Source organism: Pangasianodon hypophthalmus, chromosome 20 (assembly GCF_027358585.1).
Source record: "Pangasianodon hypophthalmus isolate fPanHyp1 chromosome 20, fPanHyp1.pri, whole genome shotgun sequence".
In the NCBI taxonomy this organism is placed as follows: domain Eukaryota; kingdom Metazoa; phylum Chordata; class Actinopteri; order Siluriformes; family Pangasiidae; genus Pangasianodon; species Pangasianodon hypophthalmus.
The window spans coordinates 10,376,071-10,448,159 of record NC_069729.1 but is presented as its reverse complement, the minus strand read 5'-3'; the positions used below and the strand labels follow the sequence as shown (position 1 = coordinate 10,448,159).

The following is a 72,089-nucleotide window of genomic DNA, read 5'->3' as shown; positions in this document are numbered from 1 at the left end:
TAATTTGATCATTTCATGTTTATAAACTCAGCTCTACCTTTGGAGCTGAATATGTGCACAAACTAAACAACAAACTAAACAACCTTAACTTGCTGCTAGCAAGCCAACCATAATCCCACTACTTACTGACACTTCAATTTTTCAATTTATTTATAAAGCACATTTAAAACAACTTTCATTGACCAAAGTGCTGTACATAAAGCATAAACCTAATTACAGCATTTATATTTTTTCCTTTCTTTTATAGGTGTGCACATATTCAGCTCCAAAGGTAGAGCTGAGTTTATAAACATGAAATGATCAAATTAACAGAATGAGAGGCACGTGAAATGCATAGACCTAATCGCTGCATTAGTATTGCATAGGCTTGTATACAACAGTAAAATCCATATAACCTTAAAACAACCCAATCACCTATCATTAAAAGCACAGAAGAAAAGATGAGTTTTTAACAGACATTTAAATTCAGACACTGTAGAAGCAGTTCTGATAGATAGAGGCAAAGTGTTCCATAGTTTGGGACCAGCAACAGAGAAAGCTCTATCTCCCCTACATTTTAGTCTTGTTCTGGGAATCCACAACATATGTGTAGTCTGAGATCTGAGTGATCTGACAGGATTGTGGACAGTAAGCAACTCTGAAAGATATTGAGGAGCAAGACAATTAACAGCCTTGTACACAAAAAGCAAAATTTTAAGCTCAATACGGTACTGCAAAGGTAACCAGTGCAGCGAGCTTAAGATAGGTGTAATATGTACCCATTTGCGACTGCCTGTGAGCAAACGGGCAGCCTCATTTTGAACCAACTGAAGTCGTTGTATAGATGAGACCGGCAAGCCATAATAAAGCGAGTTACAATAATCAAGTCGCGAAGAGATGAAAGCATGTATTACAGTCTCAAAACTCTTCCTGCTCAGGAAGGGTTTAACCTTTGCTAATCTACGAAGATGATAGAAGCCGGAGCTCACAGTGGCATTAATTTGTTTATCTAGCTTTAGTTTGCAGTCAAATATAAAACCCAGATTTTTAGTGTCGTGGACTTGATATGGGGTAAAAGATCTCAAATCGATTGTGCTCAAGTCAGTTTTGCCATTTGATCCGAACAAAACAACTTGTGTTTTATCATTATTTAGATGTAGAAAGTTATTTGTAAGCCATGTTTTCAATTCAAGGAGACAGGCAGTTAACTGATTTACAGCAGAATTATCATCACGTTTAAGTGGTATGTAGAGCTGAGTATCATCAGCGTAGCAATGATATGACACACCAAATCTCCTTAATATAGATCCCATGGGTAATATATACAGTGAAAACAATATTGGTGCCAAGATTAATCCCTGAGGAACACCACATGTAGACTGCGCTGCAGAAGAGGAGTACTTCCCAATGCTGACTGAAAATCTTCTGTTGGACAGAAAAGATCAAAACCAGTTAAGTACAGTGCCCCTAATACCTATGCAATGCTCCAACCTAGACAACAGGATACCGTGGTCAACAAAATCAAATGCTGAGCTAAGGTCTAAAAGCACTAAAGCCATAATATTGCCAGCATCAGTAGTAATTAATATATCATTAAAAACCTTCAGAAGGGCAGACTCTGTACTGTGCAAACTTTTAAAACCAACAGAAATACCACCAATACTCAAATGGTTTTGCAATTGCAAAAATACTATTTTTTCTAAAATTTTCGATAGAAACGGGAGATTGGAAATTGGTCTAAAATTTGAGTGAACTGCAGGATCAAGTGAACGCTTCTTACGGATAGGTAATATAGACGCTATTTTAAAACAATCCGGTACAACCCCTGTTAGATGACAAACTGTTTATAATAGTCACTAAATCTGAACCAATAGTCTCAAAAGTTTGTTGAACAAGTCGTGACGGCATGAAATCGTAAGGGATTTTAAATTTAAGGTGATTTCTCTGCATGTCTGTACAGAGACTAATTCAATTCACTCCACTGAATATTGGATAAAACGGGATCTAAGACAGGGCTTACCATAATAGCTAACTGAGTCTTAACACTATTTACTTTATCTACAAAATACTTGAGGAAATTTTTGCATAATAAAGGAGAAAGCTCTGGGAATGTCTGCACTGGGGGATTTAACACAGAATCAGTAGTACTTCAAAAGTATAACTATTATGAAAACACATCACTACAAGCAAATAAAAGATTGTCAAATTAGCTTAACTTAGTATTTTCTTAGTATTATGCTGTCATTTCCTTAATTAATATGCTTAAGAAGCTTCACTTGATAGCATGAAGGTGACACTCAAAATGGTCTTAAAATGTGTGTTTGCGATCAGACATTTTGAGCTCATGAATGTTAACATTAGTGAACAATAGTTGGTCTAGCTGACGTTAACAATACAGGAGCAGACTTACATTTTCTTGTGGAAACAGCAAATATGAATGGAAAATAACTAACTTCTACCATAAATGAACTCATATAATGAAAAATCAGGCATACAGTTATCTTATATTGAAACAAGTGCTGAAACAGTGCTGTCAACGTCTCTTCTTCGATCAACTGCGAATGCCAACAACAGATGGATTACATCATCAGCACGGTTAACTCAAATAAAAAGAGTTGATTTTATATCGTTACATGCTGAAATTGTGTGAAATTCCTCAAAATACCTTGTAAGATTACGATCTGCATTTTACCAGTGAAACAAACTCTAAATTTTGTTTACATTACTGAGTCATAATTTTATGTTAAATATACTTAGTATTTATTATTAGGTGGTTGATATTTTTAATGAAATCTACTCCCCGCCGAGTTAATTTTTTACCATGCACTGTGGCCTCATATGCCTGTTTTTGGTTGACAGGAGCGGAACCCTCTGACTTCTTTCACCATCAGTTGAAGCAAAATTGTGACTCAAAGTTGAAAATATTACATATATACCAGAAACCTTTACCAAGTATCTGTTCCCAGTCAAGGCAAAAATAGTGAAAGGAATAAATATCCCATGCTACACTGCATACATATTGTATGCCCACTTTCTTAAGCATTACCTTCCTATTTGAGCCTCAGGCCAGTCAATGGCAAACAGGTCTTTCAACATTGGGTGGCACCCACTGTCATGCAGGTGCCACCAAATTTCACATGTTCAGTGACTGCATCAGGCATAATAAACCAGTATTAATAAACTCAGTAGGTTTTCTTGATTTAACACACTGCAACAGGTGGTTTTTAAGTGATTACTGGAGATGTAACTATTTCTCATAAAATTTACATCAGTGGAAAAAAAATAAAAGATGTATGTGTAAAGTTGGTACTTGTCTGACAGGAAAATAATAAATGTTACTATGTTTCTCCAGGAGTTAACAAAAATATGGACAAGACCAAATTTTAAATAAAACTGCAATTTAATCTACAGTATATTCAACACAAATTAGACAAGGGATCAAACTGAGGTAAGCTAGTTAACTATCAATATCTAGCCCAACTACAGTAACTTGCTGACTTTAGCTTCTGTCTTGCTGTCACCCAAATAATTTCTATGCATGTAACATTGCTTTTCAAATGTATTCAGGTACTTTATTTACCTGGCTCACTCACTAGCTTCCTGTGATAAGCCAGATAGTGGGTGAGTCTCAGTCAGCTCCCTAGCTCCCTCAGTCATGAATAAGTATATCATGTACTCGAGGTCAAGCGCTGGTAAGGACCCTGGCTCACTACACATTGGGACACTGATGACTCAATTTCCGGGAACATGACTACATACTCGCATTGTAAAACATCACCACTGGCTTTTATCAACAACAGGTAGGACCGATATCTTTCTGACATTCTATGTCATATACATTTGTTAGCTTAATCACACATGTTTCTGTCATGGTACTTCAAGCAGGATCGTAGGCCAGCTAGTGGATTTTTTAAAATCATTAAACACTTAAAAGTCAATAGATTCAAACAAACCATATATAGAAAATCAAATAAAGTTAAAAATCAATATAGGGACCATAGTGAGCATCGATGCTCCCTGGTTTTTGTGGTGCACTGTGGAATTTTTTAGGGATCAAATGTTCCACTGCACTGGAAGGATTTTATGATTGAGACAGCCCTTAAAATGGCCGACTCCCTGATCAGTGCCCTGACTACTGAACTAAGGAACTGATTGTGATGCACCCAGTGATACAATAATGACTGTATATACAGAACATACAATGGACAGCATGACAGTGCTTGTAGAGTGAAGCTAAATATTCTCTGAGGCCCTCCAGTGGCTGGTTCAGTAAATTTTTAGGCCTGCCCACTTCCATATAACTGAATGGAGCATAAACCAAACTGAGGTGTTTTGCAGTGGTGTTCCATTAGTCCTAAGAGTTTCTGTTATCGCTCCCAATATTTTCCTTACAAAGAATTTCAGTACAGTGCACTAACAGTGTTTCAGACAAAAGTTCTTCATCAGCTGTGCAAGCAAGAGCAATTCTACAGGTTAAAACTTAGGGGGTGCTTACCCCCCAGTTAGAATGTCTGCTGTGGTAACAGTGAAGAAACAGAAATACCTCTCCAGCTGAATGCCAAAGGGCATGGGACACATTTGTTTGTACACATTTCTGTTGTGTTTGTTGTTTCTCTTTCCATCATGAAATATGTAATGTTAGCTGTAGGGTATGTCAAAAAGGGAAAGCTTTGAATTGCTTAAATTATTCAATTACTGCTCCCCACAACAAAAAATATGGCTGGGCTCTTTCTTTTTTTTTTTTTTTACTCTCTTCAAAATTCTACTTTTAATTAAGCACAGATGCAGCAGCATAATAATATTAAGATAGTAATACTATTACTGCATGTGAGAAAGCAAATATGTAGCACTTTAAATATTTGTTTTTACTTTTTTTAAAACATATTTGGGACACAATGCTAGACAATGATAGATAGGCAAAGAATAACAACTTTAGGTGGTTTTGGGGGGAAAAAAAACTCAAAAAGAGCTGTTTGGGATGGTTATCTCACTGGTGAGCTGAGCCAGAATTCCCAACACTAGCCAATACCTTCCACTGTGAAAGAAAAACTGTTGATTTGAGGATCAGATGGCCACCACTCAGTATAAATACTATATGGCATGCATTGGGTACAACAGAGAACACTCTGCAGGTTAACTGTCCTGGAACACTGCAGGGTAAATCATTTGTTTACAAAACTGAATTATATGACATTAGCCAGAATTTAACGACAAGGTCAACCTGGTCATCTGGTCCACATCTGGTCCACGACATTCATCAAAGCATGCAGTTCTCCCACTCTCCTGCTTTGTTTTTGGAGACACACATTTCAGTTCTGCATCTTGTACAGACACGGAAAATGGGGCTTTAAAGGATTCCAACCTAAAAACGAGATTCCAGGCTGGCTCTGTGGGACTGTTGCAGCTGGAGGCTCCTTGCCCCTTTCACAAAGATCATTGTATGTTCAAGATTCCTAAGAGAGATGCTATCTACAGTGCTGTGATGCACTTCAGTGGCTGCCATATACTTCAAAGGCTGTCACATACAAGAACTATTTTTTTTAAATTAGTGGTTTGCTCAAGTAGCCTGACCTATTGATCGCTAAAATAAACTGAACTACAAAGACAAGAAAAGACAAGAAGTATGTTTTTGTTTATTGAGCTGTTTCTACATACAGAAATCAGCCATAACATTAAAACCACTGACAGGTGAAGTGAATGACATTGATTATCTTGTTACAATGGCACCTGTCAAGGGGTGGAATACATTAGGCAGCAAATGACCAGTCAGTTCTCGAAGTTGATGTGTTGGAAGCAGGAAAAAAAATGGTCAAGGGTAAAGATCTGAGCAACTTTGACAAGAGCCAACTTGTGACGGCTAGACAACTGGGCCAGAGCATCTCCAAAACAGCAGATTAATGCTGGCTATGACAGAAAGGTGTCAGAACACACTGTGCATCACAGCTTACTGTGTATGGGGCTGCATAGCCTCAGACCAGTCAGAGTGGCCATGCTGACCCCTGTTCCCTGCCAAAAGTGCCTACAATGGGCACGAGAGCATCAGTACTGGACCATGCAGCAATGGAAGAATGTGGCCTGGTCTGATGAATCATGTTTTCTTTTACATCATGTGGACGGCCGGTTGTGTGTGCGCCAGTGGCACATACAGTGTGATGCTCTGGGCAATGTTCTGCTAGGAAACCTTGGGTGCTGGCATTCATATGAATGTTACTTTGACACGTTCACCCACCTAAACATTGTTGCAGACCAAGTACACCCCTTCATGGCAATAGTATTCCCTAATGGCAGTGGCCTCTTTCAGCAGAATAATGCACCCTACCACACTGCAAAAAATGTCCAGGAATGGTTTGAGGAACATGACAAAGAGTTGAAGGTGTTGACTTGGCCTCCAAATTCCCCAGATCTCAATCCAATCGAGCATCTGTGGGATGTGCTGGACAAACAAGTCCGATCCACGGAGGCCCCACTTACAGGACTTAAGGGATCTGCTTTTAACGTCTTGGTGCCAGGTAACACAGCACACCTTCAGAGATCTTGTGGAGTCCATGCTTCAATGGGTCAGAGCCGTTTTGGTGGCATTAAGCAGGTGGATTTAAGTTACGGCTGATTGGTGTATAACCCACACTGACCACATACTGTGCACAGGGTAGCATATCTCTGCTGGGCTCTCAAAAAAAAATTAATTAATTTTTGAAAATATTGTAAAACTAGTATGTTCATTGTGCGTGTTTTTTGTCATTCATGTTCTCTGTTGTTATTAAAAGAAAATCTTATGGCTCCTGAGTGGAGTTTGCGAGTTCAAATCCTGACAACACCACAGCCATCCATGAGAGCAAAATTAGATGTGCCCTCTGGGTGTAAGAGGTGGCATACTCTGTCTCCCCTGTCAATCATAGCAACAAACCTGCAAAGTTCATGCATGCAGAAGAGGGTAGATAGCACTTTCCTCCAAGTGTGTTATGCTGCCCTGTGGTGCAGCATGAGCAGTAATTCAAAAAGATGCAGTTTTTGACTGGCTTCATGTGTCGCTTGGATGTGGTAGCCTATGCCCTCCCTTGTTGGTAGCTGTTGTACAAAAGGGGAGACCTATCTGGGTGAGAATCTGGGGGAGGGGAATCTCTGAAAATCAAATGGTCATAATAACGAAATGCCACTTAAAGGACCCAATTTTTACTTGCAATCCCAGCTTTATAATAGATTCTGACAGTGTGTCCAGTGTGTGTCCTTTTCTGATTATTCTGGAATTTTTATCTCCACACGGTGACTGTGAGTGTACCTAACCACTTTCCTTCTCTTTCTGCCGAGCTACACTCCTGAGCTGCCGGTGATCCAGACCCCCCTATGCTCTGGACCAGATGAGCATCACTCCTGAGCTGCTGGTAATCCAGACCTCCCCCCCTTCACTCTGGACCTGTCCACCGGCAATGCTTCACACTGCCACGAAGACGCTTCAGCTGTTTTCTATGGACTACACAAACACACATTGTACACACACACACGCGCACTACAGTGTAAACCCATATGAGGATGGGTTCTCTGTTGAGTCTGGTTCCTCTCAAGGTTTCTTCCTATCACCATCTCAGGGAGTTTTTCCTTGCCACCGTCACCCTGCTTGCTCATCAGAGACGTCACACACACTCACTTCACTTTACTTTTGTTTGTGTAAAGCTGCTTTGAGACAATGACCTTTGTAAAAAAGCGCTATACAAATAAAAATGAATTGAATTGAATGTAACCCCAAAACTGTAATAAATCAGATAAAACTATTATTTGTTTGTTGTCATCAACCATCTAATAATCTACTACTACAACCCCTGGCAAAATTATGGAATCACCACACTTAGAGGATGTTCACCCAGCTTTTTTACTTTATAGCAAACAAACAAATCACAGATATTGCACAAAAAAGGTTTTGTTCAATAGCTTAACATTCTGGTTTGTGAAATATACATAAAACAATTCAAGGACATTTTTTTTATTAATGGCGTGTCTTTTTCCAAATCAAGTAGAGGAAAAAATTATGGAATCACTCAATGTTGAGGAAAAAATTATGGAATCAATTTTTAATTTCCATTTCTAAAACAAATACTGGGACAAGTCTAAAAATGCTAATAAGTCAGCAGTTAAAAGGGAGTGCTTACACACTTTAATGGGCTGTTGGACTTGGCTAATTGAAAGGAAACATGGTTCCAATGAGAGAGTTGTCAGTTGAAACAATGGAAAGGATTATAAAACTCCTTCAACAAGGAATTTCAACATGGAGTGTGGCCAAAAAGGTTGGTTGCTCCCAGTCAGCTGTGTCTAAAATTTGTTGCAAGTATAAACTTAATGGGTAGGTTATGAAAGGTAGATATACAGGCAGACTAAGGAAGATGTCAAAGCATCAGGATAGAAAACTCAAAGCACTATGCCTTGAAAATAGAAAATGCACAACAAAACAAATGAAAAACAAATGGGCGGAAACAAGAGTCAATGTTTGTGACAGAACTGTAAGAAACCGGCTAAATGAAATGAGATTTACATATAGAAAAACCAAAAGAAAACCAGCACTAACACCAAAACAGAAGAAAACAAGGTTACAGTGGGCTAAGGAGAAGCAATCATGGAGTGTGGATGATTAGATGAAAGTGAAATTCAGTGATGAATCATGAATCTGCATTGGCCAAGGAGATGATGCTGGAACTTTTGTCTGGTGCCGTTCTAACAAAACATATAAAGATGACTGCCTGAACCAATCAAATTTCCCAACTCGTTTATGATATTGGGTTGCATGTCAGGTAAAGGACCAGGGGAGATGGCAGTCATTACCTCAGCAGTCAATGCACAGTTGTACAGTGAAATTTTGGACATTTTCTCATTCCATCCATAAAAAATAGGTTTGGTGATGATGAAATAATTTTTCAGGATGACAATGCATCTTGCCACAGAGCAAACAGTTTTAAAGCTTTTTTTCAGGAAAGGCATATCAACTCAATGACATGGCCAGCAAACAGTCCGGATCTCAATCCAATTGAAAATTTATGGTGGAAAGTAAAAAAACTGGTCCATGTTAAGGCTCCACCCTGCAAAGCTGATCTGTCAACTGCTATTCGAGAAAGTTGGAACCAGATTGATGGGGAATATTGTTTTTCATTAGTGAGGTCTATGCCTCAAATAATAAAAGCCAGAGGAGGAGCAACAAAGTATTAATTGTGGGTTTTTTTGTTGATGATTCCATAATTTTTTCCTCAACATTGAGTGATTCCATAATTTTTTCCTCTACTTGATTAGGAAAAAGACATGCCATTAATAAAAAAAAATGTCCTTGAATTTTTTTTATGTATATTTCACAAACCAGAATGTTAAGCTATTGAACAAAACCTTTTTTGTGTCATATCCTTTTTTGTGTCATATCTGTGATTTGTTTGTTTGAACATCCTCTAAGTGTGGTGATTCCCTAATTTTTGCCAGGGGTTGTATCACCTGGCGCTGTGAGAGCAGCAGCCTGTTACAGCAGCTCCGAGCCAAATGTGAAGTTTTGGCTTTTTTAACTTTTTTTTCTGCCTTTTTTTCCCTAGATTTTCTCTTTTTTTCCATTTTAGATAACACTCATCATGTTTCACATACACCTTTTTCCCGTTTTGATGGTCTTTTTGCTGTTCTCAACACTTTTTGTGGCTGGGAGCTGGGCTCAGCAGAGCGGCATTGTGTTTAGGTACAATGGAGAACGTGAGGTCCTTGGGAAATAAGATGGACGAACTGTGTGCACTGATTCGGACCCAGAGGGAGTACCAGGATAGTAAAGGATGTGCTTTACGGAAACTTGGCTGCATACGGACTTCCCTGATCACAGTGCCTCCCTACCCGGCTTTAAGCTCATTCGGGCGGACAGAGATGCGACGCTCAGCGGTAAGAGGAAAGGTGGAGGGATTGAAAGGTGGTGCAATTCCGGGCATGTTACTGTGAAGGAACGTCTCTGCTCCCCAGACATTGAACTTTTAGCCGTGAGTATGCGCTCATATTATTTACCACCTGAATTCTCCTGCGCCATGATAATCGGTGTTTACATCCCACTGTCAGCTGATCAGACAGCAGCGTGCGACGCCATACACAGCATTGTTGCTAGGCTACAGTGTCAGCATCCTGAGGCATTTGTGACCATAACCGGAGATTTTAACCATGTAAATCTGGATTCTACTCTCCCAAACTTTCACCAGTTTGTTGACTGTTTCACGCAGGAAAATAGAACACTGGACTGTCTGTATGCAAATGTCAGAGATGCTTATAGAGCCACTGCACTACCCCCACTCAGTAATTCAGATCACAATCTCTTCTCTTTAACACCTCAGTATGTTCCTGCAGTTCAAAGGCAGCCTGTATCCACAAGGATGGTGAGGGGGTGGACACAGGAAGCCAGGGAGACCCTGCAAGACTGCTTCGAGACCACAGACTGTAATGTGCTTTGTGAACCACATGGGGATGACATTAATAGTATCACTGACTATGTCACAGACTACATTAACTTTTGCCACAATACCACCATCCCTACTCGAACCGTACACTGTTATCCGGACAATAAACCTTGGATCACCAGTGACCTGAAAGATCTGTTGAACAAGAAAAAGAGGGCCTTCAGGTCTGGTGACAAGGAAGAACTAAAAAGGATACAGCAGCAACTAAAAATGAGACTGAGGGAGTGTAAAGACTCATACCGGCAGAAGCTGTAGAGGAAACTTCAGCAAAATAACATCAAGGACATGTGGATGGGCATGAAGCAGATCACAGGCTTCAGCATGAAAGAACATCAGCAGGAGGGCAGCTTGGACAGTGCCAATGAACTGAATGTGTTTTTTAACAGGTTCAGCACGGGACCCCCTGCTGGGCCATCCCACACAGGAACAGTCCTGACACCCTTGCAGACACCAAATACACATCTACAGCAACACCACACCCTGCTGAGTATCCCTGACCACAACCCCCCATTGCCTTCCTCAACTGGACCGACCACATCCTCTCACTTGACTGTGACGACCAACCAGGTGAGAAGACAGGTGGAGAGACTTGATCAAGGCAAGGCTGCAGGCCCTGATGGTATTAGTCCCATGGTTCTTAAGTCCTGTGCTACTCAGCTGTCTGGTATCCTGACGCACATCTACAATCTAAGTCTGATACCTAAGAAAGCCACCCCATCTGGCTTTGACCGGTTGCCCTGACGTCACATGTCATGAAAGTGTTGGAGAGACTAGTTTTAACCCATCTGGTGCCACAGGTGAAACCTGCACTGGACCCGCTCCAGTTTGCTTACTAGCCTCATGTAGGTGTGGATGATGCAGTCATCTATCTGCTGCAGCGTACTCACTCTTACCTGGATGGAAGTGGTGATAGTGTGAGGATCATGTTTTTTGATTTTTCCAGTGCCTTCAACACCATCCAACCATTCATGATGAGTGAGAAACTGCTCAGAATGGTTGTCAGCACATCCACCATCTCCTGGATTGCTGACTACCTGTCAGATAGGCCCCAGTTTGTGCGATTGGGGGCCTCTCTGTCTGTCAGTAACAGAGGAGCACCTCAGGGGACTGTCCTGTCTCCATTTTTGTTCACTTTGTACACCTCAGACTTTCAGTACAACTCTGAATGATGCCACCTGCAGAAGTTTTCCGACGACTCTGCAGTGGTAGGGTGTATTAGGGATGGACAGGAGTCGGAGTACAGGGGACTACTGGATAACTTTGTGGACTGGTGCACTAAGAATGACCTACTCCTAAATGTGACAAAGACCAAGGAGATGGTGGTGGACTTTAGGAGGACTAAAACTTTGACTAAGCCCATAACCATCATGGGTGAGGATGTTGGAATTGTTAATAACTACAAGTATTTGGGTGTACACTTAAATGATAGACTGGACTGGAGGACCAACACTGATGCTGTGTACAAGAAGGGAATGAGCAGACTCTACTTTCTGAGGAAGCTCAGATCTTTCAATGTATGCAACAAGATGCTGGAGATCTTCTACCAGTCTGTGGTGGCGAGTGCCATTTACTGTGCTGTGGTCTGCTGAGGGGGGCAGCATCAGTGCCAGGGATACCAGCAGGATTAACAAGCTTATTCGCAAGGCTGGATCTATCATTGGACGCAAACTGGAGACGTTTGAGTCAGTGAGGAATAGGAGGTCACTGAACAAACTGCTCTCCATCATGGGCAATCCGTCTCATCCACTCTACAACACACTACAGAGTCAGCAGAGCTCATTCTCCAAAAGACTCATTCAAATTCGTTGTCACAGAGAACGTTACAGGAGTTCATTCTTACCATTCGCAATAACATTGTACAACAGCTCACCTGTGAAACACTTTCACATTACACTACTACAAGAAAGCTATCATTTAGAAAGCTGTCATTATATTCTACATTCTCAAGGTTCTTCATATTCATTATTCACTACCAGTTTTCACAAGTGTACATATGTAAATACTGATGTAAATCTGGTTAAATCTACAACTATGTTCCATATCTGTACTACTACATTTAATTTAACTTATTGTATTTTATATTTTGTGTGTACGTGTTGTATCTTGCTACTGACCATGCTGCTGTAACACAAGAATTTCCCTCATGGGATCAATAAAGTATATCTTTCTATCTATCTATCTATCTATCTATCTAGTTTTATGATTTGTTAAAGCCACTGTTGCTCTGAAACATAGTTGGCTTGCTTACTCTGTCACATTAGATAGAAGATTGTCAGAAAGTTCCACAGGGCATCTGGTTGAGGTATTGAATAAAGTTATGTTCCGCAAATTGCTATTTGTTGTCATAATCTGTGCATGAAAAATGCTTTTTCTAGCAACCCTGTTCTCTGTTTCCAATGCAGAGCAGTAGTATGAACCAAATAAATAAATAAGCCCCTTCCCTTACAGATCATGTCCACTTCAGTTTACATAAAATAATAAAGTTATATAGTAGTAATATTGATTGGATTAACACTAAGTAATAGTTTATATGAATCTGCAATACCATCTTTTCATTTCTTTATGTGTGAGTGTGCGTGTGTGTGTGTGTGTTTGAATGTTGTAAAGATTCTACAGATGTATGGTATGGCTGTGGTTATGTGATGCAGCTGTCAGAGACCAGTCTTGCTGTTGTTGAATGTTCTGATTTAAGTGACTGGTGTGGTTGATAAACAGTGTCCAGGCAGAGTCAAATTAGGTAGTTTTATTTTTGATTGAGGCAGATAGTTTTTACATTGCTATGTAGTCGATTATTAGATTTTTCTAGTGTGCAAGATTTAATCCCACCCAGCAAAAACCTGTTGAAAAGACAACTTTGCCAGATGTCTCAGCAACATTAAGAGTTGGTTGGAAAGGAAAAGACATCCCTCTACGTCTAAATTTGGTTGCAAAATGAAAGTTGAAAAAACAACTTTTTCAAGTTGAATACAACCCATTTTCAACCATGAATTTATGATTATATATTATATGTATTATACATCATCATATTCATAATTACTCTCAAAATAAGACACTTGACAAAAAAAGTACCAATAAACCATTTATTAACACGTCAGATACATCCGCCAGACCGTCCAGGGGCATGTTATCGTATGTACAATAAAAAACACTTAAAAATTTTTCTCTGAGTCATCTGTGAGGAACTTCAGTCTGTGGAAACAAAGCAGTTTTTTTTTCTTTTAAAGCAGTGGCCACACTTTACAGAGAGGGGCCAAGTACAATGTTCAAGTCATGTGCAATTCTTAACTTAATGAGTTTTACATACATTTTACCTCGTTCCTTTGCTGCCAGCCCTAGTGCTTTGACACAGTATACCTTCTTAAATTTTCCTTAAAGCCCTTAAGTTCAAGCACCTTTCGGATTTGGAGTAAACTTTTACAATCACAACATAAATATTTTCATAATTGTTTTCCATTAAGACTGATGTACAAATGTACACAAAAAAAACACAAACTAAAATATAATACAATATTTGAAGGGGGAAAAAAAAGAAAACAAAGGCATACCATCAGGTCCTATGGGAGCAGAATAATCTCTCTGACGGTTGGAGAGAACCCTCTGCTCTGCACTGCGAAATATCTGGAAAGAAGAAAGTGAAAATAACACCAGGGTGAATGCCCCTACACTTTCATAAATCTACTGTCATCAAGACATGCAAACAGTGACTAACTGTTGATCCAAAAGTCTATGATTTGGATTCACTACTACTGCAGCAGGAAAACAGCAGCATATACCATCAGGTCCTACTGGGCCAGAAGAATTGCTTGGTGACTCTGGTTCTGAAGATGGTGAATCTTGATCCCTTTCACCAACACTCTGGCTGTCTTCATCTGAACCTGCACCATCCAAGTTTGTAGCTGAAAGACAAATACTTGTTACAAAAATCCATGCATATTTTCACACAAAATGTTTGACAACTATGCATGGGTGAAATTTTTAAAGAAAACCATATTTGAACCATATTGAGAGCTCTGGTAGACATGAAAATGCATTGCACAGCGTAATATAATAATAATAATAATAATGCATTTTATTTAATGGCGCCTTTCAAAACACCCAAGGTCACCTCACAAGCAGGCAAAAATAAAAATACAAATACAAATCACTAAACAAGACAAAGGCACACAACAAACACTCAGCATATGCAAATAAAATACAGTGCCGGTATTTTAGACTCAGTAAAACATATTCTAAAAAAGCCTGAATAAAAATAAAAATGTCTTAAGACGCTTTTTAAATGTCCGCAGGCAATCGCTGTTACGAATATCAAGGGGAAGGGAGTTCCATAGGCGAGGGGCAGCATAGCTAAAAGATCTGGCACCCATAGTAGTTATTCGAATCCGAGGTACCACAAGAGAAATTGAAGATGAGGATCTGAGAGCACGTGGAGGGGTGTAAACATGAAGAAGTTGAGTAAGGTATTGGGGTGCAAGATTATGAAGTGCCTTGTAAGTAAGTAACAGGATCTTGTATTCAACTCGATACCTTACTGGAAGCCAATGCAACTGCTGAAGAACTAGAGAAATGTGCTCAGTAGAAGAAAAACACGTGAAAGAAAACATGCTGCAGAATTCTGAACCAACTGAAGCTTATATAGCAATTTAGATGGAACACCAGTGAGAAGGGCATTACAATAGTCTATACGTGATACGACTAGTGCACGAACAAGAACTGCTGTATTATTGATTGAGAGAAAAGAACAGAGACGGTTAATATTACGCAGGTGGAAATATGCAGTCCACATGATATTACTAATTTGAGTTTCAAAGGATAGTGTACTATCCAAGATAACCTCCTGAAGTGCTTAAGAGACGAGGGGAGTAAGCCGAGGTCAAGAAAGTGTTAACAGAAAAACAAGTAAAGTTCCAGACACCATACCCGGCAAGGACGCGCGTACTTTATGATGACGGCACTCGAATGTACCAGGATGCTACGAAGGCAACGAGAGACATGGTTTCACGAGGATTCTCCGTTACCGTGGTGAAGCCACCCACTGCTACGGACCAGGAGGAAATCGCACAACTATCTACTTGGCAAGTGGCAGGGAGAAGACGAAACAGGGGCGGAGGTGAAGAACCTGGGGCAGTGGACGGTTCCACACAAACCCAAAAAAAACTCTTCACCCGCAATACAAAGAAAAACTCCAGAAATTCAGGAAGTGATGATCTGCGAAACGTTCGCGTGTGAAATGCAGATAAGTTTCAACTGACTCTCACAGTTATAACATTATTTTATATTCTGTTTGCCATGGACATTTATTCTGTAGTGTAAATCCTACGATTTTATTCTTTGAATAATTGAAGAAGTCGGGACTTGTTAATTGGCGAGTTATCTGAGATATTTTATTTTTTGTTTGTTTTGTTTTACTTTGTATTCATTAAATCATTTATAATTTTATTTGGATTAATGTATAGCATATATAACGTTTGTAGGGCCCCACCTGTGTCACTACGTGGGACTTTCCCTTACGAGGCTTCATCTGCATAAAGCTCCTCAAGGCTCTTTTCAAACGAGCCTCAGCACCGGAAACAACTGTTCTTATTTGTTACGGTGGCATTTTGTCATTTAAAATGGTTCTACTTTGGTTTTTGTTTAATGTTGGTAATTTGGGAGAGGAACTAATAATGTATAAATTGAATAACAATGGAGACGCTGCGGGAGAGGTTAAGCTTGTTAGCCAACAAAGAAGAATATGAATAAGCATGTCCTTAAAGTTATCACATTTAATGTGAATGGGATTTTAAACCCAGCTAAGAGAAGTCAAATACTATTAAAAATGAAAAAGCAGAGATTGTGCTCCTACAAGAGATACATCTCACTCCAGAAGAACATGAAAAACTAAAGAGAATGGGATTTACTAAGGTGTACTATTCGTCTTATAAGTCAGGTCACAGAAGAGGTGTAGCAAATTTAATATCACAAAAAATCTCATTTGAGCACCTCTCAGAGATCTCAGATAAGGAAGGAAGATACATAATAGTTTCAGGGAAAATAGATGATACTATCATAACAGTATGTAATATTTACGCCCCCCCGGAAGTGATTTTGCTTTTATAGGAAAATATTTGATTTAATGTTAGGAGCCAAAGGAATTGTCATAAGTGGTGGAGACTGGAACATTCAACTTAACCCAAAATTAGATTCTTCAAAAAACTCAAACGTTACATCATTACATAGAAAACTTAATGTTCTAATGACAGAGCTGGGTATACTAGATCTTTGGAGAGAATTTTATCCATCAAGTTGTGACTATACCTTTTATTCATGCCCCCATGATGTATACTCAAGGATAGACTATTTTTTTGTTTTAAAGAAAGATTGCCATTTAATACAAAGTTGTGATATTGGATCTATTGATCTATCTGATCATGCACCCCTCTCTTGTACTATACATATTAGAGATAACCCAGGAAGAACACTTTGCAGGTTAAATACAAATATTCTAAATAACCAACAATTTCAAACTCAAATGAAAGAGGATATAAAAATATTTTATGAAGAAAATGATAATGGGGAAGTTAATTCAGCTAAGCTATGGGGGATGCCTTAAAAGCAGTCGTTAGGGGCAGAATCATATCACTTTGTGCTTACGAAAAGAAATTAAAGCAATTAAGACTGACAAATCTCAATAATGAATTAAAAGACCTTGAAGCGCAACACAAAAAGGAACAAAAATCAGACCACATGATTAAAATAAAGAAAATTAGAAATGAAATAAATATAATGTATTCACAAGAAATTGATATTTACAAAACAGAAAGTTGGTATTTACAAAACAGAAATATTATGAATCGGGCTCTAAATCATTAAAATTTTTGGCAAGAAAGCTACAAAAACAACAAACGGATAATACAATATATAAAATAAAGGAGTTGAATACTAAAAACATACAATACAAACAAAATGAAATACAAAAAACATTTAAAAAAATATTACAAATTACTATATACACAACCACCCCTAGAGGATGAACAACAGATTGGACAATTCCTTGACTCCCTCAATTTACCTCTTGTAACAGAGGAACAAAATCAAACATTATCAGCTCCGATAACTGAGACAGAACTGAATAACGCCATCTCTAGGCTCAAGGCGAATAAGTCTCCTGGCCCGGATGGCTTTTCGTCAGAGTGGTATAAGACTTTTTGCTCTGAATTAATACCAAGTCTTCTTCAGGCTTGCAATATATCGTTAATGGAGGCCAGAATGCCCCAATCATGGAGTGAGGCAGTGATCTCAGTTATCACAAAAGAGGGAAAAGATAAATTGGATTGTAGTTCATACAGACCAATTTCGGTCCTGAATGTTGATTACAAATTATATACAAGCATTCTTGCCAAAAGATTGGAAAAGATTCTCCCCCAACTAATACATAATGATCAGACTGGGTTTATTTCTCAAAGACAAACGCATGATAATATTAAACGATCTCTACATATATTAAACCGAATTCAACAAGATAAACTTTTAATCAGTTTAGATGCGGAAAAGGCTTTCGATTCCGTAAGTTGGCCTTTCCTATATAAAGCTCTGGAAAGATTTGGCATGCACGAAATTTATTAGGGGCATCCATGCGCTATATAATAAACCATCTGCCCGAATAAAAATAAATGGGTACCTTTCAGATAGCATTATACTAAAACGTGGATCAAGACAAGGGTGTCCAATTTCACCATTGCTTTTTGCGCTCTATATAGAACCTCTTGCACAGTGGATAAGACAGACTCAAAACATCAAAGGCATTAGTATAAATGGAGAAGATCATAAATTAGCACTATATGCAGATGATATCTTGACTTATTTAAGTAATCCCACTAATACATTTTCTGAATTAATGAATCTTCTAGAAAATTTGGTAGATATGCAGGATACAAATTAAATATATGAAAAAATGCAAATTTTGACTTTTAATTATTCACCTCCAAAATATATTAAAGATAAATTCAACTTTAACTGGAATCAGAAATCTTTAAATATTTAGGAATATATTTAATGAAAGAGACTTCCACACTAGCAAATATTAAACCACTTTTAATAAAAATTAAAGATGATATACATAGATGGAATGCCGTCTCTTTCCTTGGTCTCAGTCATAGAATTGACTCGATAAAGATGAACATTCTTCCACGATATCAAGCACTACCGGTAGAAAGTCCCTAAAAAATTGGTCTGAGTTAAATAAGATAATTTCCAGATTTATCTGGCAAGGGAAAAAGCCCAGGATTAAATTCAGAACATTACAACTCCCAATGGAGGAATGAGGTATGGCATTACCTCATCTTAGGGATTACTTCCATGCAGCCCAGACTAAATCTTTAATTAATATATGTAATCCAACATACCAAGCTAGATGGGAAGATATTGAACTCTCCCTAATGAATGACCCCCATTCAAGCATTATTGGTATATAAAAGTTTGGGAAGATTGATAGAGAAAGTGCAAAACCCATGAATTAAAGCTCATCTAAAAATCTGGAATACAATAAAGGAAGAAAATAAATTAGATCGTAAATTACAGATAATTCAATGGTGTGCCTATGACCCTGAATTCAAGCCAAACAGAATGGATTATAAATTCAAATTTTGGGTCTCAAAAGGAATAACAACATTCTACTCTCTCACTGAAAAGGGAGAGTTGAAAGACTTTGAAAGTTTGAAGAAAGAATACTGCCTTGAGAAATCTGATTTTTATAGATATCTTCAGCTACGAAACTATTTTGAAAACAACATCAAAAATAAAACAGACTTCGATGACCCGATATTGAAGATATTTACAGGTGCTTACCAAGGTGATTTAAAAAAAGGTGTCATCTCTAAGCTCTATAACGGTCTTAGGATAAATAAAACTCACACCACAGAGTATATTAAAGAAAAATGGGAAAAAGAAGGTAATCTTTTAATAACAAATGAGGAATGGCTTGATATTTGTAAATTCCTATGGAAATGTACAAATTCTCACATATGGCGGGAATTTGGGTGGAAATGCCTTATCAGATTTTTTATTACACTGAAACAGAAAGCACATATTGGGGGAGGAGACACCAAATGTTGGAGACGGTGTGGGTTTCGGGAAGCTAATCACTGGCACATATTTTGGGATTGCCCAGTGATAAAACCCTTTTGGGGGGAGCTTCATAAAACAATCGAAGACATTCTTAACACTACACTACCTTTGCACTTTTCCATATTATATTTGGGAAATACTGATCTCCAGACAAGATGGCCTGAAAGATATCTATTTGGTATTTTAACAATTGCTGGTAAAAAGGCACTTACAAGGCACTGGTTGCTTCCTGAACCCCCCACAATACAAGAATGGATGGATATTGTAAATGATATTTATGTTATGGAAAAGATCACTTTTTCCCCTTCATCTTCAGAAAAATGTATTCAAAAAAAGTTTGGTCCAAGTGGATTGAAAAGGCCAATACGGCCAGATTTTGTGGAGGTATAAAACAAAAGACACTTCCTTTCTGAATGTAAACTGCTATTGTGATCTCCCTTACACAACCTTTCCACATCGGAAATTGGTCGGACTTTCCCCCACAGTCTCTACCATAGACCAGGATCAAACATTTAATATTATTTAAAATAGAACTTGACTATTAAGTACTGACCTCCCTCGTTAAAATGACTGTTGTTAATAATACTGTTTTATTTTATTTTATTTTGTTTTGGGTTAAGAAAAAAAAAAAAGAAAAAACTGAATGGCAGATATAATTGTAACTGCATTTGTTTTGAAATAATGTATGGTTGTCAATGCTGCTACTTCAAAATTTCAAAAAAGAAAATGAATACCATGCTTCCTCAAAATGTAACCAAGAAAGAGTATATAAATAATGAACAGAAGTGGGCCCAAAACAGAACCCTGGGCAACACCAGTGGTGACTGTAGATGTTCTTGATCTGAAACTTTTTAATTGAATACGCTGAAAATACCTAAATACCTAAATACAGAAATACCTAAACCAAGGCAGAGGAGTGCCAGTAATCCCAATAAAAGCTAACCTGTTGAGGAGTATCTTATGTGAGACAGTATCAAAGGCTGCACTCAAATCAAGAAGAACAAATCTGGTTAATAGCCCAGAATCAGCTGCCAGCAACAGATCAATAGTTATTCTAACAAGAGTAGTCTCAGTGCTATGGTGGGGACGAAAACCAGATTGAAATTGTTCAAACAAATTATTGCTGGAAAGATGTTCATGAATTTGAATTGCAATACACTTTTCCACAATCTTAGAGATAAATGGTAAATTTGAAATCGGACGAAAATGATCAAAGTTAAATGGATCAGCCTCTGGTTTCTTAAGTATGGGAGTAATAATAGCAGATTTAAGAGATGGAGGTACAGAACCACAAACAAGTGAGGCGTGAACAATTTTAGTAATCAATGGCAACAGGGCTGGTAAACAAGCTTTCACTAAAGGACTTGGTAGAGGGTCTAGCTGACAAGTCGAAGATTTAGATTTACTTATCAGACTCAATATCTCTGAAGTAGTTGGTAATGTAAAGGTGCGTGAGAGATAGATTGACAGAAGCCATGGTGAAAAGTACTAATAAGTAATTGCTGATGAACGGTTTTAACCTTAGACTCAAAAAAAAGTCATAAAACGATCACATAAGTCAGTGGAATACATATCAGATGGCAAAAAAAATCAGAAGGTCGCAAAATGTTAACCACTGAGAAAAGAAACCTGGAGTTCCCATTGTTGACTCCAATTATGTTGGAATAATAACCAGATTTAGTTTTGTACAGTGCATTTTTGTAGTATTGAATATGTTCAGCATACATTTCTTTATGAATAGTAAGGCCAGACCTGACATACAAATGCTCTAATCTACGGCCTTTAGTTTTAAGTTCACGCAATTCAGGTGTAAACCAAGGAGCTGAATGTACAGATGAAACAGTTCGAGTTTTCACAGGTGCAAGATCATCTAAAATCATGTGTAGTCCATCATCGTAATGTGAAACCAGTTCATCAACAGTAGAGAAATCAGATTTGCTGGAAAAGACGGCAAGTTCATCAGCAAGAGTAGACACATCAATGTTCTTAATATTCCGAAATGTGATCGGGCGACACGGGTTTACCTTAAAAACTGCTAGTTGGGCACAAAAAAGACACCAGCAGATGATCCGATATGGACAAGTCAGAAACAGTACAATTATAAGGTGTTATACCAGAACAGCAAACAAGATCAAGAATATGCCCCTTGGAATGAGTGGGCAATGTGTTAAATTGCTTCTTACCAAAACAATCCAAGCATGATAAAAATTTACTTGTAAATGCATTACTGACATTGTCTATATGTATGTTAAAATCACCCAGCATAATAACATTTGGAGACAAAGAACATAGATAATTCAAGAATTCAGAAAGTTCAGTTAAACAGGCATTATTGCTCTTAGGAGGGCGATAAATAGTTGTGAGGATGGTGGGAATCACCCCATTAATTTTTAAAGCAGTTGATTCAAATGAAGAATATACACGCGAAGTTAACTGAGATATTTTCAATTTCTCTTTATAAAGTATTGCTAAAAAAAAGTCAAACTTACAGTCAGACAGCAGATCGTACACCAGTGGTCCTTTAGTGGAAAGTGATCGTATATTAAGTAATCCAAAGGAGAAGGCCAAGTTGGTTAATACACCGTGATCAACAGTCCGTGTGAGCCTCCTCGCCGAGCGTGGTTTAGATGACCAAAAGGAGGCTCTGTGAAGTTGGCACCCCATATAAATAAATAGTCACCAAAACTATACCATTCGTTTGTGCTGTGTTTGTGCTGATTTGTGCCGCAAAAACAAACGTTTGTGCTGGTTTGGCGTTCAAGATATTAAACATTCTTTTTTTGGCTGTGTGACGTCACTCTCCATCCCATGTCGTCCAAATCGGTGCCGTTCGTTTGTGCTCGATTTGTGCCGGTTTGTGCCATTAAAACAAACCCTGTAATTACTTTCCTTCCCGAAATATAACAAGAAGAATTTTGGGAGCAGTGACATCACTCTCCACCCCATGTCGTTTAAATCACCCCAAACAGGTGGCATTCGTTTGTGCTCAAATTGTGCTGGTTTGTGCAGCTAAAATGATCACTGTATGTTTTTACGTGACTTGGAAATAACAGGTATTACTGGGGGCAGTGACGTCACTCTCCACCCCATGTCGTTTAAATCACCCCAAACAGGTGGCATTCGTTTGTGCTGTTAAAAGAAACGCGGTTACAAGGTTTTTTTTTTCTTAAATATAACAAACAACTAACCTTGCTTCAGGTGCCGTTAGTCTATAAAGTCTGACATACCTCAAAATCTGTGGAGGACACAGATGGCAACGCAAGGTGCTGTCCGTTCATCTGATACAAACATATCTAGTTTGTTTGTGTTCGCGTGCTGCTGCTATTAACGTTTATTCTTTTTTTAACGTATGGAAAGCTTTTATTGCCAGTGCCGTAATCAAGCTCAAATCCATAACATAAAAGGTCTGTATGTGATGACGTGTATGTACTACTTGTGTGCACTATTGAGAATTTTGTTAGCATGTTGAACCATATTGCGACTTTATATTAAATCATTGTTTGCATTTTTGTTTGTTGTTGAAGCAAGTATTTATTATCATTTCTTATGCCAGTGTTTTTAATTTGATTCAAAACAAATGTTACACTACTAAGGAAGTTGAGTGTCTGCGTTGTAACAAACGTTTGCTCGAGAAGATTAAAGTGTAATTTGTTTTAAACTTGCATATAAATATTTTGTTTAAACTTTTTGTAAGCAGTTAGTTGAAAACTGGTTTGCTTTTTAGCTTAACCAGGTTTTAAATTTAAAAACCGCACAAAGTCAGCTGTCATCATATGTTCCCCTCGTGTCCTCTAACAATCTCTAAAGATGGGAACAAGTTATGTTGTTTCTTTCTACGGCACAAAACAGCACAAATCGAGCACAAACGAACATCCCCGGTTAGAAGCGATTTAGACGACGTGGGGTGGAGAGTGACGTCAGCGCTGCCGAAAACGTTCCTCTTGTATCTCATGAAGGGAAGTTGCATCGTTTGTTTTAATGGCACAAACCAGCACAATTTGAGCACAAACGAATGCCACCTGTTTGGGGTGATTTAAACGACATGGGGTGGAGAGTGACGTCACTGCTCCCAAAATTCTTCTTGTTATATCTCGGGAAGGAAAGTAATTACAGAGTTTGTTTTAATGGCACAAATCGAATGTTTAATATATTGGATGTAAATTTGTAATTTATTTTATAGATGGAGCACTGTACTACTTGAAAGGTCATGAAAACAAAAGTGGTCAGAGGCACAGCGGAGGCTAACGCCATTTCTAGGAATTTTCATGACAGCCCCACAGGTGCTCACACTGGACAAAAAAAGACCAGAGATGCAATTTCTAAAAGGTTTTTCTGGCCTGGGATGTCTGCTGACATAGATAAATGGGTAAGCACTACAACTGAGGAAAATAGGCACTTTTTATTGCTTTTTATTGAGTTTCACTTTTGATGTTTTCCATTGTGTTTGTATTTTTGTTAGTTTCATTTACTGAGAATTGCGTGGATAATTTCGTATTTGCAGGAACAGAACATTTCACAAAAAATCTCCGCCTAATTGACAGCACGTGTGTACCCACATGATTTTGTTCTTAAACAAATTCATGTGTGTAGTTCTGACGTTAGAGAATTAGGAGTATTATAAATAAGCGGTCGTGTAAACAAGTTTAGTCATTTGCATAAAACACGCCCAAGCTATCTCCATATAAGGGCTTTCCGCAGGCGCCTTTCTCTCGTCAAACGTGCCGCTGTTTGCAGACGCGCTCTCGCCCGATCCTCGAGAAATGTGTGTGAATGAGATCCAACGTTCGCGGGTGTGCTGGACCCACAATATTGTGTTTATAAAACAACAGAGCCATAATAATCTATGTAAAAATACTTAACAGATGTAGATTTTTATCTCAATTACAAGCAATGTAGCCAGCATATATGGTTATATGGTTCACATTTATCCATGAAAGTGCTACTTTGTTTTTTGTGATAACATATGAAATGAAGAAAAAATTCTAATCAAGACATGGGTAAAAAAAAAAAAATGTTTATTTGGAATAAGCAAATAAAGCCCGAGATGACACCTGATGCATGTATATTGTGTATATATATATATATCTCTCTTCTGACATAATTTGTAAGGCTCTCTGAGCTGAGAATCTTGTTTTTCCATACATTTCATTTTTGGAATCTAACCCCAATTTGCAGCTTTCAATGTTTTAAAATGCAGGTTCCCGATAAATCATTTGTAGTTTCACACACTACAGAGGGTAAAGTGCGTGGGAATATGTGGGAGCATAAAGGTTCTTGAAGTGACAGAAAAATGCAAGCAGATAGTTACTCTTATTTATTTATTTATTTATATATATATATATATATATATATATATATATATATATATATATATATGTGTGTATATATATATATATGGTCATAGTATTAAACAGGAGGTGGAGTATACACCGATAAAGGTAGCTATTGTTGACACATAATCGAAATCAACATGTCTGTTCTTTTATCACAAAACATATCTAGCAATAACATACAGATCTAAATACATAGCAATCTTTACACACTTCTTAGCAGAGCATGTGAAAGGAAGAAAGCTCTGACTGACTAAAGCCTAACAATTTTATTTAAACAGCATGCTCAAAAACACTATATCCAGAATGAAATGTCATTTATTTTGTTGCTGCTTTTTTTTTTTTCAGGTTACACATCCTTTTGAACTGATAGGCATGGGCCTAATAGGTAAACTGAAAACCACAAAAAGTGGATATCAGTACATCTGTGTCATGGTGGACTACCTGACTAAATGGCCACAAGCCTATCCTCTCCGTAACAAAACAGCAGCTGAGGTGGCTGAATGCATAATTAAATTTTTCCACCAGTTTGAGGCTCCAAAAAGAATATTGACTGATCAAGGCTCGGAGTTTGTGAATGCGGTACTTTTAAAAATACTTTTAAAATGTTTTTCTGAAATATTAAAGTTGTGTTTTGATGTACGCCTCAGTTACAAAAAAATGTTTCCTATTACAAACATCTTCACCTTCACTCACAGCATTCCTTTCAAAAACAAATTTCAATATTTGGATAATATTTGTTATAATATGTTCTTTATATGAACAAATAAACAAAAATGTATGTGCACTTTTGGGAATTAAAAGGAGCCTTTGTTCACCTTACCATCCTCAAACCAATGGACTGGTAGAGAGGATGAACAAAGGTACAAAGGTAAGTCAAATGGCTGATTTAACATAAATTCATTATAAACATTCACTATAAACTTAATGTTCATTATTGTCATGTTTACCATGTGGTCTTCCATTTACAGCAGCAAATGCAAGTGGTACCATAAATATAAAAATAAATCTGTTTGGGGGTTTGTTTCCTATTGTCAGTTTAAAATTCTTTTTTTTTTTTTTTTTTCTAGAGCTCTCAACAAGATGGTAGCCAAAAAAAGTGAAAATTGAAACGAGTACTTGGATGCTGTCATGTTTGGGCTGAGGACTAAGTTCTCCCCGTTCTTTTTGATGTTTGGGCGAGAGGCTCGGTACCCTACAGAGGTGCCAGAACACTTCATGGTTGGTAAACTCCAATATAAACATAAAATAATATTATATTTATGAGTTTATATTTAAGTCCATCAATACAGTGTTGAACACATGGAATGAAAGACAGAAAAATGTGTTCACAGGTAGACAGCAGTGTTGAGGATGTTGTGACTGAGGAAAGTGTGACAGAAGACATAAAGCACCTTGATCACATTAAGGATATTGTTCATGGCAATGTCACCAAGCAGCAGCAGAGCACAACGAGGCGATTGAAGCATGGTGCTCCTAAACCGGCCTTAAAAATAGGGGACCAGGTGTGGAGACAAAATGTAAGAAGCCAACAGAGAAAAGGTGGCAAGCTGGAGGCAAACTTCATTGGACCCTTCACTGTGATTGCACTACAGGGGAAAAGTGCTGATCTGCTGGGAGAAGATGGGACTGTTTTTAGCAAAATCAATGTAGATCACTTAAAAATTGCAAGGGTTGAGCTTCCCCAAATCCCTCATAAAATAAAAAAATCACCAGCCTCATCCGCACCAGCCTCCACAGCAGCACCAGCCTCCTCCTCACCAGCCTCACCAGCCTCATCTGCAGTGTCAGCCTCATCAGCTGCACAAGCCTCCACAGCATCACCAACCTCAACAGGCCCTGTCTTAGCAGCCACCTCAGTTGAAAGATGTAGGTAGTATGATGGGGTTTTTTTTATTTCAGTAGTAATTAGTACAAAGTTCACCAGAAAATAAGCATTCTGTCATCAAATACTTAGCCTCAAGTAGTTCCAAACCTGTATAAATTTATTTATACAGAAAGGAAGATAATTTGAAGAAACATTATACATAGAATTTCCATAGAATTGGTTTTCCTACTGTGGAAATACTCCTACTGTGGAAAACCATGGTCCCCTATAACTGTTCTGTTTCCCACATTCTTCAAAATATCATCCCTTGTGTTCAGCAGAACAAAGTAATTTACACAGGTTTAGAAGAACTTCATGGGGAGTAAATGATGACAATTTTCATTTTGGGTGCACTATCCCTTTAATAATGTTATACACTATAATGTTTTACTGTGTTTTTTTAAAGGTGCATGAGGCATGGGCAGGGTAAGATGTGCATGTACTTTTTTCCAAAGTTGACGCATACAAACTTTTATTGGGACATTGAGAAGACTGGTCCCAACAAGGAGCTTGAGTGAGGTATCCCTTTTTTGTTATTGTCCAGAATTATCACTTTCCACTCCCTAATGCCTAGTATTTCAAAAATGACAGTCACAACACACTGTATTGCAACACAAAGACCTTAAGTCATGCAAGGAACTTCAGCAACACTACAACAATACAGTTGGTATTATTACGATGACTCTGTCTAACACAATGTCATTTGTGTGACAATTTTTCATAGGTGATCAATGCATATTTAACAATGCTTATTCGAAAATACAACCAATGCAATGCTGGTGAAGCAGCTGTTATTGACAGCTATGCAATGGCTGCAGTCTGGCAGGGAAAATTTGGAAGAATACAGGTACAGTCAGGTCCATAAATATTGGGACATCGACACAATTCTAACATTTTTGGCTCTATACACCACCACAATGGATTTCAAATGAAACGAACAAGATGTGCTTTAACTGCAGACTGTCAGCTTTAATTTGAGGGTATTTACATCCAAATCAGGTGAACGGTGTAGGAATTACAACAGTTTGCATATGTGCCTCCCACTTGTTAAGGGACCAAAAGTGATGGGACAATTGGCTTCTCAGCTGTTCCATGGCCAGGTGTGTGTAATTCCCTCATTATCCCAATTACAATGAGCAGATAAAAGGTCCAGAGTTCATTTCAAGTGTGCTATTTGCATTTGGAATCTGTTGCTGTCAACTCTCAAGATGAGATCCAAAGAGACGTCACTATCAGTGAAGCAAGCCATCATTAGGCTGAAAAAACAAAACAAACCCATCAGAGAGATAGCAAAAACATTAGGCGTGGCCAAAACAACTGTTTGGAACATTCTTAAATAGAAGGAATGCACCAGTGAGCTCAGCAACACCAAAAGACCCGGAAGACCACGGAAAACAACTGTGGTGGATGACCGAAGAATTCTTTCCCTGGTGAAGAAAACACCCTTCACAACAGCTGGCCAGAACAAGAACACTCTCCAGGAGGTAGGTGTATGTGTGTCAAAGTCAACAATCAAGAGAAGACTTCACCAGAGTGAATACAGAGGGTTCACCACAAGATGTAAACCATTGGTGAGCCTCAAAAACAGGAAGGCCAGATTAGAGTTTGCCAAACGACATCTAAAAAAGCCTTCACAGTTCTGAAACAACATCCTATGGACAGATGAGACCAAGATCAACTTGTACCAGAGTGATGGGAAGAGAAGAGTATGGAGAAGGAACGGAACTGCTCATGATCCTAAGCATACCACCTCATCAGTGAAGCATGGTGGTGGTAGTGTCATGGCGTGGGCATGTATGGCTGCCAATGGAACTGGTTCTCTTGTATTTATTGATGATGTGACTGCTGACAAAAGCAGCAGGATGAATTCTGAAGTGTTTCGGGCAATATTATCTGCTCATATTCAGCCAAATGCTTCAGAACTCATTGGACGGCGCTTCACAGTGCAGATGGACAGTGACCCAAAGCATACTGCAAAAGCAACCAAAGAGTTTTTGAAGGGAAAGAAGTGGACTGTTATGCAATGGCCAAGTCATTCACCTGACCTGAATCTGATTGAGCATGCATTTCACTTGCTGAGGACAAAACTGAACGGAAAATGCCCCAAGAACAAGCAGGAACTGAAGACAGTTGCAGTTGAGGCCTGGCAGAGCATCACCAGGGATGAAACCCAGCGTCTGGTGATGTCTATGCGTTCCAGACTTCCGGCTGTAATTGACTGCAAAGGATTTGCAACCAAGTATTAAAAAGTGAAAGTTTGATTTATGATATTATTCTGTCCCATTACTTTTGGTCCCTTAACAAGTGGGAGGCACATATGCAAACTGTTGTAATTCCTACACCGTTCACCTGATTTGGATGTAAATACCCTCAAATTAAAGCTGACAGTCTGCAGTTAAAGCACATCTTCATTTCATTTGAAATCCATTGTGGTGGTGTATAGAGCCAAAAATGTTAGAATTGTGTCGATGTCCCAATATTTATGGACCTGATTGTATGTACTGGATTGTAATGTAAATTTCACATTTTGTAAATGTTGCAAATATACATTTTTGAAGTAACAGGGATTTTTGTATTTCTTGTGACTACTTTCAGATTGATCCAATGGCAAAACAAAGTTATTGTGGGAATTGTGAATGAGCACCATCACTGGATGTTGGTGAGAACAAGAGCATTGCACAACCCTAACTAACCCTAGCTCTGTATCTATAGTGATGTACTGTATAAACTCCTCATAATTATATTGGGCAATGCAGACATGCACTCAGTTAGTAAAATTGATCTACAATACCCCATATTGTACAATTTCACTAATATAACTAATACCATGTGTTTCTGCTTAATCTATATTGTTCCATGTCAATAATAAAAGGTTATGTACCCACATTAGAAGAGAACCCTATTCCTCGATCCACTAGGGGAAACTGACAAAGATTAAGATGTCTACAAGGTAAACTTGACTTTAAAATGTAGTAGTACTTGTGTCTTTTGAGTTGTTAAATAATGATGTAAAACATATTTTACACATACTATTTACTTCCTTTAGAGCATTCATGAGGAAATAAGGCTGCAATGTGTCAAGGTGGACATGCAGCAATCTCCCTCATAGATGTCAGCAAGATCGCACATCCTGTGGTATCCTGGCCTTAAAAGTGAGTGTGAAATGCGGTTACCATCAGTAACAATTACAGTAAAGATCTTGACCTGCTTTTATACATCCTGATGGAGGTTTTAAGGTGTCATGTCACCTTTATTTATATATTGCTTTATATAATAAGATTGGTCAAAGTGGCTTTACAGTCATACACATAAAAGAAATGTCTTAATGCAAACAACATTCAATTCTGCTGTAAAACAGTTCAAGAAAGAGGACAATACTAAACAGTCCATTTTTTGGAATTACAATTATGGAATGAGTCCAGTTCATCTATAAAGATGTATAACGGGTGACTACTGTGATCATCTGGACTGGATACAGACTGGATCCAGATGACTGTGGTGACCTCAGAATAACAATGAAACGGACAGACTAATTTTAGCGTAAAATTTATGTTTGATATTCTAGGTATATTCAGCTGGCCAGTGTTTTGAGATTGCAGCAGGCATGAAGGACTATAATGCGATAAGAGGTTCTAGTAAGAACTCTAGTGGCTGCATTTTGAACCAGCTGGAGTTTGTTTATTAAGCGTGCAGAGTAAGCACCCAGTAAATCATTACAATAATCTAGCCTATAGGTAATGAATGCATTAATTAACATTTCTGCATTTGACATTGAGAGCATATGGCATAGTTTAGATATGTTTTTAAGATGGAAAAATGCAGTTTCACAATATGATAATTCTATACTGCACACTATATTTAATACTTGACTATAAAGAAATCAAACATGAAATTAAATACTTTAATTAGAAAATAAAATGTAATTAATTAAAAAAGAAAAAGTTATAGGCCATGCATTCATTATGCCATTCAGCTAATTAAAGTTATCTTCAGTTTGCAGAGAAAATTTTACAGGGGGAGGCAATAAATATTGACACTTCACAGAAGGCAGTGGACAAGTTGAGGCTGGACATAGCCACTTCCCTCCTCAGAGAATCTGGTCTGTTTCCTTTTTGCTCAACATTGTCAATCACTTCATGTTGTTGGTTTTATGCATTTTATATTGTAAATATGCAGCTATTTAATTAGTGCTGTGCAATGCAAATTGTATTAGTGTGAATATATTTGTTGAATACTGTTTGTCCTAACAGATGATCTAAGCAGTCTGTACTTTTACTGTGGAATGGAGGACCAGGATGAAGCACAATGGGTAATTTATTCACATTGCAAAATGTAAAAAATGAAAAGAATTTTTTTACTGAACTTTTTTAGGGTTGCAGTAGTAATTACCACATTTTCTGCATCATCTACTTTGCATAATAAATATTGTGCTAATTCTGTGAAGAAATGTGTCATTACTTACTTTATACAAGGTATGATGTTAATAATTTCTAATTGTAGTCAGAACACAACATTATGTTGGTGAGAACTTCCAGAAATCAAAGGAATAGTAAGAATATTAGCAGTCAGTTAATCTAAAGATCACGTATACTGTATTTAGAGATACCCTACAATTCAAAACATACAGACCACTACATGACCCTGTTTTCCCAGGTTTACTGTGATGGCTGTGAAAGGTGGTACCACCATGAATGCGTGAACAGGCCTCCAGTGGATGAGGAGTACTTGTGTCCGGCATGTGCACAATGGTGTCCCTTGTTGTACTGTCTTTTGATTTATTACCCGTGACAACAGTATTTTGATAGTATTTAATTTATTACTTAGTAAATTTAATTTTATTATTTAATTATTATTTCTAAAGTTAATTCATTAAAAAAATAAAAACTTGAGATGGTTTTCAGTACTTTATTACAATTTTTTGGGAAATGCATACACAAACTCGTTGGGAGCATACACAAATTGTGTATGCTCCCAACGAGTTTGTGTATGCATTTCCCAAAAAATTGAATATGGGTGAATATGTTCAACCACTAGACTTAAAACTTCCTTCATATAACACTACCTCAATGGGAGGTGGTGAAAATGTTGGTGCCAGTGTCAGATAATTTGGAGGGTATAGCCGTAGGGCCGATGTGGTGAAGTGGGGTGAGTTTCATGTTTGTGGCACTTTCCTAGAGGGAGATATGAGGGGGTGCGTTTCCTGGCAGAGGGGCTTGCCGTGAAAAGCATTACATTTGTTATATTTAAGTGTGTGAGCTCAGAAGAAGCCTATGCAAAAGCCCATTTTTTAAATAGCATCCAATCTAAACAAAAAGTCAATAAATTTTTTTTTCATTTCACGCAAACACAAAATACTAATGTGTTACATTATGTTGTTGATACATTGTTACAGTATATGCCACCTTACAAGCTTCTTTTATACTACACTTTTTTATACACAGCTTTTTAAACAATATTCCACCATACTTACTAATTATATCTGGACTTTAATGAAAACAAATGCGACGTAGAATGCGAACGCTAATGATAACGGCGGCTGTTATTTCTTTTCTTTCCGTTGTGAGGCGTCTATCTCCAAATGCGCGTTCCCGCGACAGGGGTGCATTTCGCGGTAGGGATGCTTTTTTCGGCACAACACTGGCAACCGCAGAAAACATCAACACGATCAACCAGCGTGCAAACCCGCCGAATCAGCGCGGATACACAAATCAGGGTGTCACTTTTAAAACGGTTTAAAACAGTTCATCAATGCATTCATAAGTGTATGAACATTCAGAAGTACTAAAAAGTTAAAATTCCCTCCCTGAGCAGCGGCAGCTAACAGCGCCAGCGTTCACCCGGAAGTTAAGCTCTACAGAAGAGGATGTGACTTCAGACCTAATCATTATAGGGGACAAGAATTAATGACAAGAAATATTTTCTTTTCATCTCTCACCCATCAGTGTTATAAATTGTAAACCTGAGTGTCACGTATAGAATATAGGCTACAGTTACTTTCACTTGTTGTCCTTTATCTTGCTGTGCCTAAAATTTGCTAACCTGGTAAAAAAAAAAAAGGGGGTGGGAGCTGCTCTTTGCTGCTGATGGCAGCTTGACTCTCCCTCATTCTCTCCTTTTTCTCACACTGACTGCTGTCATTGTCAGGCTGAGCTTCTGTCTGCTCAGGAACCATAGAATGTCTCTTTAATTTCTCTTCATGTTTTCTACATCTACCAAACACTACAGTCAATACAAAAAAAAAGCTTATTTTAAAAATTTGCTTCACTGATTAACGTTAGTGCTATGCTGCGTTCCATTCAAATCAGAACCCTGTGTCGAAGTCTCTGTGCACTTCCCAGCTCCGACTTATACGGGACACAGCATTAGTTTTATTTACAACAATTAATGATTGTGGCTGTGTTGCATCACCAAACATTATAGGTTTTATGTGTCAGCCGCTATATTTTACTTCCCTGAACTATGCAGCTGTGAACTAATGTGTGAAACCTAATTAGCCAGCGAGCTACCATCCAACAATAGCTAATAAACTAACTAGTGTGGTGTTGTAGCTAACTAGCTTCCTAATGTTAGACAAAGAGAAGTGACAGCAACACTAATATCCTTTGACGTTTAACGTTAGTTAAAGTGATGAATATGTACTTACCACTGAAGCTTAAGTGGACGAGGATGACGAAAACGCAGCCTGAGCAGCAGCCATTACGAGATGCAATAGAAAGAAACGGCTATGCGGGTTGAATTATTTCTTCTTCTTCTTCATGTGAGGTTTTATCGCGGTTGGCAAACCAGATTCCGGGGCATTGCTTAGCTAATTTGTCAACAGTTTCATTACCCTCCACTCCCACATGAGCTGGTACCCACAAAAACGTTATTAGGCTTGCATTATTTATTCTTAACAAACTTTCAAGAATCTCATATATATAATGTCTTGCCTTGAATGTAATCCACTTGCAAGGCTTGATAATGCTGCATGAGAGTCAGTACATATTACTACTGTCCTTGGTTTTACATCTTCTACCCACTGAAGAGCTAACATCATGGCAATTAATTCTGTTGCATACACAGATATGTGATCAGTTATTCTTTTCTTAATACTGTTTTGAGATATTGGAATATATACTGCAGCAGCTATGCAACCATAGGGCGGATCTTTGGATCCATCAGTGTATATACAGTATGTAGTCTTGATGAATACACATGATCTAAATACTGATCTTAATTTTGTTTTGCAATTGTAGGTCAATTATAGGCATAGGATACGTCCACAGGGGAACAATAGATAAGACCACAGTAGGGCTGACTGCATATTCTGCAATACCAACTATCTGTGCTTCCCTGTTAGCAGTCCATCTGAAGCTTTTTATGTTATTATTTCCATATTCCCAACGCTCCCTCAACACGCTCTTCACTGGATGATTTTCTTTTATGACCTTTCACATTAGCCCAATAATTCATTCTCAGTTTGTACCTACGAAGGTATAAAGGAGCCTGCCCAACTTCTACCTGCAATGCTGGAATTGGAGATGTTCTAGAAGCACCACAGCATATTCTTAGGGCATGAGCCTGTAGTGCTTCTATCTTTTTAATTATGGTTGCAGATGCAAATCCATAAATTATTCTTCCATAGCCCAAACATGATCTGATTAATGTACAGTATATTATTTTCAGTGACAATCTACAAGCTCCCCATTCCACTCCTGATAAACATCATAGAATATTTACTCTTGCTTGCATTTCACAATCAGCTTTTTAGCGTGTATTCCAAATGTCAATCTAGGTTCCATCCATACACCAAGATATTTTACTATTGAAACTTTATCAATTGCTTTCTGTAAACTTTGTGACACATACGATATATTATGTCCTCTTTTCCATATCGCCCCATTGTCTGCATAAAGTGACCTTTCCATGTCTCCGTTAATATTATTAAAAACATCATTTATCTTGATATTAAATAGTACTTGACTACATACACTCCCTTGAGGAGTTCCATTGTCTATCTTGTAAATCTTAGAATACTCTCCCCCTATCCTCACTTGTACTGTTCTTTCAAGAAGAAAATCCATAATCCAGTTATACATCTTTCCTCAAATTCCCATATTTAAGTTTTATTAGAAGCCCCTCTTTCCAAGGCATACCATATGCCTTCTCAGTGTCGAAAAATACCCTTACCATTACTTCTTTATTTGCTTGTGCTTTCCAAATATCTGTTTCCAGATATAATACAGCATCCATAGCACTCCGACATGCCCGAAATCCACTCTGATATGGAGAGAGAATTCCTTTTAGTTCCATTATATAATTTACTCTGTAAATAATCATTCTTTCCATCAGTGTACATAAATTAGCGGTTAGTGCAATGGGTCTGTAATTATTGGATTGGATTTATCCTTTCCAGGTTTCCCTACTGGCACAATAATTCCATGCTTCCATGAAGCAGGGATCTTTCCATGCATTCCATGTCTTGTTAAACAGACTTAGGATTATGTTAAAAGATCTATCTGACAGATGTTGAATCATTGTGTAACATCATCTTTGCCAGGAGATGTATGCTTAACTCCTCCTACAGCTCTTTTCAGTTTGTATAAGGTAAATTCTTTATCTAAAGTGTCTCCAGAAGAATTTCTTTTCACCAGCACATCTGGATTCTGGCTCTTATTCTGCTCTCTATACTTTTTTATATCTTCTGATACATTATCGTCACTGTGTATTCTAACAAACACTTCCGCCAACATTTCTGCTTTTTCATTGTCTGTCACAGCTATTCTTCCTTCATCATTTTTTAAAGACAGGTTAAGTATGATTTTTATATATTCCACCCATTTTTCTTATTGTACACCATACTTCGCTAATGTCGGTATCTCCTCCTATTGTGCTGCACCAATCTCTCCAGTACTTCCTTTTAGCTGCTCGAATTATTCTACTTACTTCAGCTTGTGCTTTGTTATACTTACTAAAGTCTCCGTACAGATAAGTCATTCTGATCTTTCTAAATGCTTTATTCCTATTTTGCACAGCATTACTACATTGATCTGGCCACCAGGGTACTGCTTTCCACTTTTTACACTTTCTCTTTTTTCCTATAACATTGTCTGTTATCTTATACAATACTTCACACATTTTCCCATTAATCTCTTCTATTTCTTCCACTGACTTTAATTCTAATCCTGTTAATTCTACCTCACTAAGATATTTATATGCTTCCCAATTTGCCTTTTTGAATCTCCATCTTGGAACCCTGTTTTTTTTTATTATATTCAGAAACCTTCATACCTATTTTACATGTGATTATATAATGATCACTACCCATTATATTATCTTCTCAAACATCCCACACACATAACCTTGCCATCTCTTCAGATAACAATGTTAGATCTATAGCTGATCCAACTCCCTGTGCCAAATCTATTCTTGTATTTCTGCTATCATTTAAACATACTAATCTTTAAACATACTTTGTTGGCTATTATTTCTTCTACAATATTGCCATTGTGATCATTATTATTGCTTTCCCACAGAGTGCTATGTGCATTAAAATCTCCACACCAAATTATTTTTTGCTTTCCTGTCCAAGTGACCTTTTGTAACTCTTTACTTAATCTATTACAAGGATTATACTATCTTATTACTCTGATACTTTGTTTCTCTATTTTTTTTGTTTGTTTTCTTAGTTTTTTCTAAATTTTAACTCTATCTGGCATTTTTTCTTCATGAAAATGTATCACTACCGGTAGACTATCCATCCTGTCTTTGTTTCTTACATACTGTAGTCACTGTACTCCAATTACCTTACCCCCTTCAATATAGTTTTTGATTTTATCAGCAGGGACATCCGTAGGTATTCCAGTAAATACTCCTCTTACCCAAGATTTCCTATTCAGTAGAGTGTATGATACAGTATGTCCAATCATCGATTTTAGACCCAAGGCCGTCTTTGTTGTTTTTTATCTTCACACTTGATTATCAAATTTCCATCTCTCAAAGTCCTTACATTTACCTCTATCATTTCTCACTCTGAGAGACCACTGAATTTTGTAATAGACTCTACCTTTAGTGTTGTTATTCCAGATTTCCTGCCAAGATGTCATTATTCCGTGATGCATTAGTGATTTTGCTTCTGATCTCCCAAAACAAATTTCTACAATATCATTATCATTTTTGTTTAATGCAAGTTTATCTGCAATTTCATTTCCCTCTATTCCAACATGTGCCGGTATCCATCAGAAATGAACATCTATTCCAAGTTGCTGTAGATTCAGTAAGATCATATGAATCTCAATTAAAAGATCCTCTCGAACAGTTTGTCCTGATTTTATACTTTGTATTGCAGCTGCAGAATCTGAACATATCACTAATTTTATATTCTGTACTTGAGATGCCAAGGTACTCTCTTGCTACTTCTACTATTGTTTCAATTTTCTCATTCCTGTCATTTGTTCTAGTCCGATGTAGACCAACAAAATTGCAACAATGCAACAAAATTTACTTTATCCACTAACATGGTTCCCTCCTTTATTCTGCACTTGTGGGAGGTCTCATGTAGGCCTATCTGATGACTCTGTCTGTTTACAGTAATAGGGGGATCCTTACTGTTTCCCGTGTTATTCTTTTCATTGCTGTTTTCCTTTGCTGCCTGTTCATTGTTAACCCACTTAACAGCCTCTGCATATGAAACTTTGTTTAGTATTTTAAATTTTTGAACTTCTCTTGCATATTTGTGTACTGCACATCCCCCAAAAGCTGCACTGTGATCTCCTCCACAATTGCAACATTTAATCGGTACATCTTTCCCACACTTATTTGCCTTTGCACTGGCTGGCAGTATGACCCATTCTTTGACATGTAAAGCATCTTAATCCTGGAGGAATGTACTCTCTTCCTGGATAGCTGTAGAGGCCTAGCATAAATTTCCTTGGGAGGACTTGTTCAAAGTCGATGATTACAGACAACATTTCTGCTTTTTCTGCTTTCTTTTTTTAGTAAAACATTTAGCATCAAGTACTTTCCCTCCTTTCAGTCCTGTTTTAATCTCCTCCATTGATACAGATAGTGGGACTCCAGTTATAACTCCCCTATGTCTAGTAGCTGATCCAGGTACATGGGTTTTTACTTTTTTACCAGCCAGTGTATTCATTTACAGTAGAGCATTTAGTTGTTCTCTATTCACTGAGTGTAAAAGTATGTGCTTGTTATTCAAATACTTTGTGAACTTCACTTTGCCTACATCCTTTTCTAGAGCTTTAGCCACTGATATAAGGTGGAAGTTCTCAGCAAACCCAATTATAACTTTCCAATTACTGACTTGGATTTCAGCCCTCGGACTTTGATTTATTCTAGCTCTCTTGACTGTTTCATCAGACTCTGCTCCTGAACCGCTCAAATTACTACTATTTCCACTTTTCTTTTTCTTTCTTTTGAAAGCTACTCCATTATCCCAATCTTCATCCTCACTCCCAAAAGTCATGACTGTTACATTCACGATGCAGTTGTTTGTAGTTTCCCGCTAACCTCGAAAGGGAACCAACGGACCCGTCTTCCACTCACCCCCGTGGGTTGAATTTCAAACGAACCGACTCAGCCAATGGAGTGCTTCGACGTAGATCAGCGATGAGTGACAGGACAGGGGCATTTCACGGGCCAATCAGATTTCAGCTGGGGCCAATTCCCCTCTGGCCCCACCCCTGGATCCACCAGGATCAGTGAAATAAAAAGTAGTGGTGGGAAGTTCGGATCATTTTACCGACTCGGACCTTTGAGTCTCGTTCAGCAAAATGAACGAATCTTTTTTCGAGTCATTTCGTTCATTTTAGCAAAATATAATTAAAATGTTACGTGTTACTTCCCTAACACATCTACTACTTACGCAAACGTTGATCACAATACAAACAAGACAAAACTATAATGCTATAAGAAACAGAAAACATTAATTCATTGTTTACCTGTGGATCTTTAGTCCAGTCTTTGGGTTTGATTTGTTCGTTCATCACGTGACAGCCCCATAACCAATGCAGTCTGAGCCGGAAAGAGAATTGATTAGTTCACGAGTCTTTCGAGTGGTTCGGTCTTTTGTAAATTAACTAATTTCTCTATCCAATGCTGTCATGTCACGTGGCAAAAGAACGAACGACTCGAAAGACTCGAGAGATGAACTAATCAATTCTCTTTCCGGCTCAGACTGCATTGCTTAAGCTTATGGGGCTGTCACGTGATGAACGAACGACTCAGACCCGAAGACTCGAAACAGGTGAACTAATTCCAGTACAGAACCTATAGGATGTTGCGCATGCGCGACTGAACGAATCACTCCCCGAGACGACTCGTTCTTCCCGAGTCACATTAAAGATTCGTTCAAAATGAACGAATCGTTCAAGAACGACCCATCACTAATAAAAAGAGGGAATTTCATACTAAACAAGCTGTAACTTTGGAATTAATAAAATTAATTCCAAATAAATTACCCAATGTGTCTCCGTCGCTCTCGGTTTCGATTTAACGTACGTACTTCCGCCCGCCTTTTTTCACTACCCCACCCTTCTCCTCCTCCACCCCCACTTGCACCTATTTTGACTTTTGAATTCTGAGTGACCAGTCAGGCAAAACAAGCCACTCTGTGCTGCTATCAGCCGAAATTCCTGTCCTGGGGTTGTGTCTCATGAAGCAGCGGAAAAATACATTCTTATAGATTAATTTTTTATTGAAGAGCAGTAATGTCAAGTTATTTTGTATGGCATATTTTAAACATATTTATATAAATATTTTTCAGTTTTTGAACAGCAGTGGTGTATACTGTATATTTGTACATATGGCGTTATCCATGATTCCCTCTATCTTGACAAAAACCAAGATGACTGATATTGGTTTATTTATTTATTTTTACATCACAAAACCCTGCCCTTTTAACAGGAGTGTGTAGACTTTTATATCCATTTTATGTCACAAACCTGTACTAGGTTATACTACTAAATACTAATTTCCTATGTATATTTTTGAATGGATCAGCATATTCGTTGTTTGAATGAACGAATCGTGTCGCTTGTCACTTACCTTGCCGTGAACTGACGCGGTGACCAATGAAGTTAGAGACCCCTCTCGTCAGGGAATGGGCGTGAGAAGCTATGGGAGAAGCTAAGGGAGAAGCCACGGGAGAAGCAATGAACGCAGCAACGTTATGGCTACCTGACTGATTTGGTTATAGCAAGGAGCCTCCATGTCAGTATAGTTGCTTGGCAACAGTGAGCCTTTCATTAGCAGGCTTAGTTGTAATAGCAGACAGTGAAGATAGAGGGGATAAATAGGTTAAGACTATAGCTCCAAATTGGCAGTCTTTTAGCAAAAAATAATTATGACCAAATGAAATTGGGCTTATTGGGACCACAGCCTCAGCTTTTACAGCTGTGGCCAGTTTGTTGATACCATGTATTTTAAGGCAAAAACTATTCAGTTTTCTATAGAGATTGATAGTGAATTCCATAACTCAGTTTTTCCCTAATATTTCAAAATAATTGGATAAATAGTTGACTTACACAATACTGATAACATAAGACATTCATGCGTATGTATAATGACTGAATGAAAAGAAAAATTAATAAAAACTTTGATGGTAAAAAGAAAAGACACAGTATGTTTCATATTTTCAGCATCTCCCAATCACAAAATATTTGTCCATCTCCTAATCTGGTTTAAATGGTCACAAAATGCATTGTTGTGAGCTGGGCCTACATCATCTGGGCATATATCATAACATAACCAATGAGCCTATAATGGCTATTTGTCAAAAATCAAATTCAAATTTATAATCAAAGAACCAATGATGCACCACAGGCATGTAGTGTACACAAGCAAAAGAAGTCCATTGTCCAAACACAATCTGTGCGTTTGCTGGTTTATTTATTCAACGCAAGCAAGAAAACAAAAGAACAAACAATCCTGGCTCCTGCTGCCTCTCTTGATCTGGCAAAAAAAAAACATAGCCCCTCCTCCAGTGCATGCTGGTCCTATTCCTGCCCACCTACTTATACAACATGATACCTATAGCCTTACCCTACTCTTACAAAAAAACAAAAAACAAAAATAAAACAAACGATAATCAAAATAACCTAAACAAACAAAAAATAAACTAAATAACTAACTAAGAAATGAAAATACTTATCAAAATAAACATGGATCTAAAGTAATCAAACTCAAATTCAATTAGACAACAAACTACAAAATATCTTGTACACAGTCATTAAACATCTTCAAGAAGTCAGTAATCAATGCTCTAAGACTGTTGTACAGCAGGCACTTACAGTACACCTGGCTTTTGCATTTCATTAAGTGCAGTGATACAACCCAATTACAACCAATATCTTCTTCTTGATGTCACAGAACTCAATTCATACATAAAAACGAAAAGGAAAAAAGGCAGAACATACAAAATGGATCCTAAATATTATGCAAGTCAAATCCCATTACTAATCCACAACAGTAAAATGGTAAATAATAAATCCCCAATATAGGTCTATTTGCACACACATTATGAATTTTGGCTGTATGCACATAGAATGTTGCAGACTTTGACTTGTAGATGGAGGACAATATACAGTATAGATAAGGACCCATTGCACTTTGCTCCCAGATTAGTGTTGTGGTAAGTGTTGGGGAAGCTACTTTGAAAGCATAGCTTTGCAAGCTACCAACTGCTTCACAATAGAAGAAGTTGAACTACAGCAAACTTCTCAACCACTTTCAACACCATCCAGGTTCTGCTGCTGGGTGATAAGCTGAGAAATGAAGGTGGATGTTCTCACTGTGTCCTAGATCACTGATGACAGACTGCAGACTGTTTGGCTCCAGGTAGATCCTCCTGTATATGGCCAGCACCTAGCTACACTCGGTAAAAACTCCATAGAGAAACCTTTAAGTACAGAGATTGAAGGCACCATGCAACATAGATGCAATTGGTTTAGGTCTCTGAATGTTTGTGGTTATGATTTTACCTGCACAGACTGAACTTCCAGAGAGAAATCCATGCTATACTATATATGCTATACTAAATCTATAAATCCTGTGAATTAGACCAGTTTGTCCCAGAAATGTGAAAATGACATTAAAAACAACATTCCCTGAATGATGGAAAAATATTGTTAAAGTCCATGTTCTAGCGAAGCTAGCGAACAGACTGACATCACCAGTTAGAAGTCAAATCTACTTTCATCACTGCAGTTATATCCCATAAAACTCTGACCAAAGCTATGGCATAAAATCATGTATACAATACTAATATAAAGATTAATTAATATCATATTAGACTGAAATTTTTCTTTGGTAGGAGGAATAACAGACAGTCAAGGTTTAGGTCATCATTTAAATGTTTATACACATTTATAACCAATAACACTTTGAACTAACAATGATATCAACGATATCATTAGGCTACCCCAAACATCGGGGATTGAATGATCCCCGAAGTCATAAAATGACAGCGGTCTTCATAGTCATGACCTACGGGCAGCTTCAAAGTAATGGCGCAGGGAACATGCGCCTGATGACATTCAGTATATAAAGTAGTTAAAATTATCTCAACCTTAAACACCTACCTTAAACACCTTAAACATTTATGCAGCAGTGATATAAATAAAAATAAAAAAATCATATATGCTATAATAGTAACACACTGTCAGGGCCATTTTACTGCACAATGAGTACTTTTACTTTTGATTCTTTAAGTACATTTTGCTAATAATACTTTCCTTATGTAGGTTTTTGAATACAGGACTTTTACCTGTAGTGGAATATTTTCATTGTGTGGTGTTAGTACTTTTACTTATGTAAAGGATCTGAATATTTATTCCACCACTGTCTCCTGTAGCCTACATATCCAGTTCATCAAACAAAATAGCCTTCTGGAAATAATAACTTTGTAATAAAGATCTACTAGTAATTAGCTGTTTGCTCACATGCAGGGGTGTTATACTAAAGCCTTCCAAGATCATAGTCCTAGACCTAGGGAGACGGATTTGTAATGCTTCCCCCAGGTTTTGTTTGTTCATGGTCATTACCATCTTAAAGCCTTCCTTGGGGCAGAATAGGAATAAAGCTAATAGGTTAATATAGGATAATATAATGCTATGCTATCGGAGGCGAGACGGACGTTATCCATAAGCTTATACACGCGTTACCATCCAGGCGTACGTTATCCAGGAGCAAAATAAAAATATCAATTTCTTATTTATTTATTTTTATTTATTTATTTATACTTATTCTTATAATATCAGCTCCGTCGCCGCCAAGCCACCGCACACATTGAGCTCACCTCTAACACGTAGCCGTGACGACTGACGTCTAATGTCGCCGTGACATCGCCTGTACACTCCATCAACATTATCAAAATTGAAGGATTTTTTTTCTTCAGGTTATGGCGAATGTAGACACGTCAGTTAGCTAAATAATCTATTTCTGTGTCAGCTCAGCTCTTTGTCAGCTAGCATACCTTATAAATCATCACACCCACTGACATCTCGCGTTCACGCTACATGCCAGATCCGCGTTTTTCCAGCCAGACTGAGACACTTTGAAATTGCAGTCGGAGGTAAAAATGAAAAGGTCGTGGGCTGCAGCTTTTTCGGACAACTTATAAAATTTACCGTGGCCGCCAGAAAAAAGTCAGAAATGAAAAAAAATGTCTTGCAAGAATGTATATTTGAGAGTGTTGAGAGAAATAGAAAATGGGTGGTGTTTGATGTCAGCTCATTTGCTGCTGTTTATGGTGCGCTCCACTTAACTAGGAAGTGGGAAGTCTGAACCTGGAATTACATTTGTTTGTTTTTTAAGCTTGGTGTGGTCGAGCTATAAAGTGGGAACAAAACACCTCACTGAAGACGTCGTTTTATTGGCAACATTTGTAATCACGAGTTTATGATGTATTTACTTTCTCAAACAGCGAGCCATATGGTCAATCTAATAGATTTAAACAATTCATGTGTGTATTTTGAATGATTTAAAGTAACTACTATATTATTAAAAATAGTTAAATGATATTTACTGTTGATTGTGTTACCAGCTGTTGCAACTGTGGGCGTTTTCTTTGTTTTTTCCTAGTCAGAGGTCAGTAATTCCAAATTGCGAGCTTTCGACCCTCTGAACTGGGAACTCTGAACTCAGAATTACATAACTTTAAAGTTTGTTGCGTTTGAGGTACAAAGTGGGGAAAAACCTGGATGTCTCAGTGAAAGCGTGCTTTGTTTGCAACAAGTTAGCCAGCTAAAACAGTGATCATAAGTTTGATGTATTTACTTTTTCAAATCAGCGAGCTATATGGTCAGTGTTATAGATTTAACCAACTAATGTCCGTTCAAGCCAGAGACGGATTAATGCACAGGCTAAACTAGTCTGCAGCCTAAGGCCCCACAGTACTCAGTACTCTGTTCAACGGTTTTTACTTATATTTTTTTAAAACCGTCTTATCAAATCCCACGCATGTATTCGATTGATCCGTAATTATTATTTCTACAGTAGTAATTGCTAGTGTTACTGAGGTTTTAAAATAACAGGCAATTGATGACGGGTTAACGTCGCCCCTCCTTACGTCAATTTCAGCTGTAACCTCATTACCCTACAAATAAATACAGGACTGTAACCACCTTAGACATTGAGGGGGACACGTACCCCCCCAGTATTTGATATTTCTGATGCTGCTCTGCTGCACTCTATTATGCACCGCTATGTATGTTGTTAGGATGAAAAAAGTTTAAAAAGCTGTTAGGGTGGTCTGGCTTGGCGGTCTAGTAGTTCTCGTCAACGTTAAAATGTCTGAGATGGCCAGTCAAATCAAAGAAGGCAGGCTTTACTGTTCACAGAAGCCGCAAGACACTTAAGTTTTAACTGTGCGAGGTAAGATGTAATCTAAATAGCTAAAGTTTAATATTTGACTGTTTTACTATAGAAACGTTAAACGACCGATAGTAATATCCAGGGATGCAAATATTTATGTGATTCATGTAATGTAATGCGTTATTGTCAAGGTGATGAGACAAGAAACAATAACAGAGCCGTTTTCTGCATATTAGGCATAAGATTAAGAATGAATGTGTTTTGTTAACTTATGATGTCTCATTACTTTATTGCGATATAAAGTAATAATAATAATATTATTATTATTAATAATAATAATAACATACAAAGTGATTCTCAAATGCCCTTTTTAAAAAGCGAATGGACACCAGATTTTGGGCTAATTGCAGCTTCCATTGAGCCTGTTTATTCAGACTTCTGGCTGGATTTTCGTGCTGTATCTGGCAACCGTGTTCGCAGCACAGTATTGCTATGGCGAGATTCTGAATCCGACGTGCTTGAAGACCAAGCACTAAAGTCAGCAGTTTACAACCGGGGTTTGGCCGGGCCCCGAGCTCATGCAGGCAAAGTTCTTGTTGCTGATTTACTTTTCTACAAAAAGAAACCAGACCTGAAGAAAATGAGTATTTGGTGCGTGTTGAACGATTTAAAAGAGCAGTGAAAAATTGTTTTTCCTGTTTTTTGGAAACACACCTGGTTCAGGTAGTTTGGCGACCTAACCTCCAAGGGCGTTGAATTGACGCCACGGACATTGTTAAGGTAATTTTACTAGTTTTGTTCTTGAAGCCGCTGTCGTTTGTCGTCATTGTCCTTTAATGTGTTCACAATCGAAAAATAATATTTGGTGTGATTTGAAATGAGAGGTGCGGTTACATTTAAGTTACAAGTTGTGTAGAATTAGTTACTCCCTTCCGGAAATTAGGTAACCTGAGGAAGGTAACAGTGTAAGTGTGGAACATTTGGAGGGTTTTTTGTGTTTTGTTTTGTTTTGTTTTTAATGAGGAAATATGAAATGTGAAATCGATAGTGTTACAGCTTCTTGTGAAGCCGTATTCACAAAGAAATATAAGTCTAGAAGTAGCGAAATGACCGGTTTAGAAAAAACTCTTAAAATTGGCGTATAATTCCTAATATTAAGACTTCCATTTTTTTCTGTACAAGAGTAATTCACAATGCATTTTAGCACTAAAACTGCTCCTAAAACCTGGGAAAACCTAGGTGCAGTCTTGAAGACTCCACTACGACTGAATCACAAGCAATCCCGAATCCTTATTCCTATCCTTAAGCCTGATTTCTAAGCGCTCAAGACCAAAATTTTACTCTAAGTGACTGTATACATATTTTCCCTGGGACTGTGCATACAAAAATTAGGATACAATCACACCTACAGGTTTACAAATTTGATGGATTTTCCTTTGAAAAAAGTACAGTCTTGCCAGTGCATTTATATAAGTTTATGTTTGACAGAAAATAATCTCACACCTTAAAGCAGTGTAACACAATTTTCTAACAGATAGGCCACACAACTAAATTCAGAGGCTGACTTAGAATTAAGAGTTTTAAACTCTTTATTTAAATAAAATTGGAAATAAATTTGATCAGGGCATGTATAAACCGCTGATGATGTCTTTTGCCGTCTCAGTGTGGCAGTACACACATTTTGCACCCACAATCTTTCATTCAGAATGATATACTACATTGATAGATGGTGTAGTTATCAAGAACCTGCATGACAATGCCCCTGTGCACAAAGCAAAGTCCATGAAGTCATGGTTTGCCAAGTTTGGTGTGGAAGAACTTAAGTGTCCTGCACAGAGCCGTGACCTCAACCTCACTGAACACCTTTGGGATGAATCGGAACAATGGCTGTGTGCCCGGCCTTCTTGCCTGACACCAGTGCCCAACCTCACTACTGCTGTTGCGGCTGAATGGGCAGAAATGCCCACAGCCAAATTCCAAAATCTAGTGGAAAGCCTTCCCAGAAGAGTGGATGTTATTATAATTGCAAAGGAGGACTAAATCTGGAATTGGATGTTCAACAAGCACATGTGGGTGTGATGCACAGGTGTCCACATACTTATGGCAGTATAATGTATGTGCATACAGTCCCCTCCAAAAATACTGAAATGGCAAGACCAGTTCCTTTGTTTTGCTGTACAACTGTTGACATTTGGATTTGAGATCATGAATATGAGGCGATAGATCAGAATTTCAGCTTTCATTTACTGATATTTGCATCTAGATGTATTAAACAAATTAGAACATGGCACCTTTGGTGGCAGACCACCCAATTTTCAAGTAAATAACAACTGTTTAGTTGCATATCTCTTGCTTGCAGTAAGTGTATCAAGCTGGTGACCCACTTACATCAGACTGTTTAATTCTTCTTTTGTGATGTTTCCCAGGCTTGTACAGTATGGAAGTTTAAAAAAAATAAAAAATTAAAAAAAAAAAGTGACAAATATTTGAATAAAAAAAGATTTGAATTTAAAAGCCTTTGAATATTAGTATTGAAAATTTAAGACCATTACATTCATAATATTGAAATACATAAGAGGTTGAAAACCACAAATCTGTATTTATTTATTTTGAATTAACATCCGTGAAATTCAAGTGATCTTTTCCCATTGTTCAGAAATTCAATAATTCGGTTTCCAAATATTGAGAAACCTGTATTCAGGTTGCTAATTTTAGTGCTCAAATTCAACCAGTCAAATTTAGGCTGCAAAATTCAACATGAAAAATTCAAGTTTAACATCCAAGCTACTCAGGGGTAGGCAGGGGTGTGCGGTTTTGCCTCTCCTGCCATTAAATTCCTCCACCTCTTGAGAGCGTGTGCCTATCTCACTATATCAACAGAACACTGCAAAGGCAATTTTAATCAGATTAATAATTGAATCTGTCTTATAACTATCGTGTTATTTCTTTAGCCAGAGTCTGCAGCGGGAGTGTGGGGGGAATTAGTGAGTTATAATGGTGCACACCTGACACCTATTTGTGGTATTGATTCATTCATTTTCTCTCTTTCTCTCTCTCTCTCTCTCTCTGTGTCAAAGCGAGCTGAAAGAGGACATAGGCTATACCCTGAAATTGATTCAGTGGTTTAGTAAATATTACATTGCTGCACATAAGTTAATATTTTTTTGGTTTCCTTCGTTTTCCAGGAACTGTTTTAGTTCACTGTCTTTGTGTTTCTCAGTCACGTGTATGGGCTTGTGTGCATGCGCAAATTGATTAGTCTTGGTTAATTCACATCTGATCTGTATATTTTCCCAGAGGAGTACATTTTCTGTTCCAGTCACTTGTAATTGACTCCTGCTAAATGGCTAACAAACTTCTTATACAGCTCAAACCAGCAATGGAATAGTCTTTATAATGACTAAATAAACAGAATTTAACCCATCATAACCAGGTTAAGGAAGCAGGCTTGCACGCACACACCCACCTGCAAGCTCACCATACAGCTGATTGAGAAACACAAAGTGGGTGAACTAAGAAAAAATTACTGAAACACTTGATTACACAATATTTCCTAACACTAGAGCCCTTGGCCTTAAAGCCAATGTATAACAAGAAATACTGAAACCAACACTTCCATAACGCTCAAAATTAAATCGTTTTAAAAGTTCCATGTAAATCGAGTACAAAAGCCACCTGAGTATGGCACGGTTTGTGTTAATTTCAACTTACTACTACTAAACATTTGTGAAGAACACCGAAAAAAATATTAACTTATGTGCAACAACGTAATATTTATTAAACTACTGAAACCGTTTTTCAGTGTATAGCCTACAGCCTACTTCAGGGGTGGGCAAACCTTTTGACTGGAGGGCCACATCAAGTTTTTGAAACCAAGTGAAGGGCCGCATACTATATGCATGACAAATTAATCCTTTTTTTCACTTATTACAAATTGACACTCAATTACTACTGTACTGTAGGTATACAAGGACATCCAGTTCTACCTTTTTTTTTTTTTTTTTCTTTTTCAACAATTTTACATTTCTATAACACCTCAAACACAGTTTCCTGCATCTCTACCCTTGTACATATCACTGGATAAATATGACAACAGACATGTAGTAAACAGTTCTGAAACGTTTGGCATATGAAGGAACAGTTTTCATTTAATATCCATTGTGAGCCATATTTACAATTATCAGATCATCTCAGGTGCATTGCTAGATAACTATTACTGCATATCCATCACCATGAAAATATGTGTATTGAAAACAGAGGAAGAAAGCATAATTTTTGCCTTTCCCAGCTGTGGTTATGGCAATGTTAATGTGAGCAATGAGCCTGGCCCCCTCTCTTGGCAAGGGAATCAAAGTCTGGTGTAATCTTTGGTGCAGAGGTCCTCAGAATAGCTGACAAGTGGCTATTTGTTAAATTTGATCTGTGTTGGGATTTGCTGTAGTTCATGACTGAGAAGGTTTGTTCACACACAAAAGTAGACCCAAATAAAACAAACATCTTTTGGGCATGCTTTTTAATGTTTGAAAATTTTTTTCTTCCAGTGAGGCATAAAACTGGTCAATTGTTGCTGTTTTGAACTCCTCCTTCAAAGCACTGTCACATTGGATGTTGATGAGTTTGAGTTGTGTCTGGTGGTTATTTGTTACTGTCAAAAGACAGGGCATGATACAAGTTCAAGCTCAGTTTCAATTTTTGCAAAGTCTGTGAAGTGATGGGAAAACTCAGCATGCAGGTTGATCAAAGTGCTACTGTATGTCTCAATGCGACACTGTCGTATTGGTGTGTTTAGCGCGGCCAGTATCGGAAAATGAGCAAGAGAGTGGCTGCTTATTTGTCTGGAGAACAACTTAAGTTTGGCCTTGAACGCTTTCAGGTTGGTATACATTTCATGCACAAAAACATCTTTTCCCTGTATTTTCACATTTAGATCGTTCAGATGCCCCAGTATGTCCACACCGAATGCAAAGTTGGCCAGCCAGTCTGTGTCTTGTAACTCAGAGAAGTCATCAGCTTTACCAACCATACATACCAAGGAACATTACTGTCTCACTTCTCAGTTCTGAGAAACGGTGAAACACTGTGTCCATGCTTAGCCAGCGCACATTTAAATGGTACAAGTCATGGTGCTCTGCCTCTGTTTCACTGAGCAACTGAATTGGTAATGGTTAAGCCCCCTTGCCCGTATAAAGTTGACAAGTTTTACAACCACCTTGACAACATTTTCTAGCTTCAACACACACACATACACTTTTACTGATGTATAATACAGTGAAGAATTAATTCCTCTGAGTTTGGGCTTTCTTGTTTTACTTTGTCTTGTAATCTTCTTAGCAGGCCAATGTTTCTACCGGTTCGATTTGGCAATCCATCCTTTGTGACGCTTGTCAGTTTTCTCCATGGTAGGTTAATTTTTTCCAAGCAGGTGGACACCCTGTCATGTAAGTCTGAGCCCCTGGTGGTTCCCATCATTGAGTCCATCGCAAGAAGTTCTTCTGTTATTTCGAAGTTTTCCTTTATTTTTCTGACAAAAAATAAAAGTTGAGCAATGTCTCTGTCAGTACACTCATGTAGTGCTATAGAAAAAAGATTAAAGCCATCTGCTTTTTTTCAGTTTGGAGATTAGCTCTTCAGCTGTCACTTCCACATGCCTGGTTATGGTTCTGTGTGATGAGCTAATTTTCTCAAATTGGCTTTTAGTACCAGGACAAAGTATATCAGCAGTCTCCACCATATAGTTCTTCACAAACTCCCCATCTGCAAAAGGCTTTTTATTTGCCACTACATGACTAGCCTTCATTACAGAGTTTTGAATAGAGCTCAGTTTAGTAAATGCATTTTGTTAGGCTTTTGAGTTTGTGGCAAGTCTTAAAGCTTTGTTTGCCTTTTCTGAAGATGACAGGTTGACAGCATAGTTAGCATGCTTGCTTGGAAAATGAAAAATAGTCTTTAAAAACGGCAAGACTTTCTTGGCATATCAGACATATACCGCCTTCTGTCCGATACTGCTGAAAAAATATTTTGCTGTCTGTTCTCCATTAAACACCTGACATTCGGAGTACATTTTTCTTTTTTTCGCAGCATTCTTGTCAAGGCAGCAGTGAATTAGGTATTACTGAGCCCATTCTGACTGAATATACCATAATATATTGTACTGCAGGCAACAGCGCCATCTATTGGATTTTGTTTACATTGCATCAAATTAGCCATTCTGGACTAATATCCTAACTCGTATGTAACGATATTTAATACATTTAGAAACTGCCTCGCGGGCCGGATGAAGGTGCCTGGTGGGCCGTATATGGCCCGTTAGCCGTAGTTTGCCCCCCTCTGGCCTGCGTCCTCTTTCAGCTCACTTTGACACACACACACACACACACACACAAACACACAGAAAACGAATGAATAAAACCCACAAGTAGGTGTCAGGTGTGCTCTGTTATAACTCGCTAATTTCCCCACACTCTCGCTGCAGACTGTAGTTAGAGAAATAACACGATAGTTATAAAACAGATTCAGTTATTAATCTGATTAAAATCCATGATTGCCTTCTCAGTGTTCTGCTGATATCATGAGAGAGGTGCCTGCTCCTGAGGTGGTATGAAGGCATTTAATAGCAGGAGATGCAAAACAGCACAACACGCTCCTGGCGTAATTGCCTTTGCCTAGTAATTGCTAAGTAGCGCGAATGTCAAACTTGAATTTTTAGTGGTGAATTTTGCAACATGAATTTGAGCAATGAAATTAACAACCAATTGTACAGGTTTCCAAATAATTGAACTATTCAATCTCTGAACACTGAACACTGAATCTCTGAACACCGAAACACAGATGTGTGTTTCTCAGCCTTATATATATATATATATTTCAATATTAAGAATTCACTGGCTTATAAAATTCAAATCTTTTTTTTTTATTCAGAACTTTTTTTACTTTGTCACTTTTTTACTTCCATAGTACAGCAGCATCTTTGTTTATTTTGGGGGATTTCTCCCTTCAGTCTCCTCTTCAGGAGCTGTAATGCATGCTCAGTTGGGTTACGGTCTGGTGATTGACTTGGCCAGTCTAAAACCTTCCACTTTTTTCCCCTTTGTTTTTCCCTGTGAGAAGTCCTTAGTTGTATTGGCAGTGTGTTTTGGGTCATTGTCTTGCTGTAAATTGGCAGACAGAATGTTTTCTGTAGACTTGAGTTCATTCTGCTGCTACCACAAGTTACATCATCAATAAAGATTAGTGAGCTCTTTCCAGCCTTGCAAGCCTTAGCCATGACACTACATGCAGGTACACTACACTACTTCTACCATGCGTGACTGATGAAGCAGATCCTTTATTTCTCCACACTCTGGCCTTTCCATCACTTTGGTAGCGGTTAATCTTGGTTACAAAACATTTGTGGCTCTGTATTTCTTTGCAAATTTCAGTCTGGTCTTCTGATTACTACTGATGAGTGGTTTGCATCTTGTGGTATGGCCTCTATATTTGAGCTCTCAAAGTCTTGTACCATCATCCCTGCCCTGTGGAGGTTGTTGGTGATGTCATTGACTGTCGTTTTTGGGTTTTTCTTCACAGCGCTCACAATGTTTTTGTCATCAACTGCTGCTGTTTTCCTTGGCTGAATTGTTCGATGTCCGCTTGTTAGTACACCAGTTGTATCTTTTTCAGGACATTCCAATTTTTTGTGTGGCAATGCCCAATGCTTGAACAATGACTCTTTTCTCAGATTCACAATGGCTTGATTTTCTTCCATAGACAGCTCTCTGGTTTTCATGTTGGTTTACCCTTTTTAACAACAGAAGTAGTCTTCACAGATGAAACCCAGGGCTCAGACCAAGAGAAGATATTCAGAACTATTAATTGTTAAAACAATCAATTTTACAGGGCACACCTGGGCAACACGAAACACCTGTCAGTCACATGTTCCAAAATTTTTGATCATTTTAAAAAAATGTTTTTTTTTCCAGCTGCTCCTATTAGGGGTCGCCACAGCGGCTAACCTTCCATTGTCCACATATTGATTTGGCACAAAGTTTATGCAGGATGCGCTTCCTGACACAACCCTCCCCCTTTATCTGGGCTTGGTGCCCGGCGTGGATCTCAAACCCACAATCCTGAGATCAAGAGTCCTATGCTCAAGTTCAAGGTTCAAGGCTCTTTGACACATACATATTACATACGTGTGGTGTGATGTAATGTAGTGAAATGTTTTTCCTTAGTTCCACGTCCCACAGTGCAACAATGAACAGAACAACAACTAACTAGATATGCACATACTTAATAAAAACAGAATATAATATAATCTAGTAGACTATATGATGATTACAAAAAATTTAGAGGAACGTAATGTATATAATATGAATATAGATAAATAGAATATGTTTAAAAAAGCAAATATGTGCAAAAAAATTCATAGTGAAACTTTGTGTGGAGTTAAAATATTTAAAAACAAAGCAAATATGCAGAGCTATATAGTGTATAGAGTTAATATGTAGTGTACATAGCAACTCTATATACTGGACAGCTCTGTATATTTGCTGTACAGTGTATACAGTTACTACGTAGTGTGCAAAAAATTGTTCTTCCATAGTGCAAACTGTTTGTGTATGTGTGTCTGTGTGTGAAGTAGAAATATGCAGACTTCTCACGTGTGCTCATTCAGTAGCTGGATTGCCTGAGGGTAGAAACTCCTCCTGAGTCTCTCTGTCCCTCAGGATCCGGTAGTGCTTCCCTGATGGGAACCCTGAGAAGATACTGTTTCTGGGGTGGTGAAAGTCTTTTACAGTTCTCCTGGACCTGGTCTTGCATTGCTGGTTGTAGATGCTTGTGATGCAGAGGAGAGAAGTCCTGCTGGCCCTCTCTGCTGCCCCCACCACTCTGGACAGCACCTTCTGGTCCTTTGCCATGGTGCCTCCATACCAGGTGGAGCAGACGTAGTCTCTGACCAGCTTTTCAAAGCACTTCACTATAGAAGTGAGTGCTACAGGACAGGCGATTTTGGGGACAGGAATAATGGTGGAGGACTTAAAACATGTGGGGACAACACTCTGGTTGAGGGAGAGGTTACAAATGGTGGTAAAGACTGGTGCTATTTGGTTAGCACAGACTTTTAGCACATGTCCAGTGATGTTGTCCGGACCGCATGCTTTTCTGGTGTTAACTTTGTGTAGCACCTTCCTCACATCCAGTTCTGAAATGACCAGTCTTTCCTCTTCCCCAGCTAGACCTGATTGTTCATACACATGTACTGGTGCTGGTAACCTCAAATTGTGACTAGAAGATGTTCAGTTCATTGGCTAGTGAGGCACTATTATTATTAATGGTGGGGGGCTTGGGTTTGTAGTCTGTAACAGTTTGCATGCTCTGCCACAGACGCCTGTCTGCCACAGGGTCTCAATCTTGTCTCTGTATTTACTTTTGGCTTCCCTCACTGTTTTCCTCAGGTTGTAGGAAGCTCCTTTGTATTCCTCCATGTTGCCGGTCTAAAGCCCTGCATTGTAGGCAGCTGAGTGTGTGTTCAGGGCTTTCCGCAGGGGTTGGTCTACCCATGGCTTCTGATTGGGAAAAACCTTTACAGAGCATGTGAGAATAGTCTCTCCTATCAGAACCTCTGTATAATCAAGCACTGCTGCTGTAAACTTGCTGACATCAGCAGCACTGGAACATCTCCCAGTCTGAGTCCTCCAGCGCATCTTGTGGTGTGGCTTGTGATTGGTCAGTCCAGTGTCGCACCTCCCGCGTCCCCAGATCTTCCCTCTGCAGCCTTTGTTTATATTTTGGAAGTAGTAAAATTAGTGGTGTGGTCTGACTTACCAAGTGGTGTTGTTTTTACTGTCTTGTAGCAGGCTCTGTGTTGTGTGTAACAGTGATCTAGCATCCTTTCTCCCCGTGTACTGCAGGTTATGTGCTGATTAGAAATCTGGCATGACCTTTTTCAAGTTAGCCTTGTTAAAGTCACCTGTTTGTAGTAGTCCAATGTCCCTGTGCAGTGTCGATAAGCAGTGTCTGTGTGTGCCAGAGGTGGAATATAAACAGTCACGATGAATATGATTTAAAAAAAAAAAAAAAAAAAAAGCTTACTAACTTTTTTCAGCTCTATCAATTGAGTTACCTGGCCACCTTTCGATCACTTTAAAAATGGATGGTTTTAAACAAAAGGTGCCATGCTCTAAGTTGTTTAACATTTTTAGATCTAAAAATTTGGAAATGAAAGCTGAAATTCTGATCTGTATTCTCATATTCATTTTTTTGAAGTCAAAACCAAATGTGTTCAATGTACACCGATCAGCCATAATATTAATCATCACTGACAGGTGATGTGAATAACATTGATTATCTCGTTAGAATACCACCTATCAAATGGTGGGATATATTAGGCAGCAAGTGAATGGTCAGTTCTCAAAGTTGATATGTTGCAAGTAGGGTAGTGATTCATGGGCACCCAAGGCTCATTGATGTGTGTGGTGCTGCGAAGGCTAGCCCATCTGGTCTGATCCCACAGAAGAGCTACTGTAGCACAAATTGCTGAAAAAGTTGATTGTAGTGGAAAGTTGACTCTAAGGATTCAGTTGCCTGATCAAGTTCTGTGGTTTCAGATGGTGGTCCAATTATAGTTGATAAGTCTGGGAGATTATTGAGAAAACTCTGTGGAGTAGGTGACATGACTGTACATTTGGTGCGGTGCATATATTATGAATAAGACACAATTTAAGAGAGATGAGACTGTGGAAATGTGACTGTTTTCTATATTTAATCTGAATGTTAGTATTAGAACAAGACTGTGACCACTATTATGATTGGGTCCTATTACGTTCTGATTAACCCCTACTGAATCTAGAATGGACACAACCGCTGATCAGAGGGTCTTCTGGATTATGAAAATGAATATTACAGTCTCCAACAATTAATGCTTTGTCTAAAGAAATACCAGGTTTGAGATGAAATCCACAAATTCACTTAGGAATTCAGAATATGGCCCTGTGGGTCTGTAAATAATAATTAGCAGAATCAACTGTGTAGACATATTTTTTGTGGCTATATATGTTCTGCTAGTATAAAGAATTTCAAACGCATTGAATTTATGTCTATTTTTTTGTGTGTCGCCTAGGTTATCATTATAAATAACTGCAATACCTCCTCCTCTGCCAGTTAGACAGTATATAACTGTATCCAGGAGGACTAGCTTCATTTAATCTACATACTCATTTGGTTTAATCCACGTTTCTGTTAGACAGTACATTAAACTCCTGTTCAGTAATAGTTTTGTTAACAATAAGCACTTTAGATGCAAGAGATCTAATATTTAACAGTCCTAGCTTCAGATCAAAGGTGCTGGCTGTGCATTCAGTATGATCTAATTTTATGTTAATTAGGTTACTAAAACAATCTCTCTGAGTATTTCTACATTTTTGTTTAGCTCGGGGAACAGACACATTCTCAAGATTCAAGATTTTATTTCTCATATACACACATATAACTAATATATAATATTACACTTAAATAACCAAGTTGAAAAAACAGAAATGAATAAAAAAAGATATAATAAGAAATATATGTACAGGAATGTGCAAAAATGGATGTACAAAATATGCAAGTATTTTACTTGTAGTAACAAAAAGTGCAGTGTGCGGAGTTTCAATTTAATGTATAATGACTGCAGAGTTTTTTTTGGATGTCTTAAGGAATCTGAGTGGTGGACATATCCCTATTGAGGAGTCTGATGGCCTGAGGAAAGAAGCTCCTCCCGAGCCTCTCATTTTTAGCCATCAGATAATGGAAGCGCTTGCCTGATTGCAGCAGCCTGAACAGACAGTTACCAGGTTGGGTGGAGTCCGTGATGATTTTAGCAGCACTTGTACTGCATCGTGTGGTGTAGATGTCATGCAGAGAAGGGAGAGCAGACCCAGTGATGCAATCATCTAAGTGTACCACTCTCTGCAGGGCTTTGTGGTCCTGGGTTGGACAGTTACTGTACCATGCTGAAATGCATTGAGACAATAAACTTTCTATAGCCCCAGTATATTACATTTTCAGGATCACTGGGGAGACTCTGAATTTCCTCAGCAGTCTCAGATGGTACAACCGTTGTCCGGCCTTTTTCACCTGAGCTTGGATGTGATGAGTCCAGGTCAGGTACTCAGAGATGTGTGCTCCAAGGTACCTGAAGCTGCTCACTCTCTCCCCTGGGGTCCTGCCAATCTCAAGTGCCCCTTCCTGACGTCCACAACCAGCTCCTTGATTTTGCTGACAGAGACAGACAGTTAGCCTGGCACCAAGCTACTAGTTCCTGCACCTCATCAAGGTAGGCAGCCTTGTTGTTGGTGATGAGGCCCATAACCATTGTGTTGTCAGCAAACTTGACGATAGAAGTAGAGCTGTGAGAGGACACACAGTCATGTGTAGAGAGAGTAGAGCAGGGGGCTCAGGACACATCCTTGTGGGACTCCAGTGCTCAGGGTGATGGTGCTGGAGGTAAACTTGCCCACTCTCACTACCTGAGGAGTGCCTGTGAGGAAGTCCAGGACCCAGTCACACAGGGGTACATGAAGTCTGAGGTCCATGAGCTTAGAGGCCAACCTGTGTGGGACTATGGTATTGAAGGCTGAGCTATAATCTATAAACAGCAGCTGTTCTTTGGCACAGGGATAACAGCAAACTTTTTTAAAGCAGGTGGGGACCACACACTTAGCAAGGAACTCGTTGAAGATGGAAGTGAACAAACTAGCTAGCTGATCAGTGCAGGATCTCAGTACACAGCCAGAAATGCCCTCAGGGCCAGCCGCATTCCTGATATTCACACGCTTCAGAGCCCTCTGAACCTCATCCTCCAAGACGGTGATCGCGCTCTCATCGTGAACAGAGCTGCTTCCTTCTGTAGCACTAGTTGGTAGGTTAGTGTTAGCACGGTTATCCTTAAAGTGTGCATAGAAAGTATTCAGCTCATCGGCCAGAGAAGAGTCAGCTCTCACCGAGGCAGAGAAATTGCCTCCGAAGGTGCCGATAGTCCTCAGTCCCTGCCACATGTATCAGGAGTCATTAAGCTGGAAATGAGACTCCACCTGCTCCCTTTAGTGGCTCTCATGGTGGAACCCGACGAAGAGTGACGACTCAGTGCAACTAGCAGACTGTCGGTTTAGCCTGCTTGTCTGCTCCCTTGCCTTGTGCTTTCCTCAGTCTTCTCAGATAGTACAGGCGCTGCTGGGCTTTCTTAGTTATGGAACTGGTGTTGAGCGACCAGGTGAGGTTCTCCGCCAGGTGAACACCAAGAAATTTGGTGCTCTTGACGATCTCCACGGAGGAGCCGCCGATGTTCAGCGGAGAGTGGTCATTGTGTGCTGTTCTGAAGTCAACAACCATCTTTTTAGTTTTGTCCATGTTCAGAGACAGGTTGTTGGCTCTGCACCAGTCCGTTAGCCGCTGCACCTCCTCTCTGTATGCTGACTCGTCGTTCTTGCTGGTGCGACCCACCACGGTCGTGTCATCTGCGAACTTGATGTGATTCGAGCTGTGCATTGCTACACAGTCGTGAGTCAGCAGAGTGAACAGCAATGGACTGAGCACACAGCCCTGTGGGGCCCCAGTGCTCAGTGTGGTGGTGTTGGAGATGCTGTTTCCGCTCCGGACTGACTGACAGGTCTCCCAGTCAGGAAGTCCAGGATCCAGTTGCATGGGGAGGTGTTCAGGCCCAGCAGGTTCAGCTTTCCAATCAGGTGCTGAGGAATGATTGTGTTGAATGCTGTTGATTGTGTTGAATGCTGAAGTCTATGAACAGCATTTGAACATATGTGTCTTTATTGTCCAGTTGGGTGAGGGCCAGATGGAGGGTGGTGGTGATGGCGTCATCTGTTGAGTGGTTGGTACGATAAGCAAATTGCAGGGGGTCCAGTGAGGGGGGCAGCAGGGTCTTGATGTGCTTCATGACGAGCCTCTCGAAGCACTTCATGATGATGGGTGTAAGTGCAACGGGACGGTAGTCATTGAGGCAGGACACTGAAGACTTCTTTGGCACGGGGACGATGGTGGTGGCCTTGAAGCACGTCGGAACAACGGTGCTGCTCAGGGAGGTGTTGAAGATGTCCGTGAGAACATCTGCCAACTGGTCTGTACATCCTCTGAGCACCCTACCAGGAATGTCGTCTGGTCCAGCAGCCTTCCGTGTGTTAACTCTGTGTAGAGTCTTCCTCACATCAGCCGTGGTTAGACACAGCACCTGGTCATTGAGAGGAGGGGTGGTCTTCCTCGCTGTCACGCCATTCTATGCCTCGAACTGAGTGTAGAAGTCGTTCAGCGCATCTGGGAGGGAGGCATCACTGTCATAGGCAGGTGGTGTTGTCCTGTAGTTGGTGATGGCCTGGATGCCTTGCCACATGCGCTGGTCTCTGCTGGCCTTGAAATGGTTGTGGATTCTCTGAGCGTGTATGCGCTTTGCCTCTCTGATGGCCTGGGACAGTTTGGTAGTCGCTGTTCTTAGGGCCGCTGTGTCGCCTGCTCTGAAGGCAGGGTATCGGGTCCTCAGTAGCGCACGCACCTCTGCAGTCATCCACGGCTTCGACACATACACCCACTTCATATGAAAGAGCATAGGGCCAACTCTGTCTTGCTAGTTGGTAACTTTTAATGTCACCCACAAAGAGTGGCTTGGAAGTCACAACACTGACGCAGCTGGATGATTGGCCCTGCAGATGTCCAACTGTCTTGGCGTTCAACAGGTCATCACAGAGCCAATTAGAGGAGACCAAATACTTGATCTAGCTCTTACAGACCTTCCTGCAAAAGCTACAGTCTCTGCCAGCCTGGGTACATGTGATCACAATCCAGTGATGATAACCCTCGACATTCCAGTTCATCATGACATAAAATACCACAGGAAAGTTTTGCACTTTGACAAGGCTGATTTCTGGCATCTAAAAGGTTATCTTTCCTCAGTCACCAGGTCAGATACATATACAGAATGTAACCAGACGGACCCAGAGTAGGTTTGCAGTGATGTCACACTTACAATCCTGGAGGCTATGGACCTCTTCATTCCAAGCAAAGCAGTCACCAAGAAGCCCAGCAACAAAGCTTGGTTTGATGACAACTGCAGACAAGCAGCCAGAAACATTGACTATTCATCCAGATGGATGGGTCCACAGCCATCAAAGAAAGGTTTCAACAAGACAGGTGTGACTATATCAGCGCTGAGGAGCTTGCTAGAATCAACTACAATAGAAAACTGAAAGGACAACTTACAGACAGCAACCTTACCAGCAAAAAGTGGTGGCAGATTGTAAACAGCCTAAGTGAGCGGTCCGGCCAAAATGATATCCCTGTAATCAAGGAAAACAATAGTGTGCGCATGACTGCTAAGGACAAGTTCGGAAGTCTTCTGCAAAACCTTTGCTGAAAAATGCAGACTGCCTTCTGCTGATGATGCCCCAATCCTTGAAAAGGAAACTGAAGCCAAGCTGTATACCATCAAGTTTTGACCGAAGCTAATTCACAAAGAGCTCAGGAGACTGAAGCCAGATAAGGCTACTGGACTCGACAGAATCCCTGCCATAGTCCTCAAAGTGTGCACTCCCCCAGAACTTTCTCTCACCAACATTCTCTTACCTCTTCAGCCTTTGCCTCAGGTGTGACAATTTTCCAACTCAATGGAAAGTAGCACAGGTGATGCCAATCCACAAAAGGGATTCTAAATCGGACTCAACAAATTACTGGTCAATCTCACTGCTTCGGATCATTAGTAAGGTAATGGAGTCAGTTGTGCATGCTACAGAAGTACCTTTTGGAAAACAAATGGATATCTGTCGGATGGAGTCATTTATCACAATGGAGAAAATCAACAGAATATTAATCTGTGCAGTTCAGCTACTGAATATTAAATATATTCTTATTTACCACTTTTTTAGGAACACCTGAACACCTGCATATTCATGCAATTATGCAATCAGTCAATCATGTGGCAACAGTACAGTGCATAAAAAAATGCAGATACGGGTCAAGAGCCCCAGTTAATGTTCACATTAAATATGAGAATCAGGAAAAAATGTACTTTCAGAAACTACTTATCTCCATGGGATTTTCACATCCACCAGTCTCTAAAGTTTAAGGAAAAAACAAAAACATCCAGTGAGTGGCAGATGGAAATGCCATGTTAATGAGGGAAGTAAGAGAGGTTCAAGCTGATTAAAATAACCCAAACTCAAAAAACCACTCTTTGCAACCATGTTGAGCAGAAAAGCATCTCAGAATGTACAACACACTAAACCTTGAGGCAGATGGGCTTCAAAAGCAGTAAACCACATCTTGTTGCACTCCTGTCAGCCAAGAACAGGATTCTGAGGCTACACTGGGCACAGGCTCACTGAAGCTGGGCAGTTGAAAGCTGGAGAAAGAGCAAGTGACATTTTTGTAGCATTATGTGAAGCTGATGACCTGTATCTGCATGATTGTATGCATTGCACTGTGGCCATATGATTGGCTGATTGGATAATTGCGTGAATGAGCAAGTGTACCAGTGTTTCTAATGAAGTGGTTGGTAAGTGTATAAAGCAGTTTTAAACATCACTATGCACAATCAGGGCCATAATAAAAAAAAAAAATCTGAAAAACATAAGAATACCTTCCTTCCTGCACAGTGAGGAGGATGGTGCGGGAGGAAAACAAAGGAGCCAAACATCACTGTTTGAGAATTGCACAGTATAGCTGATTCCTGGGGTTGATAAAGTCAGATACTAGATTCCAATGTCTTAACAAACAGCTGTTTGGAAGAGTTGCATGAAATACACTCTTCCTGAGAGAAAACGCAGCATTTGAACTTTGCCAAACATCACTGGAATTTCAGTTAGAATCATGTATTGTGGTAAGATGAGACCAACATAGCATTTTGTCACTGTGACCACTATCAATCTGTTTGACTATAAAAAGGGACTACAAACTCTAACTACTTTAGATGCAACCTCTAGCTTCATTTTCTAAATTTTTTTTTAATTACAAACACAATATGAGGTCTACACGTGCTAGATTCAGCATGGAAACTTCTTAAATGCTGTTACCATAGTTGAGTCCAAACATTTACATATACCTAGGCTACAGGGTGTCCCAAAAGTCTCCATATGTAGGGGACTATGTATGCAAGCAAAACATCGGTTCAATTCAGTTCAATTCAATTTTATTTGTGTAGCATTTTTAACAATGGATATTGTCACAAAGCAGCTTTATAGAAATAAGTAGATTCAAATTAAATTAAATCAAAATAAATTGTACATATGTGAATTTATCCAGAGGCAACAGTGGCAAGGAAAAACTCCCTGAGACGATATGAGGAAGAAAAGTTCCTTGAGAGGAACCAGACTCAAAAGGGAACCCATCCTCATCTGGGTGACAATGGATAGTGCAATTATAAATAAATCCCTTCTATAACGGTGTACTATGTGGACAGATAGTGCCTTTGTCAGTGGATGTTCGTGTACGTCCTCAACACTTCTAGTCTTTTTGAATTTGTTAAAATGTTTGGCAGTAATATTGTGTGTGGTGTGCTTGCCATATTTCCTGTTAAAGTCGTAATAGGGAACCTTGCGACAGCTTCCCAATCCAGCCATGAGAATGATTTCAATGAGTTCTTATTTTGTCAAAGGCATTCTTAAAGACTCTCTGAAAAAAATATAGAAAATAAAGTAAGTATGAAATTTTGGATGACATTTTGCTAAAAAGTGTTAATTTCCCCTATATATGGAGACTTTGGGATACCCTGTATATTCAATCTTCGTTTTTCACAAATCTACACATTTCATGTTACCATACATTTCTTTGGGCAATCAATTAGGGCCTCTACTTTGTTCACATCAGATGTATTTTTAGAACAATTGATTAGAAACCGATTTATGTCAGCTTTACTATATCAGCGTGGATCAAAAGTTTTACACCAATTTTCTGTCTCTTTAAACAGTCTGACAGATTCCAGAAATTGATGTAATGACTTTTAGAAGCTTCTGATGACCAATGGTTCGTAATGAGGAATTAGTTGAGAGTGCACCTGTGGCTGTATTTAGAGCTAGTGCCTTTTTTCCATTGACACCATTGGGAAAATCCAAAGAACTCAGCTAAGACCTCAGGGAAAAAAACTGTAGACCTTCACCAGTCTGATTCCTCCTTAGGAGCAGCTGAAGGTACCACAAACGTCTGTACTTACAATTGTATGGAAATAAAAAAATAATAATCTTGGGACCACACAGGCACTGTATTTTTTAGGAAAGGAGTACAAATTAAATCAGAGGGATGAATGAACTTTGGTTCAAAAAGTTAAAAGGAACCCCATAGCAACTGGTGAAGGAGACATCAAGTATCAAAGTATGTACATCCATTAAGAGAATCCTATATCACCGTGGCCTGAAAGGCTGTTGCACAAGGAAGAAGCTTCTACTCCAAGACCAGCACAAAAAAGCCAGACTGAAGACTGCCGATGATCACCATCCTTTTGGAGGAATGTTTTCTGGTCAGATGAAACAAAAATTTAACTGTTTGGTCATAATGATCAGCGCTATGTATGGAAGAAAAAGGGTGAGACTTTTAATCTGAAGAACACCATCCCAACTATGAAGCATGGGGTGGCATCATCATGTGGGGGTGTTTTGCTGGAAAAAGGGCTGGTGCACTTCAGAAAACTAGATGGCATCATGATGAAGGAGAATTACTGAAGTGCTTATCTAGAAATACTGAAGCAAACCCTCAAGACATCATCCAGAAAGTTAAAACTTGGTTACAACTGGGTCTTCCAGCAGGACAGTGATCCTAAGCATACCTTCAAAGTTAAAGGCAACAAAGTGAAAGTATTGGAGAGGCCATCACAAAGCCCTGGCCTGAATCCCAGAGAAAATTTGTGGACTGAACTGTAAAAGCATGTATGAACCAGGTAGCTCACAAACAGTAACACCAGTTGACAGGAGGAATGGGCAAAAATGCCAGCAATGTATTGTGAAAATCTTGAGAAGGGCTACTCCAAGTGTCTTTGGGCTACCGCAAATGTTAAACAAATTAAAAGGCAATGCCATATAATACTAACAGTGTGTGTGTCAACTTTTGATCCACTGAAAATCTGATATGGTAAATAAAAACTGAAATAAATCTCTCTTAGCTATTATTTTGAAATGACCTCTTATGGAAATAAAGACTTAACTTATGAATTGACTTAACATATTAAATGTATGGTAATATAAAATCTGTGGAGTTTGAAAGTCTTCAGCCTTGGTGTATGTAAAGTTTTGGCCTCAACTGTATGTGCAGTAATGAACTCGAAACAGTTCATGTTTCTGCATATAGAGTGGATAAATAAGATTCAATTTAGTGCCGCTTCATCAGTACTCTATGATCTTATGGCATTCACACATCCAGTATGGCAGTGATGCATTTTGTACTTGATTTCCTACAAGCATATTTATAAGGCATCCCATCTGATTATATCTTTGTCATACAATCATATCAATCAAATCTTCAAAATAATTGTTTCTATCCACAAACAGTAATTCCTTTTCATTAAGATGATTGCAAGATTTGCTTTGCTTTTTGTCTGTGAACTAATCAACTTCTCCTGTTTCCCAGGTTCAGACTGCTTCTGAAACATTCTTCTCTGAGACTACGGTGAGCAGGTTGTGGTGCGGTGCCATGTGTTTAAGTGGGCAGCCTCTGTGCTCAGGCAGGGGCCATGTGCGATCTAACTCCTCCTCTAGTGAGGGCAGCAGCTCAAGCTCTCAATATGCATTCTGTGCCCTGGGTGTAGGCCTGGTGGCGCTTGGAGTGGTCATGATTCTGTGGAGCGTGGTGCCACTGGAGGTGCGTTGGAATAACACAGGTGTGCAACATGATGGTGTTGCCAATGATGATACCAAGCAGAAGACCTCATCTGTGGCTTTTGTGCTGGTTGGGGCTGGACTGGCCTTGCTGCTGTTGGCTGTGTGCCTGGGAGTGAGAAACAAGCACAGGAGGAACAGAGGGACAACTACAGCCACTGGTACACATTACACAGACCGTGTGCCAGGAGAAGCAGGAGAGACGTGAGTCTTTTACTACATTTTCAACTAGTTCAGTTGAATAACATTATTTATTCCCAAAGGGATAGTTCATTGCTGAGCAAATTGAACATTACAAACAAAATAGAAAAAACATAACCTACATGAAAATAATCACACATTACTACAGCAGAAGCAATGTAAAATTACATATAAGATCCAAAAAAAAAATGCTCCCCTGGTGGTCTATTTCTATTGATGGATGGGGCAAAGGAGTCTTGACAAATTGTAAAAAGCAACAGTTGTTAGTAATTTTATAACTAAAGGATGCATCTACTGTATATTGTAAGTGTCCAATGAGTGTGGCTATGAGGTTAGATGCACCTAATACACTGACAACAAAGTGTATATATTCTACATAGAATATGAGGAGGGAAATAGACGACATAATGGGTAGTTAATGTGCTGATTGTAGCCACAAATGTTCATAGATCCAAAATTTCATAGATTAGGTAGAGAAGGATATAGGGATTACCTATACTGAAGCTTTCTTGCTAATCATATTTATTAATATTATTAACAGTTCAGGTTTTTATGTCATATTATAAACACAGACCACTAGAGAACTGTGTATTTATATAAATAAATTTGTTTAACCTGCTTCTTGATTGACCTGCTTCCTGTGTGTTTGCCGCAGCTTGGCACCTGCCCCAAACTATGATGTGCCTAGCTATGATGAGGCTGTGACTAGTGGGCGTTATCCTATTCGCCAAAGCAACCTGCGCCAGAGTACCTCACAGCTCCCTTCTTATGAGGACCTGGTTGCTCCAGTGGAGAATGAAGGAGAAGGATCAGGTGGTGCGAGCAGTCAAAATGCTTCTTCTCCTGGCCCTCATGTTGGCCCCCCAGCAGCTGGAACAAATGCGCAGCCGGCCCGCAGCAGCAGCCGAGCGAGCTACATCCTCAGACCCCTCCGCGTGCGCAGGATTAAATCAGAGAAGCTCCATGTCAAAGATATCCAGCTGAACATCCAGAGCCTCCCACAGGGAGGACGAGTGACCATCGAGCCCCTGACACCTCCACCACAGTACGAGGACAAAGTGCCCGAGTTCCCCACAGAACCAGTGTGATGGAGTGAGCTGTGTATGAACACTGTCATGGTGAATATCTCTCTTCACCTGTGCTGTTGCACTTGGCAGTGCCTATGGCTTTGATAGAGTGGTATAGGTCTGCTTCAAAGAATTGTTGTAAAGAATTGTTGTAAAGAATTGTTGTAACTGTGATGTGGTATGAAATTTAATACTACTTTTGAATGTGATAATCTACAAGCCCTGTGCTTCATCTAGGACAAAACACTAAAGAGTATTAATTTTAATCTATGGATGTTTATTTGGATTCAAATATTTGGCAATGTGAATTAGTAGTGAATTTTTTCAGTGAGATTTGTGATCAACTAAGTATATCATCAAAAAGAGCTCTGTCATCACATCTGTACTCATACTCAGATTACGTCTGTCTGCCTTTCTGTCCTTATACGTCCTTCCTTTATATTGAGCTTTAAAGAACTATCTTGAACAAATGTTAATTTGCTAAACAATGTATGCTATTAGCATGGTGTTATTTGCATAATGCTAATTGGTGGCTAGCAATATTAGTATTTTGGACAATCATTCATTAAATAGAAAAAGGGCAGCATGGATACACCAGTTTCACTACAGTCAACAACTTGAGATTGTCAGTCAGAACTTGAAATAGCAAACATGATTGTGTTGTGGCTGTTTTTCATAAAGGAAGGAAGCTGAAAAGGAAAAAACAGCTGCAGCAATACACAACTGTACTACAATACACATGTTGCTAATGTTTTAGCTCTTGCTGTCATGTCTGAAGGAAATTCTTTCAGGAAAATAATATACAATATGTACACCTCTGTGTGTTGAGATTTAAGGACTAAACATTCATTATTGTGAAGTGTAAAACATGTATTTGGGGGGGAAAAATGGCTGCTAAAATAACAGACCATTATGTATGTTACTAATATTGTGGGTTGGTAGGCGGGGCTTATGACTGTCTTTTTCAGATCTTTTCATAAAGTTTTGGGTCTTGTATGTAATAATAAATGTATATGTTTATTTCCTATTCTTAGTTTTTTTTTTTTTTTATCTTTCTTTCAATCATTGGCTGCCCTACTTACATTTTTAATGTGCTCTCTAGTTAATAACTGGAGAAAATCTAAAATATTACTGTATGCCCTGTTTGTTTACTTTAGTAAAGGTTGGTGATGGTGGTGATAATAAGAAGAAGAATAAAAGCAACAACACAACTTATGTAGGGTAATATATTTTGGTTTGTTTAATATATGTTTTATTATTATTAGTAGTAGTAGTGGTAGTAGTAGTAGTGGTGGTGGTGGGTTAATGTCTATGCTGTGGACAGACTTGCTGAGTAGCAGGCATGTGACACTTACTGACCTCTATTCTCAGTACAATAGTGATTCTAAAAGAGATTTATAACAGCTTACAAAGGATCACATGAGGTATGACAGCCTTTTGAATACACTAATAATATAAATATTTGAATTATTCATACCGTAAACACTGCAGCATGTCCAGATTTATACTGCCCTCTAATGTTTGTAATGTATAATTGCCACCAATCTGCTCTCTTAAGCGCTCAGTTCTCAGTTCCATGCAGTGCATGTTTGTGTTTTCCCTGCTCTAGCACAGCTGATTCAGTTCATCAGATAATTACCAAAACCACTAATAAGCTTAACTGGATGCACGGAAGCAAAAATATGCAAAATGTCCAAAATTGGCATTACATTGGAACATAATTTTTATACCATTTCTATAATAAAGGCCTGCTTTTTGTCTCTTAGCATTAAGCAAGCCTAATTTAATTTGCATTTAAATTAATTTGCCTTATAATGATAGTCTGCTTTCAAACAGTTATCAGGACTACTGAGTAACTGAACATCATAGTACAAGCATTTAAGTCCGAACAACTCTGGCTTTAAATTGTTTTATTTTAGGGCTCATTCCAAAATGAGCAGACAAAACATAGGAATAACATTCATGAAATGTATCAGTCAGGATTTAGGCCTCATCATAGCACAGAGACAGCACTGGTAAAAGTTGTAAATGACTTACTACTGGCCTCTAATCAGGGTTGTGTCTCCTTGTTGGTGCTGCTTGACCTTAGTGCAGCTTTTGATACCATTGATCATGCTATTCTCCTTGATAGACTAGAAAATGTAGTAGGCGTTAAGGGAACAGCCCTTTCCTGGCTCAGGTCTTATTTGACTGATCGTTATCAGTTTGTAAACGTAAATGGTGACTTCTCATACTAAGGTAAAGTTTGGTGTCCCCCAAGGCTCTGTTTTAGGCCCACTGCTCTTTTCTCTATATATGCTACCTCTGGGTAAAATTATCCGTAAGCATGGTATTAGCTTCCACTGTTACGCTGATGATACACAGTTGTATGTTTCAGCAAAGCAAGATGACAGACACCAGCTTACTAAAGTTGAGGAATGTGTAAAAGACTGGATGCTTATTAACTTTCTCTTACTTAATTCTGACAAGACAGAGGTACTTGTACTAGGACCACATGCAGCTAGAAGTAAGCTTTCTGATTACATAATAACTCTGGATGACCTTTCTGTTTTATCATGTGCAGCAGTAAAAGACCTTGGTGTGATTATCGACTCTAGTCTTTCTTTTAAAGCTCATGTAGATAATATAACTAGGATTGCTTTCTTTCATCTCAGAAATATTGCTAAAATAAGAAATATATTGTCACTACACGATGCAGAAAAATTAGTTCATACTTTTGTTACCTCTAGGTTGAATTATTGTAATGCCTTACTGTCTGGATGTTCCAGTAGATGCATAAACAAGCTCCAGTTAGTCCAGAATGCAGCAGCAAGAGTCCTTACTTGAACCAGAAGATATGACCACATCACCCCTATCTTATCCACACTGCATTGGCTCCCAGTCAAATTTCGTATTGATTATAAAATACTACTATTGACCTATAAAGCAATAAATGGTCTCGCGCCACAGTACCTGAGCGAACTTTTGGTCTTTTATGATCCGTCACGCCTACTTAGATCAAAAGGTGCAGGCTATTTGTTGGTACCTCGAATAATGCGGGCTACAGCTGGGGGTAGAGCTTTCTCTTACAAAGCCCCACAGTTATGGAACAGCCTTCCACTTAGTGTTCGGGGCTCAGACAGTCTCAGTGTTTAAGTCTAGGCTGAAACCATATTTGTTTAGTCAAGCCTTTTGTGAATAGTTTTCTTAGGTACAGGGGCAGGTCTGGAGGGTTTCACAGGCATAGAGTGTTGTGGTGAACTGGGATGTTTGGATGCTGTCGCCCCCCCACTCTCACACGTTCACTCAGGTTTGTCGACGGTGGAGTGGCTGGCTGCCTTATGTCCCAGGGTGCCCTCATGTCTGTGTTAGCTTCTGGCTCTCCCTTTTAGTTATGCTGTCATAGCTAGTCTTGCTGGAGTCCCTGCTTGCACTCTGCATGCAAAGTACATCGTGCTTAACCATTAGAGGACAAAAGCTCACCTAACAATCTCTTCCTTTCTCTCCATCTTTCTCTCTCCCTCACTCTCTGTCGAGCTACACATGCTACTTCTGAGATGCCAGTGACGCCAGTGATCCTGACCCCTTCTGCTCCTCCTCGCTGCCTGACCCATCCTGCTGCTGCTGGGGGTGGCCCCATATGGATTGCCTGAAGAACTGTTTGGATTGCTGGGGATGGCGCCACCTGGGGGCTGTGGAGATGGCATGGGGATCACATATGGCGAGCTATACTGTAATGGCTTGGGACTGCGATTGCTGTAGTGGCTTTGGGGCTGCAGTTGCCACGAGCAGCTTCGTACTCAGGACTCCATCAGTGGACAGTGGATAGATTTTAACCAGCCGGATTTCTTGCAAAAACTGTGATGAATTTATTGGTTGCACAATTGCACTATTTGTCCATATAGTACACAATAATAGAAGGGATTTATTTAGAATCGCACTATCCGTTGCACCCAGATGAGGATGGTTTACCTTTTGAGCCTGGTTCCTCTCAAGGTTTCTTCCTCATATCATCTCAGGGAGTTTTTCCTTGCCACCGTCGCCACTGGCTTGCTCATTAGGGATAAATTCACAGTGATAAATTCAAATATTTACAATATATTTTTGTGAATCCATTTATTTCTGTAAAGCTGCTTTGTGACAATGTCCATTGTTAAAAGCGCTATACAAATAAAATTGAATTGAATTGAAAAGAGCATGATTTCTCTCTGCTGACTGAATGATTCTATACTTTTTTTAGCTAAATAAATTTACTTACTGCAGCTTTAAAGTACAACCTGTTTTCATGTTATGTGCCTTACTATACTAACACAAATTAGTAGAAGGCAACACTGGGAAAATTCAAACATATATGTTTTCAGTTGTTCTTGGCTGCTGTAGTCAAATGTAGATCTTTATTGTCATCACAACTGTATACAATGTGCAGTTCACAGTGAGATCAAATAAATGTTCTCCTGGACCCAGGGTGCAACATACATGCATGACAAACACAGTACTGACAGGACATAAATAAAATGCAATAGGAATAAAGAAGCATGCAGGAAGGGGGTAGTGAGAAACATTGGAGTGAGTATACAGGGGGCAGTAGAGCATAAATAATCCAATCACAAAACATTTAATATTACAATAATGTATTTTGCTGTATCAATTAAAAAAAATATGAACGTGAACCACTGAAAAGCCTGCTCAAGTGATGCAAACTTATGTGTTCCAAGGTAATGCCATATAGTAACGGTTTAATGTACTACTTTTACTTATTATTAGGGGTCCAACCACAAAGTGCTTGTAACCCTATTGTTTTTGTTAGGATTTTCAGGGGTCCAAGCACAGAAGGTGCTGGAAACCTATTGTATTTGTTAGGATTCTTCTTCTTCTTATCATTATTATTATTATTATTATTAGGGGACCAAGCACATAGTGCTTGGAACTCTATTGTTTTTGTTAGGATTCTTCTTCTTCTTCTTCTCCATTAAAACTGATCATGCAGACCAAATCGTAGGTCCTACAGACGTAAATCTTGGTCAGTACGTAGTACTCCCTCGTGCTATTCAGGCAAGAGATGAGCCCGAAAGGCCTAATGGTGGTGCTATAGTGAGGTGTTTTTCGTTTTGGCTCATATCGCAAAAACAGGATATGAAATGACCCATACCCACCAGAAGGGGGTGCTATAATACATGAATTTACCTTTTCATTTATATCTTTACAACTGTACGGAATAGAGTAAAACCAAAGATTAAAGAGTTCTATCAGCAGAATTCCTGAGTTTAATTACCTTTGGCAGTCATCCTTTCTGCTATTTTTAATTTTCTGAAAAACCTTTTTTTACTAACTTGTCCTTGGCCATCCATTTGATCAGCATAAAATATGAAATAACAAAAACATACTAAAGCAATTTTGATTGGCCAAAATTGCTTGGCCGCTACAGGTCAATCAATTTTTAGGCCACTGCATGTATGTACTGAAAGAGCTGCATCTTCTGAATGCAAAGTCTAATTTCTACAAACTTTACAATATATAGTCAGTAGGACACTCTCATTCAAATATCATAAAAATGGACCTATAGAAGGCACTATGAACAAAAATTGCATATATCTCCTCAACCGTTTTACATAGGAAGATGACATTTGCTAGGCTTTTTTTCTTAGTGAAAATTAGAAACTTAATCTCCAGTTATTTTTCTAATTAAAACATTTGGGACCGAAATGTGTGTGTGTGTGTGTGCATAACCAGGAAATGTGAGAGATGGGAGTCTAGGGACATGTTTGTTCTTAGCAGAGATAATTGTGTGCGTTAAAGAGGCTGTGGTTCCTTTAAATTGGCTTGACTGGATTGACCAATCAGAGTGTGCCATTCATGAACACTGAACTCCTGTTACCTATTTTCCACCGAAACGGTACGTGTTCTAGTTCCGGACCCGGTTCTCGGCCAGTGCTCGGCCTGGCGAACTGGAGGTTATCGTGAACCGGCCAAGAGTTTCCACTGACTTGAGAAACAAATGGTGACATAACAGGTTTCATTGCTACATGCTGTTTATGTGACTATGGAATTCAATGCGCTGGTTAATTGACTGGCCGGTCGGTGTCCGAGGACAGAATCCAAAACATTGTGGTGGACAGTTTTATTGCTTCAGCCACTGCTGCTTTTAGTGAGCTCCTTTTCCTGATCCCTGTACTCCTTCTTAAGTTTATTGAGTTTGTTTACGATTTGCTCAATTGTCTGATTGAAGCCGGCGTTGAGCATTTCTTGTCGTAGAAAGAAATGTCCTACACCTTTTTTTTTTTTTCCTTTTCGAGCTCTCTAGTTTGTCTTGGATCTCTGTTTAAAGACCATATCAACAGAAGAATGCATGTTTCCTCTGTAGACCACTGCTGAACTACCTTTTCCTGACATTTTGTGTCTGTTTTCTATTGCAGTAGTTACTGGAGATGATAGCGCTGTAGCTAGCAACCAACACTTTTGTTGTTCAGAAAACTTTTTCTAGTGAC

At 38.9% G+C, this 72,089-nt stretch overlaps 1 protein-coding gene and 1 long non-coding RNA gene across 9 annotated transcripts; both read left to right on the top strand.

The window, feature by feature from the left end:
* The first annotated feature begins 22,630 nt into the window (after window positions 1–22,630).
* On the top strand, window positions 22,631–31,646 carry LOC113539716 (uncharacterized). Of its 4 annotated transcripts, none has more exons than XR_004580268.2 (13): window positions 22,631–22,936; window positions 23,713–23,898; window positions 25,211–25,444; window positions 25,933–26,083; window positions 26,197–26,731; window positions 27,136–27,248; window positions 27,454–27,576; window positions 29,325–29,388; window positions 29,620–29,679; window positions 29,776–29,881; window positions 30,723–30,828; window positions 30,980–31,038; window positions 31,383–31,646. It is a non-coding gene; the product is annotated as an uncharacterized LOC113539716 (long non-coding RNA). The 4 variants fall into 4 exon arrangements; XR_003403962.3 differs by having other exon boundaries at window positions 29,602–29,679; XR_004580269.2 differs by lacking the exon at window positions 27,454–27,576.
* A 9,728-nt stretch (window positions 31,647–41,374) lies between these two features.
* tmem51b (transmembrane protein 51b) lies at window positions 41,375–69,814 on the top strand. Of its 5 annotated transcripts, XR_008300616.1 has the most exons (5): window positions 44,954–45,317; window positions 64,110–64,561; window positions 65,214–65,676; window positions 66,783–66,841; window positions 66,997–69,812. XR_008300616.1 is itself a non-coding variant. In XM_026935701.3 (4 exons), the coding sequence occupies exons 2-3, from the start codon at window positions 64,173–64,175 to the stop codon at window positions 65,644–65,646; spliced, it is 822 nt and encodes a 273-aa protein (XP_026791502.1). In that variant the 5' UTR covers window positions 41,375–41,561; window positions 64,110–64,172; the 3' UTR covers window positions 65,647–65,676; window positions 66,783–69,814. The 5 variants fall into 5 exon arrangements, 4 of the variants coding, with proteins under 4 accessions (XP_026791502.1, XP_053083180.1, XP_026791503.1 ...); XM_026935701.3 differs by lacking the exon at window positions 44,954–45,317 and adding an exon at window positions 41,375–41,561 and having other exon boundaries at window positions 66,783–69,814; XM_053227205.1 differs by lacking the exon at window positions 44,954–45,317 and adding an exon at window positions 41,375–41,601 and having other exon boundaries at window positions 66,783–69,814.
* The last annotated feature ends 2,275 nt before the right edge of the window (window positions 69,815–72,089 follow it).

What these genes read in the sequence shown, in the direction of transcription:
- tmem51b (XM_026935701.3), top strand. Translation starts at nt 64,173, where the DNA reads ATGTGTTTAAGTGGGCAGCCTCTGTGCTCAGGCAGGGGCCATGTGCGA. An exon ending in CCAGGAGAAGCAGGAGAGAC is followed by an intron (nt 64,562 to 65,213) that starts GTGAGTCTTTTA and finishes TGTTTGCCGCAG; the next exon opens with CTTGGCACCTGCCCCAAACT.